The following is a 71910-nucleotide window of genomic DNA, read 5'->3' as shown; positions in this document are numbered from 1 at the left end:
TGCATTACTAATACATCATAGAAGCATTATTCTTATACACTCTACCAAACGACCCCTTAGAGAATATTTCAACTGATTTTGCTTAACTTTTTCTACTTTGTTCCATTTTTTCTTGTTTTCTTATGCTTTTACTGATTAAGGGTCTCTCGAAAACAATATTTTTATCTTCACGAAGATAGGAATAGAGCTATATACTCAGACTTTATTTGTAGAATTATACTGAATATGTTATTGTTGTACCATTTTAGATTTTCTCTACTATATTTGATTTTCATACTTATTTTGGATCGACAAATTTCTTTCGAAAATAATCTATCTACTTTTACAAAAATAAAAATAAAACTGCGTACACACCGATAAGATAATTGTATACAACTTGTTAGCAATTCTATTTGTGCAAGCTTTGTTGTCTATGGTCTCCACCAATTTGGACTTCATGTTGGGGTGTCACTCTTTGGCTTTTGGATATCATATCAAGGGTGGAACTTTAAACAGTTACTTAAAAAAGTATTTCGACAAACAAACGTGTTTGAATAATTTTTTCAACATTTTTTGTTTTATTTGTAGATTTTCTAATATAGGGTTTCATTCCTGCCTAATCTTTTTTTAATTTTTTTTTTGTTTAAAATAGATATAATATGTAATCCACATGGGAGGAGGCAGAATTTCGACTATAAATTTAGTTAAATTCAGTAACTTAGGAGTACTTAAATTTGTATTTGTTTTAAAATATTCATTGAATATAGTATAATCAATGACCGTCCTTTGCTCCCGTCGACTAGATTACTCAGTGTCCCCATGTGTAAGGTCCTTTCATGAAAGAGGTCGAATAGTTCATGTCCCTTAAAACTGAACACTTTGAACTATTAGAATCTAAATACATAAACTTTAAATAGGCTCGTTTAACCACCCTCTAAATATCCCGTCTTGGACGTGCAAGAAAATAGTAATATTAAATCCCACATAGATTGAGATAAGGTAATTAGACTCCTTTACATGGTCTTAACAATCTCACTCTTTAACTAGTTAGAGGTTGAGTGAAGTCCAACACTCATTTCTTTATCATCTAACGATCTGATGAGATTACTAGATCCTCAATTCCTCATATTTTTATCACACATTTCATATTCGAGCTTCAAAAACAAAGAATATTTTTTTAAAATTAGCATTTTTCTATTCCTTATAAATCAGAATTAATTTCTTAAAAGTAAAAATTAGAAATAAAATTTCCAAAAAAAAAAAAAAGTTAAAAGTTTATGTATTTGCAATGAGGCCAAAGAAGCACGTCAAAAGTGAAGGTTGGCATGTGTTGTATGCTGTAGAAGTGACAGAGGGAAAAAAGATAAAAAGATAAGACACAAATGACAATGCAATAGCATATACATATATATGAAAAATCTCTTTGGCTAGAAAATTTGATCAGAATGATATTTTATTTATTTTTTAAAATATTTTTACCTTTTTAATTTTAATATCTTTTAACTAAAAAATAGAAAAATATCAATTTATTTTAAAATAAAAAAATATTATAATTTTTTAAATTTTCTAACCAAATTCTCACAAAATTTTCTGAACATTTAGCACTTCTTTTATATTTATATATCAGCCCACCAAGTCCATCGCAATTCCACAAATTATTACTATTATTGCTATTCAAAATACAGTACAAGGAAACTAAAGCCTGCACATCTTATGGGGATCTGCAAATAAATAACCTAAGGTCCCCTCATTAACATCACACCTATCTTTTTTTTTATACGACAATATTCGTTTTGAGATTCGACTAATTTAAAAGTGACTTTATTTATTCAGTGTTAATAGTTATTTTGAAGTTCGACTTATTCAAATTTGAACTATAAAGTTCTTTGTTACTATCAAAAGAGAATTCATTCTTAGTTTGATGTTCGGTACCTATTTTATTGTTCGACTAATTCGAATTAGTTTCACTTTAAGAGTAACCATTTCTTATAAAAAAATAACGTTATTTTTTGCTTGGTGTTCGATACCTATTTTGGGATCTTACTAAATTGAATTCATACTAAGAAGTCGATTGTTTCCTAACAAAATTGGCTTCATTCTGTGTTGGTACCTATTTTAGGGTCTGACTAACTTGAATTAGCACCATCGAGTTCATTTTGAGAATATTTGTTCCTATTGAAAGCGAATTTATTCCTCTTTTGATGTTTGGTACCTATTTTATAGTTCAACTAATTCAAATTCACTTCAGAGTACAATTCTTTTTTAATCAAAAGCAACTTCATTCTTCTACTAGTGTTAATACTTATTTTGAAATCTTACTAATAAGAATTCACACTAAGAAGTCTCACTTCGAGGGAGATTGTTTCCTAACAAATGCTAATTTGAATTAGCACCAGCAAGTTCAGAGAGTAATTATTTCTTATATTATTTTTAAAAAAAAAACAACTTCATTCCTCATCAATCAAATATTGTTAGATACCTATTTAAGAGTTTGGCTAATTTAAATTCACATCGAAAAAGTCTCGAAGTAAAACATTATTTTTACCAACTATGACTTTATTCATATAGTTCACAAATTTAAGATCTTTAATTAAAGACATCACAATCTTAAATGTTTTTTCCTCCTTTGAAGTAAAAATAAAAGCACTATTAAGAAGTGGGGAAATTCAGTCAGTCCCCTTTCAAATAAGAACAAACACAATTAAGAAGTTGGAGAAATTATTAGTTTCAGATCTCCATTAAACCACAGCCTCAACCATTTGTGGCCCTTTCCCATTAAAGGACATGAGATTTTCTGATTGGACTGTAAAAATAAGTCCATGGACTATGATCTACCTTAGCCTTTTTTGCAATAGATGCCAAGACATCATTGTAGAATTCCCACATCTAGGATTAGAGAAATAAAAAATTGTATTAATGATTAAAATTGTTGAGTATATACTGAAAATTATAAAGTCCTAAGTTAATTATATTTAGGACTCGTTTGGTAGGCGGTATTAAATAGAATAGTCCATCTTATACATTGTTTGGTTACTCTATTTTATTTTATTTAATCCATGGATTGCTTAAACACCATATGTGGTCTTATTTTATCCCTAGGAAATGAAGGGATAACTAATCCAAGGTTTGTTAAACCTTGAAGGATAAGACCCCAAAATGACAAAACTATCCCTTCATTCATTTTCCTGAATTTTTCTTGTAATTTGATTTTCTTTTTATTTATATTGAAATAATTATACATGTTTTTTTTAATTCTCCAAATTCGTTTAGTGTAATTTAATGATTTCACTAATATTTTTTTCTCCTTTTTTTTATTCAATGTAGTTCGTCGATTAACCACTTGAACTATTTTTTGTAATAAGCTTTAGCTATTGAACAATATAAGTAGTCTTAAATCTATTTTAAGTTTAAGATATTTTTGACAAACAAAAAAAATTAGAAATACATCATGTCATCAATGATCTCCTTAGTGGTACATCATACCTCAAATTTATATATATATATATATATATAACTTACTTAGTTAAATGAAATAGAAAATCCTACAAAAAAAATAATATTGTCTGGTGGTTATCTATCTTGACTCAATTACATGAAATAAACAATCTCATAATAACACAAGAATATAATATGAAAGAATTTTTTTTGTAGAGTTTTAAATCAAACATAAGATTAAGTGGGAAGCAATGAACCAAACACTTGACAAAAAATAATTCCTGCACTACTAATTCCTGCATTACTCTGCGTTACTAATCCCAACGCTATCAATGTTTGTACCAAACGACTTCTTAGAGTCCTACTACAATACATATTACTACTATAATAATAATAATAATGCAATTATAAATAATCTAATCCTAGTAGACTTCAACTAGTGCAAGAAGTAATCTAATCCTAATGTGACTTAAACTCCATTGTACACGTTGATTGGACCAGGTGGTTCAACTGGTTCTTGTCTTCAGTTTTCTTTTATCTTCCACAATCATATTCAATTAATATATGTACATGTGTGAGGTGGTTTTATTAATTTTAGTTTAATTTGGGTATTAAATAAAAAGGATACTGTAGAAAACAAAATTATCCATATTTAATATTTATAAACCAAATCAGATTAATACTTATAAAAGTACGCGTATTAGTTAAAATCAATGTAAGAATACACATAACTAGTACTCATAAGTCATACATATTATTATATTAAAATATATATCATATATACATATAGTAATTTTTAATAATTATAAACATGATATACAAAATGAGTTCTCCTTATATAGTCGTACGTAAGTTGTGTGGCTAATATATATCTTTTGGTCAAGATAATGAGTTGGGCCTCATGGATAGTGTTTCAATGTAAATGTGGAAAAAATATTTAAATATACAACTTATTTTATCATATTCTCTAATTTTTTTTATCATTTGAAAAATTATAAAATAAATTCTACTTTTTCCTATTCTTGGATACATCACTTTACGCGATGTATCGGGACGTTGAGAGATATATCCGAAACCGAGACGTTGAGGGATGTATCCGAAATCGGGACACGATGTAATCGTACGTTTTGAGAGGTATACGGATTCCACCAAAATTAAGGAATTTTTGTAATTTGAAAAAGAGTATGGATAATATGTAATCAGCTCTTAACACTATGAGATTTGTATAAAATTATTAGGTGAGATAACTATTTTTTAGTCAAACCATCAAAGTATAGCCACATTTAAATTTAACTCATACTGCATGAACAATCATAAATTTCAAACTTTACACAATCTATGTGTGAAATCTTGCTAGGATTTCAAAATTCATGAACGATTCTTGGAGTATAAATCTTTATTAGTTTAAAATTTTATTCTCTCTCGTGTATTTCACTCACCACCTTGTATATGCTCATATAAAACAACAATAAATGACAATAACATATATAGTGTAATTTCACCAAATAGGGTTTGAGGATGATAGAGTATACACAGATCTTACCTTTACCTGACTATTAGAAAAAAAAATTCACAATGTCTCCTTCGTGCTTCACATTCTTCAAATCGTCACATAAAATTAAATTCTAGGAGATTCATTTACTCAGAGATCCAATTTCACTAGAAAACCTTCCAAAATTTCACCACCTCTTTCTTAAAAACAAAGAGTCAAGTTCTAATATTGTATATTGATGTATCTCTTTCATGTATATTTTTGTATATCCATAAAAATGGCAATTTGCCAATTTCATCCTGTAATTGTCAATTGTTGAAGGCCTTAACTGGGCCGATAAGCTTCAGCTTCAGCCCATTACGTTTTCATACGAGAAATATACATAAGTAACCATTTTTGCAAAATATAGTGATTTTTTGCTCTTTTCTTCTTCTTAAAAAAAAAGTTATCTTTTGTTTTTTCAAAACATAGCAAATTTTTTTGTATTACCGCGCGAATATAGTATTTAATTGTGATTGTATGTGTAGACAACTGTATAAAAATGTATAGCTTTCAAAGAAGAATATGGATATATGTGAAGATATCAACTATATGAATGATAAACTAGATCGCAAGTTTTTCAAACTATATGTGCACAATATTGTCCAATTGTATGAGAATTTTTTCAATTTTTTGTCTAATAAGGTTTTGACGAGGCATACATTATTCTGTTAATGAAATTCAAAAGAGAACGTTACAGATATACTATATTGTAAATGTCCATTTAAATACAAAGTTTCTTGAAGAAGCTTGGAATCAAGTAGATAGCTTACAATCAACTTCCTAAACAAACCTTTCCTCAACCTTGTAAGTAGATTAAACAGACAACTTGGAAGTAACTTGCCTAACATTTTCGAAACAGACTCATAGTAATTTTTTTTTTTCATTGGAAGAGTTAACTTTTTTTTTATGATATAACAGAGACAAACAATAAATTAAATAATCATGTGTTATTGATAGTCTGAAAATACAGTACAACTTTTAACCTTAAATTTGTAGATCTCAAGGGACTTTGATAATTACATTATCATGATCTAATATTAAAGGACACATTTTGATTTAAGGGGTTCTGGAAGATAGAAAAAGACATTTTAATAATCATAGCATAATAATCTTTTATGATATAGTATTATTAAAATCAAATAAATAATCCAAAATTGGACTAATCATCGAGATATCCAACAACCTTAAAAAAGACAAAAAAAATCCACAGTAGAAAATCCAACACCTAAGCAGCTCTACCTAATGTTGAAAGTTGAAATCAGTTGTACTATTAAAAAGATAGTTCAAAATTTAAAGTTTATGAGTTCATAATTTTAATTATGTTGAGTTGTTAATTTGAAGCGTATTAAATAATTTCTTTAAGAGAAATATAAAACTTGAACGAAAGTTATTAGTTATGTTGAAATGGCTTAGCTTACATTCAGTGACAAATTTTGTATATTAAGGGATCGTTTGGTGTGATGGATACAAATAAATATTCATGAGATAAAAAAATAGTCCTAAAATAATATTTTGATGTCTTGTTTGGTAGCCATATTCGAAATAACTTATCCTATCATTTATACCATAGTGATGGAATAAGTTATCCCAAAATGACTAATCCCAGAATTATTAATCTTGGGATAACATATTCCCAACCAAACGACTCCTAATTTATGAGTTCTTATAACAAGTTCAAGTTATTATACAATAATAACTAGTACATACAACATCTCGAAAAAGCTACAAATTCCTATGAACCAAACCAACATGTCATATTGTCGATCCCCCTCAGCCTACACACTAGCTTCGCCTCTAAGGTGTGGTGAGATGGATGAAGTTTCATAATTTTCAACTAAAAAGTCTCGAATTTGAATGAATTGATATCTTGCGATACAAATCCAAATTAGTCGGTATGAGATGTTTATGTAAAGAAAGATTCAAATTTCAGCTGTAAACAGACTTGTTTTATTATACAAATAATTTAGTGATCAACTAATAAAGCAACTTTACTGAAAAATTTTCCCATATGTTTGAATTTGATGAGTTTCTTGGTCCTACTACAACAAGACTAAGTCAACCTTCTATGGCTTCAGCTAAAAAGTCCAAAAAAAGCTTCTTCTAGGAAACCAATACACACAATCAAGAAAAAAAAAATATTTTTTTTATATATAAAAGATTCCCCTTTTCTTCTCTCCTTTTACCTGTAACTTTCTTTACTTCAATTTTGGTTAAAAAATGATTACAACCAAGTTCATTTTTCAACTTCCATTGGCTTTCCCTCTACTTTTTCTTTTACAACTAACCAAAATTTGCTTTTGGTGAAATTGGTTAAGAGGGAGTTTTTATTTTTTGAGTTCATACTAGATCTAGGTTCACTGGCCTTGTGGGGTTTTTGTGTTTGAAGTTTTCATATGCATATTGCAAATGAATTCTTGAAATTGGTTGTTATTTGTACATTTTGGCTTGTGGGGTTGTAAAGTTGGAATCTTTTTGAGGTTTTTGTTGTGATGGGGATTTGTCTGAGCAATGAAATCAAGGCTGAAACTACAATTTTTACTGGTACAGGTATATTTTCATTTAACTTTCTTTTACAATTTGATTTTTTACCAGTCTGTGTTTTCCTGTGCTTGGGGTTGGTGGGGGTGGGGGTGGGGGACCAGAAAGACTGAATTATGGATCTTATTTTGTTGTGGCATTAGTATTATTTTGCTGTGGTGTAAACAGTTTTCTTATAGAAATGCAGGTTAAGGATGCGTATAATAGACCCTTGTAGTTTGGCCCTTTCCGGAATTTCGTATAGCAGGGGCTTTAGTGCACCACACTGCACTTTGTTTACCATATTCCTGTTAAAGTTGCAGAGGAGCTTGGGAGAAATAAATAAATAATTAATCAATAATGAAATGGTAGAGAACAAGGAAGAGAATTCGAAAAGCCAATTGATTTTGGATTTTGCCTCGTGACGAATGGTGTTTTGCTAACTGCAGAGAATGTTTAAACCGTTGTGTTGTCAACTACACAGGCGGAGCTAGAATTTTGAGTTTATGAGTTCTGGATTCTAGAAAAGATGCTCCTGATAAATCATTTATACATATTTAGTGGATTTTTAAGGTTAAATTCAGGATTTGAGCCAAAACTACTAGGTACTGTCGAACCCCTAAATGTTGTTGTCAAGAGTTTCTTTTATGTATATGGAAATTTGTGGGTTGTGATGGTAGTAATATTGGCTTTCGGATGTGCATTCATTTTTTGTTCTTAGTGTCATTTGACTACAACATGTAGATGGATTCTTTCAGGGGTTGGTTCTAGAAATGTCAGTGGAAATGGTACTGAGACTAGTAATTCGAATAGCAAAGTGTCATCAGGCTCTGTACCCCCAACTCCCCGGAGTGAGGGCGAGATCTTGCAGTCGTCCAACTTGAGGAGTTTTACTTTCAATGAACTCCGAGCATCCACTAGAAACTTCCGTCCTGACAGTGTACTAGGAGAAGGAGGTTTCGGTTCGGTTTTCAAGGGGTGGGTTGATGAACAAACACTTTTAGCATCAAAGCCTGGCGCTGGCATTGTGATAGCTGTGAAGAAGTTAAACCAAGAAGGTTTGCAAGGGCACCGTGAATGGCTGGTGAGAAAAGTTTTTCCTCTTGGATTTACAACATGGTCTAAGAATTGATTTCTTAGATCACATTGGCAATCTGCATACGTTGTTGTTAAATCATACGTATTTATTACCGATTTTGCATTGTTCTTAATAGTAAAATTGGGGTAAAAGTTGTTATGAGTAGGATTACTTAATTCTCATCTAGTTCACAGGATGAACTTATAACTTTCTAATGAATGCGAGCTAAATTGTGAAAGCAGGGTAGATCAATGTATTTATGTTCTTGAACTTACGAAATTGCAGGCTGAGATAAATTATCTTGGTCAACTACGTCATCCGAATCTTGTAAGATTGCTTGGTTATTGCTTAGAGGATGATCACAGGCTTCTAGTCTACGAGTTCATGCCTAAGGGTAGCATGGAGAATCATTTATTCAGGAGTAAGCTCTAAGTCTCTCTCGTATGCTACAAGTCGTTTGGTTATAATGTGTCATCTTACTGGCTTGTTAGATCCTATGTAACATAATGTTTTCCTTGAATCAGGAGGTTCATACTTTGAACCTCTTTCTTGGAGTCTCCGTATGAAAGTTGCCCTTGGTGCTGCAAGGGGCCTTGCATTTCTTCACAATGCTGAAACAAGTGTTATATACAGAGACTTCAAGACTGCTAATATCTTGCTTGATTCAGTAAGTATATCTCATGTTGAACGGTCACTTAGCTCTCTTTCGTTCTCTCTTTGAACACGAGCATGTTAATGCTTCTGCTGTTTATCGATGCTGGTTTGGTGCACTCATTTTTATGCTTCACATCTACAGAATTACAACGCCAAGCTTTCTGATTTTGGTTTGGCCAGGGATGGCCCAACCGGTGACAAAAGCCACGTCTCTACAAGGGTTATGGGAACATACGGATATGCTGCTCCAGAGTATCTATCCACAGGTTTGTCATTCTTGCCAACTAGTTCCGCTTTATTTTTTTTCATCTGATGACATATTTATATAGCTCCTTTTTGGTGCATAGGATGAATTTCAAGAACTCCCTCTGTTTTTGTTTGTCTGGTTTTGACTTGACACGGAATTTGAAAAAGTAAGGAGAACTTTTGAATCTCGTGGTCTTAAACTAAAAATATGTACTAAAATGCCCTTTAATCTTGTGTTCTTAAACATGTTGTGTGGAAAGTTAGAATTATAGAGTTGCCAAAAAAGGAAAGAGGCATACTTTTTGAAACTGTGTTCGTGAGAACTAGCAGCTAATGATCTAGCTCTGTCTCTAACTATAACTGTATCACTATACTCAGCACAACAAACGGCACATCTAGTTTCTTATCTCGATATGTTTCTCTTATTCGTAAGGTCATCTTACTGCCAAGAGTGATGTATACAGCTTCGGAGTTGTTCTCTTGGAAATTCTATCAGGTAAGAAAGCAATAGACAAGAATCGACCAACAGGGGAACACAATCTTGTCGAGTGCTCAAGACCTTACTTGACAAGCAAACGTAGAGTTTTCCGTGTTCTAGATTCTCGACTTGAAGGACAATACTCACTCACTCGTGCCCTTAAGGTAGCCACCGTTGCACTTCAATGCCTAGCCATGGACCCCAAGTCAAGACCAACTATGGATGAGGTAGTAACAACTCTAGAGCAGCTACAAGAGTCCAAGGATCGCGTGAAAAATGATAAAAACAAGGATCAACAGTTGAATCGACTTAGCAGTCAATCAAGTGGCGAGCTCAACAAGTCATTCAGAAGCAATTCAGAAGAGACTCCGCGTGTTGCCAATTATCCCAGACCTTCAGTTTCCCTGCGCTCTATCTAAAAAGACGGGAATTCACATTCTTGACGTGCCAGTTGTTAACATCCAATTTTAAGGAACTTCTGGCCTGCAAGTACTACTACAACAACACGAATAACATATTCAGTGTAGTCCCACAAAATGTGATATGTAAGTGTACCAATATAATCAACATGTATAGCTTTTTTTTTTATGTTTACTTTGTCTAATAACTGTTGAAATGAGGATTGATGAGATGATGTATAATGGATTGCAAGTAAAAATTTTGTTGCCTGTAAATACCTGTTAGAAGTTGCTAGTTTAACTTCTATGCACTAATATCGTAAAAGAATGTTTATATGGTCAAGTCACCTAAAGAATAACTAATGATAATTAATGGTTCATAAAAGGTGTAACCGCTAAGATGAAAATAGAGAGCAAGCCATAAAAATACATCTAAACTATCGTGCACACTTAAACTATACGAGCGTCCTATCACTCGAGCTTATTTTTTCTGTATTATTTGCCCTTTTCACTCTAACAAAGAAAATAAGTTGAATCATATCATGTGCATACACAAACCAATACTAGGCAAAAAAAAAAGAACAAGAAGAACCTCATTCTTTGTTTAGTATTATTTTGATAATAAATAGAAATTTTGTGTACTATTATATACGAGATAAAAAATGAAATAACGAATACCAGTATAACTAATATATGCATAATTCTTACTAAATGAGCCCTTATAACTTGCCTTCATCTTGTGAAACCTTCAGCATATTTTTAGGATCTTAAAATCTTTTGTCAGTCGACTAAAATGACAAAGCGTTGATTTGGTCAAATTTATCTAACAATTTATATTATAAAGTTGTTTGAAAGAGTCAACAATTTTGCTCCTATGGGAAGTGACACTAAATATTATATCCATGATAAGAAATTAAAATTATATTATTATAGTAATTTTTTCTTTGCAAGTGGGATTATAATGACGATTTTAAATAATAATAATTGTGTTCTAAAGTTTATATTTTTGTGCATATTTAATGAATTTATCAACACAAATATATTATTTAAGCAAAATTTATTGGGTTCGATCGAATCTGCATGCGTTCTACTAGCTCTTATTCCTAATGAAGAGTAATGACAACATATTTTGGCGTTTAGTAATGATTTGATTCACATTTGAAAAGAAAGGTAATATTGGAGTTGATTTCATAAATGGTTAATACATTCAAAATAATTACTTATTTGAATGTAAAAATATCGTTTCAATTAATCATAGTTCATCATATCAGAGATATGATATGGTTCTGAAGGATAAGTTGGATATGATCAGTTCAATAAGATTTTTATTCAAGAATACAAAACTAATTTAAATGTATTTTATCTGTTCCATGATGGAATAAGGATTAATACACGTTAAACTATGATTTTGATTAAAAAGAGAGATTCAAGAAATGGTTGATATATTCACATTATATATAACCAAGTTGGATTTGATGTATCGTAACGACTTTACCATTGCTATTTTTTTGTAATTGGATAAAAAAAAAATCGTGAGGCAAGGAATGAATCTAAAAGGAAATCGTTATGATTCTCCCTCCCTTTTTTTTTTTTTCTGAAGAGAGTGATTTTTTCCCGCAAAAATCATAAAAATAAGGATGATTTGATAGATTTAAAATAACAAAAGAAATTGTGGTATTTGCTAGAAACAACATAATGAAGGTAATATTCAATATAGATTGATCAGAAATCAAACTCAAATCTAATATGGTACCTATAGGTATATCAAAGATGTATTGAATCGATTCACATATGATATATAATATAGACCAAATATACACATGATATACATTATTATATAGTGATTTACATGTATATACAGAAGAGGAAAAAACAGAAAATGCTACCATTTACAGCTACAAAAACCTATTTTCCCCCTCATTTCCACACATCCTCCGCCTCACCACCACCATAATTATCATCGATTCCGTCATAACCAATACATAACTTTCGTATTCTGAAACATCTACATGAAAACTCACTCTTGCTACCGAAAACAAGAGTAAAATCGATTAGGTGTATTGAAATTTACTTTATTGATATGATAATATTTCACAATTATTATAAAATGTATTATTATTATTATTAATAGACTATATATATTAATCGATTATTATTTAATTAAACGACTATGGTAAAAAAAAAATTCAATTGCACAAAAATGCCCCCATGAATTAGGGCCGAAGTGACAATTGGGCCTGGGTGGATCCGTTAACTATTTTAAACTTGGAAAAGATCATCCTATACCTATGTATATTTCCCGCACAAGCGTAGAGGTGTCAAATAGACGGATTGAGTTTAATTTGTGTAGAAAAAAATGAGAAGAATTAATAAATGGGTGGAATATTAATCAGTCTAAAAATTATTTGGATCGAAACGAGCTAAAATGTGGGTCAATAATTTTTTAGTACCTAACTTAATTTTTTTTGTTATGACTTTATCAAATAAAAAAAATATTTTATAAATTTCTCATGGATCAATTAGATTACATACCGATCCAATTTTTTATGAGCTAAAATGGATTAAATTGAAACTAACAACGCTAATAAATAAACGAATCAATAACCCGCTCAAACTTAAACAAATTAATATTTAATTAATTTATTTTTAAAAAAATCCCCATATAAATCAAGTGGACTTTAAAACTAACACATTTCAAACATTTTGTTGATCTTTTAAATGGAGTTTAGTGGGTTGATTCTTTGCTGTCTTTCATTAGATTTGGAAAAAATATCTTTTTTTAAAAGTAAAAAAGAAAAAAGAAATTAGTGTTAAAGAAGAAAGAAAAGATGCTCCTTTTTCTTGAAACTATTTGGTGGGGGTGGTAGGAATTAGGATTGTCAATTGTGGAATTGCTTTTGCTCAAAGAATCATATGACAAAAGAGGAATATATTTAAACGCATGATATATAAATGTGTATTTTAACTTGACTTGACTGATTTTTAATTATATTTTTCGATTTTGGATATATATAATTAATAGAATTGAACAAGTAGACGTATATGTCCTATGTGACGTATTATATGGCAATACACGTCCTACATGACATCCTATGTGTATCATGCTACGTAAAAAATCTACTTGTTAAACTTTACACAAATTTAAGTGTTTAAAATGTTTATGTATCATGTCATATTTAAATGTTTGTCATGAAATAAGGACAAATTATTCATTATGATTGATTTTTTTTTTTAAAATAAAAAATAAATCTTTTTTATTTTGAACTTTTATAAATCGAGAATCTTTCATTTTTATTTTACAATATTCGTAACGTAATCTTATACGATTGTAGACTCATGTTTAATTAGTATATAATTTGTAACACACAAGTGTAAATGTTTGTCTTAAACTTTGTGAGGTATTCTTTCGATTTTTATTTTTTTTTTTACTTTTTAAATTTTTTATATGTTAGTTAATTATTTATCTCCTCCAGTATATAGATGTAGGTAGCCAAAATACGTTAATTTATTATGTTTTCTTTTGCTATCTCATTTATTATTTATCTTCATGCGCATACGATGTAGTAATTAAACATGAAAAAATATGTGACACAACAAATTAAAGCCTTATATTTACGCGAAATAGTGATAGTTTAGGAAAATTACATAATATACGAAATATTCTCCTAAATAACGGTCCAACGAACATAATTTATTGCCAAATGATACTCTGAAATTTCTGATCGTAAAATTTTGGATCTAACATTTGTTTTAAAGATATATTCCTAAAGACCCCAAAAAGAAAATGTGAATTACAAAAAGTTAAAAGGGTATAAATTCATCTCGAATGGCATATATTTGGCTATCAATAACCCTTCGGGGTGGCCCAGTGGTTTGGGTTTAGGACTTCCATGTTGGAGGTCTCAAGTTCGATCGGAATTCCTTACCAACAAAAGCAAGGGGTTTGCCTTCTAGGTCAAGCTCACCGCACTGGACTTGCCTAGTTGTGGGTTACCTCTCCTATGTGGTCTGCAAGCTATTGCATAGGAACAGAGGTTTTACCCTGTATGCACCTAAAGGATAGTGATTGCGGGTTTCCTTTGTAAAAAAAAGAATAAAATTATTTGGCTATCAATAGTTTAGTTAAAGGGTTGACTAAAATAACTTTTAAAACAATAGAGAATTTTTCATTGCCATGAAAAAAAAACTTGGGATTGTCAAGTGTCAAGTGGTCCTGACTTAGGTATATTTTTTAAGGATGTGTTTATCAACCGACGAGAGTATGACGGAGTGGTAAGTACTTTTTTATTCTTAGTTGGAGTTCTCAAGTTTGATGAGTTTCACTAGATACGGATTGAAATTGCCTTTGTTAGGAGTGCTTTACCCCCAATGTGGGACTTTCCGGCATGAATCCGAATTTAATTGGGCTCCAATATGGAAGGGAATCAGGTGGAAAACAAAAATAAAGACGTGCTTGGCGCGGAGAAAAATATTTTTTGAAGAATGATTTCCTGAATAAAAGTAGTAAAAACAAGTACCAAAAGTAACGTTTCAAGTTTATTGCCTTTCTGTCCACCCGCTCAATGCTTCAACCCCTACCCTTGCCATTCCACCACCAAGCCACCACACTTCCCTCCCCATCTCATCGCTCCATAATATTTTTCTTGACTATATATAATTGTTCATGTGATAATATTGTTTTGCAAACTAACCAAATACTAGAAAAAAAAAACAAGAACTTTATTTGTTTCAAAAAAATATTTTCCTTCATACCAAACACACTCTAAGCGATTGTTTTAATATTTGAAAATTTACATACCTAATACATATATAAGTTATGAGGACATTAGTGTACTCTATTAGCTTATGCAAAGTAAAAGTAAAATAATTATTACCCCAGTTAATTAATATTTGTATAATTTTAACCAGCTACCTATCGAATGAATCCTAAGTAATTTCATTTTTAATTCATTCCTTCTCGTACCGAAAGCTTAAAAAAGATAAGGTATATATTCTTATTTGACTTATCCCTACTTTTTCAACTCTTTGAAGAAAAAAAACAAAAATAGTAGTTATTAAAACCCTAGATTTTCCATTCTTTTTCAATGTGAAAATTGACAAATATCTTTATAGAACCTAAGGCAAAAGGAATTGGCATTGATGCTTTCTATTCTAAGTGTCAATAAAACGCATTTCTACTAGCCTCATATTTCCTATTTTCTATCTTATTCTATACAATTTTGTGTTTTTATCATTCCAAATATATATACTATATAGGTCAAAATGGAATATTTACCCTTGATATTTTGTTTTGTCTATACATTTGTGTTGCTTTTGTTCATCCAAATTCCAATCATAGGTAAAAATGGAATATTAGCCGCCCTCCATGGGATAACATTTTTTTTTATCTCCTACCACTTTAATTTAGAGATAAAAATATCTTATATTGGTTTGCAATGTAAAGATTAACTTTTGACGATAAATCCAATGCATACTTGTATTAAATTTCAAAACTCTTTACAACTTCATCACTTTAACCTGTAAAAGAGACTTTGAGTCTCCTAAGTGATCTTTCATATCAAATTAGGTCTCTAAAAGCGACTTTGAGTCTCCTAAGTGATCTTTCATATCAAATTAGGTGCTTACCCTTAGATAAGTTTGGTAAAGTCTAAGCATTCTGTGTTTGTTGTACTTTTGTTAGGTTTTTCATATGTTGTCGATATCTGCTTTAATTTGGGCCTTAATAATATGATTTGTCCCAGAAAGTTCTACATTAGGTGGTAACATGACTATATTCCCAAGGGATAATTGTACAGAATGACAAATTTATAATCTAAAATAAATAGAGTAGCTATTGTTTGATTTAATTGCGCCCCGTAGCAAACGTTTGCCAGTCGCCTCTCTCCCTTTCTCGCTCGCCTCTCTCGCTTTATACAACAAAATTGTATAAATTGTGTTTCTATTTGTATAAAGCGAAAGAAAATTGTATATACACATGCAAATACATATATATTCATCTTATACACTTATAATTATACAATACAAATATTCCCCTGCCCAGTTTTCTTTTGCCTTTCTCTCTTTCATGTTTTATACAAACACAGGATATACAAATATAATGTATAATTTATGTTTGTATAATGTATAATTTATGTTTGTATTAAGCGAAAGAGAGAGCGATTTTTTATATACAAATATTTTTGTCAACGATTTATACAAACGAGAGGCTAACAACAATTTATACAAATGGCCTGCCAGCGAAATCATACAAATCTGAAGAGGAGACAACAAATTATACAATTGCTTCTTTTTGTATATGTGTATAGCGAAATAGACATAGCTTTCAATTGTATATATATAGCGAATTATACATAAATATGTTTGTTATGGTGCACAATTATGCAAACTTTGCTATAGCATACAAATATGATTTTTTTGTTTGCTATATGTGAAAGTTGCTCTATTCCCAATGATCAAGTTCGAGACTCCTGATTAAGGACGAGTGTTCGTATCACCACCACAACCTGTTGTGTTTTAATCCTTTCAAACAAAAGTTTAAATAGAATATCATTCTTGGGAATAAAATGCCAAGATAAATGTTATATAGTGTGGAATGGAACCAAAAAAAAATAAAAATTGGTACCAATTTGAGACGTGAGAATTATGAAAATTTTGCTTACCCCAAAATTACATTTTCACCCTATGATATTATATAGTTTGTTGATTATTTTTCTTTTTGATTGTTGGGGGAATTTTCACTAGGGAATATGTGCAATTTCTAATTGATAAACTTGAAAGATAAGAAAAATGGAATAAGTTCACATGTTATCAATGTCCATTAACTATTAGTTACAAAATTAAATATCAAAATTACCCTTTACTTTACTATCAACATGTCCATTCACCTTTATCTCTACTATATATACTATGTATAAGTTGTGTGATGGAAAATAATATCTTAATTAACAAGTTGAGTATGTAATTAAGATAATAATAGAAATAGAGATGTTTAAAATAAAAAATGTATCAATTTTTTTGAGATATACTAAATTAAAATGAATATCATATCAGACCCGACAGAGACATATAATTAGAATTTCATCAAAAAAAAAAAGCACAACTAGACAAGTGTACTGATTCTTAAGTGGTCCATAAAATGAATGTGGTCACCTCTAGAATGTGATTAATCACAAACAAAATAGTACAACATGCATGTTGGAAAAACTATGAACATGGGCTCTAAAATTATTCTCACTAAATGTATGATTGTAGTTCAATAAAATCACAAGTACTTAGCCCTACAATGGGTCCAAGACTCAATGCAATGTGTGGTTTCATGTATTATAAGAAAATACTATTAGAAACAAATGTTTTCTCTATTGTGAATTAATGAGAAATTTATTTCATAGAACATGATCTTTTCATGCATTTTTCATCAAACTAGTTCATTGAAAAAATACATGGTGATAAACAAATTCTCAACTGAAATATATAATGGGGAAATTCCTAATTTTTTCAATATGAGAACATTACTATGTTTTGTTTTCTCGCCGATTCAATTAAAATATCAATGGGTATAGCCTCCAAACATTTTTAGGTGGGAGAATAGTGATTTTTTAGTAGTGAAACAAAAAATTAGCGGCAGACGTAATTTTACCACTAAACAATAAACATTTCATGCAGATCTCATTTAGCTGTGGATTAACGATGAATTATAAGAAAATTCAATTAGTTAAGAGATTTTTAGCGATCAATTAGTTAGAAATTACCGATAAATTTCATGTTTACTAATTGTGATCTTGATATAGAGTCCGAAGTCAAAAGGGCAAAAAAAATTGTCAAAAATTCCAAAAGGGCACATCAATTTTTTTTTTTAACCAAAAGGGAAAAATAACTCCTGACAAATTGACGCCGTTACTCCTTTAAAAAACATAAAAATCGCTGCCCCAGCAGCGATTTTGTTTTTCAAAAAAAATTAAATCGCTGCTATGGCAGCGTCAATTTTCTATCAGAAATTATTTTTAAAAAATGGAAATCGCTCCACGTGTAGCGATTTTAGTTTAAAATGTTTTTTTTTAATAATCGCTGCCAAGGCAGCAATTTCAGTAGAAAAAATTTCCCAATTGAGTTACTTTATAATTTTTTATTGTATACTTTTTAATTGCTAGCAGCAATTTGAAAATAATAATAAAAATTCTTACTGAAATCGTTGCCTTAGCATCGATTATTAAAAAAATAATAATTTTTTAAAACTAAAATTACTACACGTGGAGCGATTTTCCATTATTTTTTTAAGCAGTCCTCGCCTCAGGAATTTTTAATAAAAAAAATTTAAACTTTTTTAAGAAAATGGCTGCTATAGCAGCTATTTCTAATAAACAATTTTTTTTTGAGAAAAACGCTACTGGGGAAGCGTTGTTAAAAAAAAATTCACAAAATCGCTGCCACAATAGCGATTTTAAAGAAAAAAGAAAAAAAAATTGGACGAAATCGCTGTTGCGCAGCGATTTTTATGTTTTTTAAAAGAGTAATGGCATCAATTTTGTCTGAAGAAAATCGCTTTGTCAGGAGCAATTTTACCCTTTTGGTTTAAAAAAAAATTAATGTGTTCTTTTAAAAAATTTTGACAATTTTTTTTGCCCTTTTGGCTTTGAACTCGCTTTTATGGGATGAACCATCAATCATATAAAGTAACCACATGTTGAGTTTTTGCTTTGTGCCTCATGAGAAGACTATATGAGGCTAAGACTTTAAAAAAGAAGAAGCAATTGTTGTATTAATTATCAATAAAGTCGTTATAAAATTAAGCTAAGCTAGCTAACACAACTTGCTAAAGTCTAATTAACAAGTCACAACATATCAACTAGAGCTCTTAACATATATACGTAATTAATTAGCTCATAATATAAAATTTTAAATGTAAGTTCTAAGACCATGAGAGGCTCGAAAAACATTGCATACGTAGGCTATATAATGTAAATAAATATATTACTGCTTGAAAATATTATATTTGCAAAAATCTTATAGAAAATATATTAATTTAGAATTGTGTATGAGTCTTTTTATATTTTTTTTAATCACACTCTAAAAGTTAACAACGACAGGAACTTTCACAAATAGTCACTGTAACAAACTTAATTATGTTCTATAGCTATAGTTTGCAAATTTACGGGTTGTAGCTACAGTTTAAGCTGTTTCGTTTGTATAATTTGCGGATTTGTATAATTCGTAGGTTTATATAATTCGTGGATATATTTGTATAATTCAGTTATTTTTGTATAAACTCGAAATAACGAATTTATACAATTACAAACATCAAAAGTGTAAATAGTTATACAAATTATTATTACAAATTCCGAATTATACAAACGTGCGAATTATACAAAACTAAAAAGCTGAGGCGCGTAATTATAGCTAAAAGTAGGTCACGAATTGTAATTAAGGCAAACTATAACTATGTTAACTAATTAACTAGTATATGTTTGCTTATACACGTAATTTTCCCTTTCTAGTATTCACAGACAATTACTATCGAGGATAAAATTAAAAACAAACAATTAATTTTATTATTTTAAAATAAANTATAATTTGTGGGTATATTTGTATAATTCAGTTATTTTTGTATAAACTCGAAATAACAAATTTATACAATTACAAACATCATAAGTGTAAATAGTTATACAAATTATATTATACAAATTATTATTACAAATTCCGAATTATACAAACGTGTGAATTATACAAAACTAAAAAGCTGGGGCGCGTAATTATAGCTAAAAGTAGGTCGCGAATTGTAATTAAGGCAAACTATAACTATGTTAACTAATTAACTAGTATATGTTTGCTTATACACGTAATTTTCCCTTTCTAGTATTCACAGACAATTACTATCGAGGATAAAATTAAAAACAAACAATTAATTTTATTTAAAAATTTTAAAATAAAAAATAATGTAAGACAACTAATTTAAAGATTACATAAAATAATTTAAGACAAAAACTATGCAAGTTGCAACAGAGTCATCATATAAGTATATCAGTCAATAAATACCAAAAATAATGACACAAAAACATTAAAATCAGTATTTAAAATGGCTGCGTGAAATAGGTTAAGTCAGCGTCAATATTTTTATCAAGAGATCTTAAAATATATATAAAAAAGTTAATACACCCACAAATTAAAAACGATTCAACATTTACCATATATATTTATGAAAAAATAATTTTATTCATCGAAGAAACCTTAGACCTACCTAACTTCGGAGGAAAGTCATAATCAAATTAATTAAACACAGCAAAAAGACAGAGCTGAACAGTACAACAAAAGTTCTACATAAATCAGAACATCACCCCACTCTCATTAATTTTAATACTTAATTTATATTCATTGTTCAATTATTATTGCTTTAAAAGTTTTAAATTTTAAAAATATATATTCATTTTTGGTAAAAGGACTTATTCATTGTATCACTTTTATGTCTTTGACCAAATATTAAATTTTCAGTGAAAAAAAGCAATAATGCTCTTACTGTCAAATATTTTGCCATATTTGTGACAATAATGATTTTTTTAGTAATCAGACACATTATCTATTACTTAGTTTTGAGTAAATTGAATCATATCAACGTAGGCTAATGTAGTTTATAAGTTACTAAGTAAGATTCATATTTTCGTCCCAAACACTATATTTTATTTTATTTTCATTTGGTGTTGGTATTCATTAGAGCTCGACTAATTTGGAATCGTACTGCGTAGGGCTTCATTTAGAGAGAAATGCTCCCTAAAATATTATGAGAAGTTTATTTTATTAAATATGATTTAAAAATTTAAATTTAACTATTACTTCCTCTGTTTGAATTTATTTTTAGTTCATATAAAAAAAAAATCTTTCTTGTTTGATAATTTTTGACATGTTTAAGCCCGTAAATTGTAAAGTGGAAAAATTACCTAAATCTCTATCCCTTCTCGGATACATTCCTCCCCTCTCGGATACATCCGTGAGCTATTTAAGGGATTTTTGTAATTTGGGAAAGAATTAAAATAGAATGTAATTAACTCATAACATTATAAAATTTATGTAATTTTTACAACTTTTATTTACTCTCTTAAATGTCATGTCAAGTCAAAATAAAACAAACAAATTAAAATGAAGAAAATAACAGTAATGTCCAATGATAAAGATAGTATTAAAAATCTCTTAAATTACTAGGATAATAAACAAGTAAAAAAATAATAATCTATTTTTAATATATTGGTATAATGAAACGAATGGAGTATATATCTAAAAAAAAAAAAAACTATTTTCTATATAGGTGGGTGATGAAGTATTTGATTTCTGAAACAATTATTGCTTCATTATTTTTAACTTATACATTAAGTTAGATTTAAAATTTATTTTTAATCATGATATCTAAACTAGACTCATCATATGAATTATCCGTAGTTGCATCCATCTTATATTGTCCCCACTTAAAATGTTCTTTTATTTTATTTTTGATTTTCACTTGATCACTGATATCCACATTAAATTCCGACTAAATTTAAAAAGTCTTACACTAATAGTGAAAAGCTTCCTAACAAAGATGACTCCATATCTAAAAAGACTTAAACCCGAAACATCTACTAAACGTGTGATATGTGTTAGATTCACACATTAGTGAGTGATAAGATTATTTGACCCTTAGACAATTAAATTTTTAAAACCAAGCCAGCCACATGAAACAATAGAGCATATCAGAAATGAACTTAGCTTAAAAAAGTAAAATTTTATTAATAAAAACATAAAAAGTATATCATATATATTACTTATATCTTTTGGTATTCATTCATAGGAAATACATGACGTTCATTACAGCATCACTCCCTACTAATAGAGCTGCGGGCTACATGCTTTTTCCCTTTAAATCTTTTTTTGGGTGCTTTTGCAACCTCTTCAGCCCACTTCATAACACCAAATATTTAAAAAACAATACTAAAGTTCACAAGAAAAATTAAAAGATACTAATTCCCCTTGGACTTCAATACTTTCTCAGTAAAAAAGAGAAACAATTAAAGTCCAGGAAAAATTCTTGTTTGTGGTATATAGCTTGTAAGTAATAAGTAATTCTGTTTTTCGGGTCGGGTCAGTGGGAATGGGTTTATGGATCTAAACCCGGAAATTCTTGCCTTCAAAAGTTTGTCCAAACTGCCAATTAGATGGTGCCACGTTGACATTAGTGACACTACGATGATCACTAGCTTTAACCCGAATAGAAAGGGCTTGACCCACTAGAGGTGAATTAGTTTGCCAATTTTGCCCCCAATTACGACTCATTGCTATCCATTGTGTGTTTGTTCCTTTAATTAAGACCTTCTGTATGTCCCCTGCACCCGCAACGTTTGTTACCAATAACAAATTGAAGTAACGGAAACCGTTTATCGTGAATCGAATCCCTCCTTGTTTTCTGCATGGTACTCTGCGAACAATAATTTAATCGAGCTAGTAAATATCGAATAAATAGAGTAGACCGATCGGTTATGGATGGTGGGGGCCAACAAGGGCGTGGGATAATGTGAGCCATGTTTCGAATTACTGAATTTGAAGCAAAAAGAACAAATCCCAATTTTTTGTTTGGTCACATTTTATAGGAATGAGACATTTCCATTGTTACCCTCAAAAGTCACCTCAAAATTTCAACTTTAACATTACCTTATACACATGGTACGAAAACGCGTCATACTATTTCCAATTATATTTCTATATTAAAATATAAATTATATATATTTTGTCCTAATATTTATTATTTTGTTTATAAACATAAAATGAGTTAAAACGACACGTATTTTAAACAAGAATGGGACCAACCCCTAGTTCAAATAATTATCATAGTGATAATGAAACTAGCTTTAAAATGTTGAGAGATATGGTGGCAAGTTATAGCAAGCCTATAATTTTTGTCGGTGTCCCAAATGGAAACCATGTTTTTGCAATTTATTTAAATAATGATATTAAAAAAAAATCTATTTAAATTTTTCATTTTAAACTAAGCACACACAAACTTCAAAAATCTTCAAACAAATAGAAACATACAAAGGAGTAAAAATACTCATAGTATTTTCTTATTAATACTTTAGAAGAACAGTATATTTTTTATATCTACAAATAATTAAACTTTAACTTTTCTATTTTATGACTAATTGTAAGCCTTTATAGTCGCTCAATTCAAAACCCAAAATATTAATATAATTATGCAATTATTATGACAAATTTAAAATTTTCTTTCTTAAATTTCATATTAAATGAAGCACGTTTTGAAAGTCCAACACACTCATTCATAGTAAGTACTTTATTTTAATTAATGTGTTTTATTTTTCTTTTAAAAGATTACTTATTTATTTTAATAACTCTTTATCTTCAACTTTATACTAAAGAGAACACCAGATTAAAAGATATTTTAATATATAAAATACCTCAAATTTGCGATGACAAAAGAGAAAAAAAAAAAATTTCTTAAATACTTCATAAATAAGGCTACCATTAAATTACGGTATGGTCCAAAATTGTAAAAAAACAGTTGCAATTTTCTGCCTACAAAACAAAATCTAATTAATTGACAGATTTTCTCTGCATATCAAATCTTTTCCCATACCCACCTTCAAAATGTCAAAAATACCCCTAAATATTTTTTTTACTCCGTTCTAATTTATGTGACACTTTTCATTTTTTGAGAGTCAAACTGTTTAACTTTGATCGGAAATTTGCATGTAGAATCTTCAAATAATTAGTATCAAAATGTTAAAAAGGATTTATGAAAATTTTACGATAAAAAATATAATTATTTGAATCTCAAAATTCGAAAAATGACACATAAATGGAACAAAGAAGTAGCATGTTTGCAAAAAGGACCACAACACATATTGGTGCAAACCAGAAAAAAACAGTTAGGCGAAACTTCCCGAAAATATAAACGGTAAGCAAAAATGGAAATGCGTATCGGAAAACTCACCGGCGGTAAGTGACGGGGACAATTCCGGCACGGTACAGTCCGATTTTGAGGAACATAGGCATGGCGAGATCGAAATGAGGACGAGGAGGGTTGCACCACCCGCCGTCATCGTTTGGTAAAGCGAAGTTCGGCGGGCAAAAATTTGTCGCCGTCACAAAAATGGATGGATTACCAGGAAGACACCATTTGCCATCGTTATCACACTTTAATTCAAAGCAGGCTCCGCAGCTTAGTCCATTGTTGAATAGCACTGTGCTTAGCGCTGCATTATTCACTCCGTAACCTTGGCTGTATAGATTGCCATATCCACAAGCTCCACCTACAAATTCAAAAATTCGCCCAAATTTGAAAAACAAAAAACAAATGAGTGATTCAGTGAGCCAGCTTTTCAATTTTATGAGTTAAAAATCCATGAACGAGGCTATGAAAACACATCTTGCCATTACATTTCGGAAAATTTCGAAATTCAACTCGAAGAAAAGTTGTATTTTCACTCTAAATTATTCACAACAATTCAAAAACAACTCCTGTAAGTATTCATGACTAAACACAATTTCGATTTTTCAAATATAGCTTTTCGCTTCAAATACCATAAGCTACTGTTTTCATGGCCAAACACGATTATAACTGAGTTCTAAATCTAATATTTGTATATAATTAGCGAACTTCTCAACATGAAATTGAGTAAAAGCTACTGGATTCAAGCTCCGCAACTAAGAGAGTAGTAGTTACCCATAGTTCCAGATGCGTCAGAGCCACCGTAGAAGGTAGCGTGGGCGCTTTGCCATGGTCCGCCGGTATAAACGCCGGGGATTCTGGCATTGACGGCGGTGAGAAAACAGAGAAGAATAGTAGTAGTAATGTAGAGCATCATAGTGGCAGCCATTTTTCTCATACTCGCTCGCTTACTGCTCAGTGTGAAGAGAGAGAAAGTAGAGAGAGAAATGGAAAATGGGATTTTGGAGGTGAATGAAGAGCGGGAGGAAGGTGGGTACTTATTGAGAAGGAAAGTCACAAGGGCAGGGCATGTAATTAATGCTCTCTTTTATTTTTATTTTTATTTTTTATTTTTAACTTTTTGGTAATTTAGTTATACTATCTTTTTTTTAGTAAGGAAAAAAAAAACAAATACACTCTCGAACTATCGTAAATTGTATGCAGATACCCTCCATTATATTTTTGAGACATTGGTGCCCTTTGTCGTCCAAAAATTAGAGCATATATACTGTTTATATTAACGGACATACACGTGTCATAATCTTATCTATCGATCCGACATTTATTAAATATCAAATTGACGAATAAGATTGTGTCACGTGTCCCTATTTAGTCTTCCGTTAAAGTGAAGGGATTATATACCCTAATTTTTGGATAGTAGGGACATCAATGTCCCAAAAATATGACGAAGGTATCTGCATACCATTTACGATAGTTCATGGATATATTTATTCTTTTCCCCCTTTTACTATGTTGATGGAGAAAAAAAATGGAAAGAAATTTTCTTTCTACAAGTATACATGTGAATTGCAAGTGATGATGAAGAGACCTAATTTCTTGGTATCGAGTACGAGTTCAATCGAATTTAGTAAGTATATTTATATTTAAAAAAATTACTATAGGTATATTAATGCTTGAAATCATCTTTATAAAATACAGATTTCATAAGGTTGAGATTTTGGTTTCGTCTTTGCTCAATTGGCACATGAGAAATGAAATAATGGAGGTTTTAATGATTTTTGCTTAAATTTATGGCAAACACTTGAAGAATAGAACCTTGAGATTCTTGATTGTGTTATAATATTTTAATTTGTCATTTGGAGAAATTATTTATGTAATTTTACACAGAAAGAATTGTAAATAATTTGGAATTTTATTATATTCTCTCTGTTCAACAATACTTGTCCACTGTTGATTTTGCACACTTTTTATGAAATTATAAATATAAAGATAATTTTACTATATCACTCTTTTGGATATAATAAATACAATGTTTTAAAAAATGTAATTGAGAAATGACTATAATTAATAATAAGGATAAATTAAAAACTAAGTATAAAATTATTCATTGATTTCATAAAGTGGACAAATATTATTGGACGGAGGAAGTATTACCATTGGAATGAAGGATCAATGCACCTAACGAATGAAAAGGTTCATTAAATTCTTGTTGCTTTTAATCATATTGCTCGATTTTGAATAAGTTGCTTAGGATATTTTGATACGATAATATCAGAAGTAGAGTTGGAATTTTAAAATAATAATTTTATTTTAATTAGTAAAAATTAATGAATTCAATCGAATTTATATTCGGACTTCTTGATGTGCCCCTCGATAATAAATCATGCAATGGCAACTATACCAAATACTAGCAACTTGCTATCATAATTTATAATATTAACTATATTTACGTTTCTACCTTAAGTTTATGATCACTCAACGATATTAGTAGTTGAAGTCCAATAATTTTACCTATTACCGTGATCGTTTAGAAATTAAATCCAATTTCTTTCTACAAAACAATTTGAGGTGGGCATAAATTATTGAACCAAATCAAGATTTATCATATTGTATCAAAATTTGAAAGATCAGTATTAGATATCTTTTATTAGTATCCCATGAAATGCTTGTCGTCTCCTAACCAAAAAAGATGAACGGGGGACACATATCTTTTTTCTATAAAAAAAATGGTGAAATGAAATCATATAAAATAAAATTTTAAACCATGATTAGAATGCATTAAGTAATCTTTTATTACAATTTTCATGCAAATTAATCTACAAAATTTCTCATATTCTTTATGGTAATAGAATAGTGTTATTTTGAATAGTAATAACAATTTCCAAAATATCATGTGAATGAGTGAGTTCCGTTCAATTACTGTTAGCCGTTTGAGCAAGCTATGTTTTATTTAAAAAATAATAATAATCAATATTATATATATACCAATTTATGTTTTTGTTTTTTTTAAAAGGCAGGCTAACAAAATTTCTAAATTTAAAATAGTTTTAATTTATAAAATTTGATGAATAGTTAGTTGCTAGATGTTTTGCTATAAATAGAAGATCATAATTCAACTGATATAATTATGAATTATACCAATCTTTTTTGCACGCAAATATATGAAAGTATATAATAAAAAATAACTCATGAAGATTTGTGAATATCGGATACACCTCTTTCATAATAATTCACTCGTCTTCTCTAAATTTAAATCCGATTACATTAATATAAAATGAAATAATCATATATGGTGTCTCATTATTACAAACATATATCACTTTATTATTAATTTTGCATTCCTAATTTGTACGATACCGTTTAATTATATACATAAAGTTTAATTATTATTATTTTTATTGAGATTTATGATGTAAAGCAAAACCTTAGACATTTATATGATTATAAGTTTTCTAATTAAAAATAAAGAGAAATATTAAAATTAAATTACTTTTAATTATAAAAAAGATTGGACATGAATATTAACTAGAATGTCTTTTTATTTCAATTTGTGCTACATTTTTTAAAATTTTGTTTTGGCAATAAATTTAAGTCATTTTCCTCAACATAATGAACCTGTAATGGTATAGTAATGATAAGAATTTAAAATGTCAAATTAGTTAAATTTAGATTATAGATTCATCTCCTTGTTATAATACACTCATCTTCTCTAAATCTTGAATATTCCTATATATATACCAAATTAAATACATCTTTTATTTTAATTTATAACTTTTTATAGATAAAATTTTATTTCCCCAAGAAATATTCCCCCCACTCTATTATAGGTCTGAGAGATTCGACACTGCATGATAGACGTACATTTGGATGCAAGTGGAGATTGCACTCTTGTAAATATAAAAATTAAAGTGTTGAAAAATATTTTTTTAAAATTTTAATTTATAACTATTTTACTATATTATCAACTAAAAATTTACACATACATACAAACTTACCCCTCATAAACATCATCTCGTGTTAAATAAAACCTCCATCGTAATATATACGTACTATGAAATATATCCAACAAATTCGAATATCAATTCTATGTATATTGAGTCATCAATATAACTGAAACCATGTTCATTTTTTTTTTATGTTTCCTATCACATAAAATAACCACAAAATGGATAGGAAAAAAACATAGTTTTCCATTCGAACTACGATATAAGTAATACGTTTTAAAAATGCATTGTCACCCACGTTTTTTTTTCTGGGATATTTTTTTAGTTAAAATTTTGAAATTTTGGATAAGAAGATTTAGAGGTTAAGAATTAAAAAGAAGTAATTAAATAGATAGTTATGTATAATATAATTTTTTATCAGTATTGTTTTTATTATACTCACTAGCTTGTTCTTCGATTTAATTAGTATTTTCTTAGCTTCAATTATTGGTATTATTGAAAAAAGAGCATAACACCACTTAGGCATGTCGATTGAAGCAAAATGGTACTTTTCACTTAGAATTAAAGAGTTCGGGTTCAAACTTTGAAAATGAAGTTTTCTTTCAAAGGAAGCGCTTTCATAATGGATTTTCATATATAAGGCGATTCTGAATTAATCAAATTAATGAATTTTAAACATCGAGTAATGGGGAAAAAACTTAACTACTTTAATCTGTTATTTAGGAGATCAATTTTGTGTTTTTACATGAAGTTTCCTTAGATCAAACTTTTTTTTTCTAAAAAAAAATGTATTACTAAAGCCTAAATTCTAATGATCACGACTTAAATAGATAAACTCAATTAACTTTAAAGAGTGAATATACTATAATGAATATTTCTTTCTGCTTCAATTTGTTTGTCTTACTTTTCTTTTTAACTTGATTTCTTTAGAAAAAGATCTTTTCTTTCCCTTTCTAATAATGATATGTTTACGAGTTACGACCACACAATCAAAATTCTTAAATTCATTATCAAAATCAATATCAGACAAATAAATTAAAACGGAAAGAGTGTATAATATTTGTGACATCTAAGAAGGAACAAGAGTGTATATACGTGTATATGGTATAGAAGGACCGTGATATATAGTAAGTATAGAAGAAAAGGCAAATATACAAACATGTGAATCGAAAAATAATTCATTTTAGTTAGCTTCTACTTACATCTACAAAAACCAACCACCCATGTGCATTCACTTATTGCCCCTATATTATTTTTTTGGACGTAATTTAGAGTGACTTAATAAAATCAAAGATTTAAATTTCGAGTGGGGTCAATTTGGGTCAATGGTTTAATGCAACTTAGTATAGTCGCAAATAATATTGCTAATTAATTATGTGTAACTACAATGCGGTATTTTCACGTCTATTAGCATTAGTACACTTCTCTAATCATGATTTTGTTAATTAATACTCCACTATACATAGTATTTACTTAAAAAAGAAGGTAGATTTTTTTTTATTGTGTCAACTCCATATATTTACTTTTAAGGAAGCTACAATAATATCTTTCTTGTAATTATTAAATTTTTCATTATTCTATCCAACACAATAATTATTAACTTATTTCTCAAAAACTATTACTCCACTATATAGAAGCGTTTAATTAAAAACACAATTGTTCGTCGACATGAAAATTCAATACTCTTTTGGATTAAAAAAAAAACTCTTTCTTTTTACTTGTGATATATTTGAAAATCACGTTAATTTTTTTTTATATAAATTATAGTAATTAACAATTTAAAAAATATATAAATTAATTTTACGTAGCTGCCCATGACCAACCAAATCTAGGAAATCTGCCAGATCATCATAAAATTATTAAAACAAAATATTTTACACCAACCCAAAAATCTTATAAGAAGCTCATGTATGGCGATGCACGTGAATTTATCACCAAGCTAACCCCACCTTAGTTACCTACCTACCATTTATGACTATCAACTGCAAATTCTACATTTCTAAGTTGTTACGAGAATTTTAATAGGTCAGTTGATTAGCATTGAATCGTAATCTCATTTAGAATATTGATTTAATTTTTAAGTTCTTTAAGTCTTAACACTTCAGACGTTATATTTTTATGATTTAAATTTAGAATTTAATGTTTATTATGATAAAAGTTACTTATAATCACTTTGCAATTGTATAAATATTTTTTGGAAAAAGATAAACTATCATAAATGGTATGCAGATACTCTCTATCATACTTTTGGAACATTACTGTTCCTGCCGTAAAAAAATTAGAGCATATATACCATTCATACTAACAAATATACACGTGTCATAATCTTATCCACTAATTCGACATTTATGAAATATCGGATCGACGGATAAGATTGTGTCACGTGTTGCTATTTAGTGTTCCATTAGAGTAAAGGACATATATGCTCTAATTTTTAGACGATTGTGACACCAATATCTCAAAAGTATGACGGATAATATAATCATTTACGATAGTTTGAGAATATATTTATCTTTTTTCCCATTTTTTATATCGTTCGTGCATGAAACTTAAATTCTTTATCTATATCTGACCCCCACGCCCACCCCCACCCCCACCCCATAAACCCAGCCCAATCCTAGTGTGCATGTACACGTGTAGACATGTGAACTATATACCAACCATTTTAGCTGACCAAGAATTAATTAGCCGTAGTGTCAGCTGAATTTATGGTGGCTCGCTGAGAACACCCACCTTGTTCACTTTCTAGATTGGGGCGGATTTAGAAGCTCGAATATAAATTTACGTAAATTCAGTAATTTTTATTTAGATAAAATATGTATTCTTTCTGTCTTAATTTTATGTAGTACTTTTTATTTTTTGAGAATCAACAATTTATGTTTGATTAGTAATTTACGCATGAAATCTTTAAATTTTTTTAAAGGGAAAATTGATAAATATACCTCCGAACTATCGTAAATGGTATGCAGATACCCTCCATCATACTATTGGGACATTGATGTCCATGCCATTCAAACACTAGGGAATATATGCCCTTCACTCTAACAGAAGACTAAATAGGAACACGTGACGCAATTTTATCCATCGATTTGATATTTAATAAATGTCGGGTCGGTGGATTAGATTATGATACGTGTATGCCTGCCAGTATAAAAGGGTATATATGCTCTAGTTTTTGGAAGGCAGGGGCACCAATGTCCCAAAAGTATGACGGAGGGTATCTGCATACCATTTACGATAATTCATGGGTATATTTGTCGTTTTTCACTTTTTTAAATGAAATTTATATATTTATAAATTACGTAAAAAGTACTATAAGTCACAACAATGGACAATTCAAAATATTTAATAGATGTATAAAAAATTTACAGTCAAAGATATATTTGTATGAATCTCAAAATACGAAAAGTGAAACATAAATTGAGACGAAAAGAGTATAATTTATTAAATATTTGACAATTAATGTAGGTGTTATTGTAATAGTAAATTGAAATATTATAAAAATAAAAAATTAAATTTAAATTCGTATTAAAAAATTAGATTCTAATTATAGACAGTGCGAAACTCGTCATATAGGCCTTCAACTACCTTATAGACTTATGCACAAAAAGTTAACAATAATACAATACGGATTTTATATATACACACACTTTTAAGAAGAGAATAAAAAGTCATGTAAATTGCGGATCGTTTGGTAGCTAATTAGGGTTATGTATATATAATAATGTAGAAATTAATTATAAGAGAATTTATCTATTATTTTGTATAACTATTAGTAATGTATAATTTCGTTATTTTTCTATTGTTTATTTCACTTTTTATTCTAAGTATAAAATAATACATAAATTTTCTTATAGCTTATACATGTATTTGTTATGTGTGGTTTTAAATTGCAAATCAAACACCATATTAATTTTTATACATAAATAAGTTACCTCTTAACTAACTATCAAATATGATACCCACTGCGTCTCAATCCAGAAGTGCCGAAGAGTCACATCTTGAGATTTTAAAGCATTTTTTATCAAAGCTATTTCATTCTTAAGGTTCAAATTGAGACTTCTGATTAATGACGAAGAAATAGAAATAACATCATCTAAAGTCATTTTGCTTCTCAATTATCTTAATTATTAACTTTAACATTGCATTAGTCAATACTTCCCAATAAAATACTAGAAGGAATAAGTGGTCAACCATCTAGATTAGTGACGAAAAGTCTCATCTTGAGATTAAAACATTTCTTATTAAAAACGATTTTATTCTACCGTTCGAATTGAGATCATCTCTGATTAACGATAAAGAAATAGAAATAATATTATTGGAAGTCATTTTTTTCTCGATTATACTTCCCAATAAAATAGTTTCAAAAAATTAGATCTTTATATGGAGATAATATTATTATTATTTAAAAGTAGTTCTATCATACTAAATACACCTCTAGGGTCCTGGTTGCACATTTACCATTATTTGAAAACTACAAATTTAAACCACAAATATTCAAAATTCAAACGTTGAAAAACTTATAAATTATTAACTACTCAACCAACCACATTGTTGGTCATTACACACATTGCAACAAAAATAATAATGCTTCCTCACATTTATGCTTAACTTTTCACTTATTTAAAGGTATTAAAAAATAGAAAACTTAAATGTTGCTTAAAATTTTCTTTTTTGGGTAAAAGGGTGGGGGCACTTCTTCATTATAAACCGGCCTTTATGAAAATTGCAGTTTCCTATTATAAAGTCGACTGATTTGTTATTTTATGTATTGTATCGTATAGATTGAATTAATAAAATAAAGCTTGTTATTATATGTATAATTTTGTTAACAATATGATATTTGGGATGTATTATTACAATTGAATGATCGATCGTAGATTTATCATGTATTATCGGTATCAACTATCGATAGAAAATTTGAGATGCAAGCTAGCATGTAAACAACTTAATTATATTATATGATACGTATACTCAAATTTCTTCATAGAAAAGTATCTTGCATGCTACTCTAGTTCTATAATTGAAATAGATATAACATGAACATGATTACATTGCATTACAATATGTTACTTTTTTTACCACAACACTTGATTGATCTCCAACAACAAGAAATCTTCTTTTGTCTAAATTAATGAGTGACTAAGTTAAGAATTTATTAATAAAGACGATAGATTAAATAAGAAAAAAATTAGAAATAACTAATATAATAAAAATAATAAGGCTCTATAGATATAGTTTTGATAATTGCGTTTTATAGCTATAGTTTTATTTATTATGGAAACTGCGATTCGTATATTTCTGCCCATTTGTATATTTCTATTCTGAATATACAAATCGGGTAAGTATGTATAAATTATGTATATATACATTTAGGAGTTTTTCAAAACTCCGTTTGTATATTTCGCTTGCCAATTCTGGATTTATACAATCAGGAACCAAATTATATAAATTATAGATTTATACAAATCAGGCGAATAACAAAAATTGGGGAAACTGTAGCCGCAAATTATAATTTTCTTAAACTATAACTATAGTACCTTATATGCTAAATGTTTGCTATTCTGCATAATTTTCCCTAAATTGAATGTACAATTTGTATTATAAATTTAGTAGAATTGAGTAATTTTAACCTAAGATTGATTTATTTTAAGAAATATATTTGATATACATAAATTATTAATTAAAAATTTAATAATATAAAATTCGAATTCATAAACTTTAAAAATCATAAATTAGACAAGGTGATTCAATAAAAAAAATGTAGAGTATTAGGGTTGAGATTCTTTTATAACAACAATATATTTAGTGTAATTCAACAAGGAAAATCAGAGGAGAATATTGTATACACAACTTTATTTATATATTATGAAGACAGAGACTTATTTCCAATAGACCATGGCTCAATTAAACAAAGTAAAGCTTAAAAATCAATTTTCTTGATCTTGCATTAATCTTACATATCGTAATAATGTGATAAAAATAATAAAGAATCTTATCCAACTTGGTTCTTGATTTAAAGAAAAAAGAAGAAAATTAAAGGAAAAAAAAAACTATTTTAGAGAAATCTGTTCATAACATGGGCAGATTTTCAAGTTGTCGATTATCAGCTACACGAAAATTGATTAAAAATATATATAAAGAAAAACAGGACAATCATAGAGAGAAAACATATATTAATCTTAAAAAAAACTCATTCCTTAAAGAACATGTTTTATTAATTTAGTGTGTATATACAATTAATCAAGATTAATGTGTTAACTAAGCAAAAGACTGAGAGTCCACTTGTTTCATTCGCAAGATTAAGGAATGCTAATAATTTTCTCTCTTTTATATTAAAAAAATTGGAGGGCAGAGGAAAGGGACAAGATGATAATATATCTCAAATGGCAAGCGCCCTCTATCTCTAACCTTAAAGTCATAGGTTCGAGTTATCAAGACGAAAGATTCAAGGCGAGATGAAAAAAAAGGTTGAAAAAAAGATAACACACACAAATCGAGAAATGATCCAAATTGAAATTGAGAAAGGGTTTATAAAGTAAGGAATTGAACCGTTACCAACAAGATGAAAGTTCAAATATAACCAATCAACTGAGCTGTTAAAATTATTTCTCTAAGGTCAGAGGTGATTGTTGGTTGGAGGGGGGGGGGAGGGGGGATAGTGATAACATAAATAATTGAATTGTGAGCATGTGTATATACCTCCCAAAAAGGAGACAGCAAATTTCACAGCTATGAAAATTAAATGATCAATTATCTTGCACTACAAAAAATTTTCATTTTCACAGAATTACTGTCACTTATGGCCTTTACACAATTAATTTTCTACAAAAATGAGTCCACATGTTTTTTTTTTTTTACTTTTCTTGAAGGGGTCCTCAAATAATATGTAAAAATATCCAACACAGAACATGGAGGTAGGGACTAAGAAATAGTAGTAGATAGTAATATTTATATTAGATCTTGTAATTTCCATCTATTATTTAGGTTGAAGCATAATTCTAAATATATATCCATAAGTTACAAACAAATTGAAATGAAGAGAGTACTGTTTTTCTTATAATGGTAATGTTCCGGCCAAACTTGTATACACTTCTTCTATTCCACTAGGTACTTGCTACCTTTCACCAACGTAAAAACCATATAAGTCTGTCACCAAAGCTTCGGTAGATGAGAAGAAACATTATATCAACTCTTAAAGCCAACATTAATGAGTAAAACGGAGAAAGAATAATGCAAAGAATGAGAAATACCTCTTATACTTTCTGGCTCCATGAGGGCAATTCAAAGTAACTAACTGATACATTGAATTCAATCAATCTCCATATGCGCTCTTAGGCAGAAACCAAATTAAATTGAAACCTATCCTCTATAAATCCCAACCATTACTGAACTTCTTGATGATGTGAGACGAAAAGAGACGGACTGAAAACTTGTACATATTGACCAAAATCTGTACAGCTCAGTCAAACGTCAAAAGATACATGGACGATACTCACATTCCACTGTCCAGATATAACTTCAAAGCTCAAATGAAGACAACAGCAAGAAACATCGTTGCCTTTGTGTGGTTGTATCTCCAACATGTATATAAACTATCGACTTGTCATTGAGGTGAGAATCATTATAGGAGCTTCTTGAGTCCCTCACTAGAGAAAAGTCATCTAAACACATGCACAAGGAACTATTCCGTTAAGTGTTGCAACAAAATGTTAGGAACGCTTGTTTCCATCATAAGCTTTCTGGTCTCCACGAACAAATATCCTATACAGCCTCAACCTCCTTAAGAGAGAGAATATCATCACGTGGATGAGCTTCTTCAACTTGCACGTCTACTTCATCACCAATTTGTACGCCAATAGACACCCACGAAGAAGCTTGAATTCCAATCTGCAACAGGTTTGCATTAGATTATAGCAAAAACCAGCAAGAATGAAAAGAGGAACAAACAGAACCATTAATCGCGAGGAAAACCATGGGAATATCTTTTGACCATACTATACTGGTGCCTGGTATGTGTCTCAGAGAAAGGGAGAGGGGACAAATTGATATTCCCTGCTCAGGTTAATCTTGAGAGATTCGGGGAAAGTAACAAGGCTTGCGCTAAAATTTCTAAGCGTTCCACATTTTCAAGCACCAATTCTGGCATATATTAAGTCAAGATCAGTAGAGGTCAAACATGAAAAACATGACTTGGTGAAAATGAGCAGCAATTAATCATAACTTGTGTCGACTTGCACTCATAAAACAGCCCTAATATTGCCTTAAATCAGTGCTTTAATGATCCCATACAAGACACTTTCTTTTGGTAACTGAGAAATCCTAGAGAGCCAGTTAGCACAGGGGTCAAAACCCAGCGAACTATGGGACTCACTCCTCTGCCATTCTTCACTTAAATATCAGGCTTAAATACTAGTTGAGTCCGTATCAATACGTGTGTCTAACCCACACATCACACAATAGGTTCTTATCACTAGAACATAGCCCTGGGGATTACCAAATATAAGATCATTCTCCACTTAAATATCATGGTTTTGTCTCCAGCAGGGTTCAAAACAATGATGTAACCAGTACGGCTATAACCCACACATCACGAGTTGTGTTTTTACCACTAGACCAAAATCCCAGCGACTACAAAATACAAGAGGCTTTTAACTCATTTATTGCCTGTCAGAACATATCTGCTCAATCCTTTATAAAAATCTCGAGCTGGGCAATCTCATATAAATCCTAAACCACATAATATTATTATTTGAATAATATGATTATTTGAAATGCTTAGCATCAATGAGTCAAATTCAAATGCATACATAAGTGAAGGCTTAGTATGCCCCAATTAGTCAGACAGGGTGGATGCGAGGAAGAGCCTTGGTCACACTTCATTTTCTATAGGGGTCTGAATCTGTGCTGCTTCCAGTATCACATAAATTTAGATAGATAGGGACCTCAAAGATTGACTAAAAAGCGAGAAATTGACTTTGAGAAAGAAAAGGGGTGAGCAACGTAGAAACAGAGGTAAAAAGTAAGAAAGGGTCAACAGGAAGATTCATGTTAGACATGAGTAATCTAGAAAACATTTATAGGCATATTTTGAACACATCTCACATGCTGAAAGAGTGGCAAATCAATAATTGCAATTCTGGTATCCAGCATAGATCAAAGAAATTATGAACTCTTACCTCCGTCAACAGTATTGCGGCTATTCGGTCTTTGATGAATCTAAGGACCAGGGCATGATACCGTTTCCCTTTCGGCTGCCTTCTCAAGTATTCCAATATCCAATAACGAAGACTGCTGCTGGAGAGCCTCCTTACAACTCTGGTTGTCATGTTTACTGAAGACGCAATGCCTTCTAGCTCCCCAGCTGAGAGAGGAAGAGGATCACCACTAAGAAAGGCTTTTACCTATATATACAACAAAATGAACATCAGAACCTCACAAAATGTTGTTGCCATTTTAATCATGCACACACCGCTAAGGCTCAAAGCTATATGTTGCAGAATCAATTCATTAACATGGTAGACAAATGAGAAAATAACTGTACGCATAAAAGTTACTTGATATGGGAAAACGAAAGAATCAATGAATGAGAAAGCATTACTTATATACTTGCATGAACAAAAACAACTCTATGTATTCTATCCAAGCTCGATTACAATGTAGAAAACAATCCATGCATATCTCATAGGCATTGCCAAGTTGCAAATTCAAGAATGTCCAGTCTAATAGATAAGGCTGAACAATTTCATTTGTCACAACTGCAAAAAAACTTAGCAGCACTAGTACTTTGAAGAGCTCACCTGATAATGGGCTGCGAGATCCATATATCTTCGAATAGGGGAGGTAAACTGAACATAGCCTGGAAGTCCCAACACCCCATGGCGTATAGGATTCCTGAAATCCATTTCAGCTGCACGCATAGTTCGAACAATAGCAGCACTCCTAACGGGTCCTTCTGGAAGGTGTGCAAATGCAGAAGCGTCGATATTAGATTGAGGCTGTCCTCGGTATGGTAAAGGGATGTTGTTATGAGAACCAAAAGTGGCTATAACTTCCCCACAGAGTATCATCATCTCAGAAACAAGCCTCATAGCTGCATCAGCCTGGTTTTCAACATACAGCTTGATTGACGGCTCTGGATGATCTGGATTAGTCACCTTAATTCGGGTTTCTATGGTGGCTGTGTCTATAGCACCCTGCAGAAACATTCCTTGTCAATTTTTGGTTCTTGAGAATCAGAATACGCTGCAGCACAACAGTAGACAATCTTCTTAAAACACTAGAACCAACATGGATAATGTCATGCAGAAGTAGTAAATAATTACATGAATGCCAGTTATAGAAGTTTTTAAATGTTACTACAAGACCTCATACTACAGCATCAATCTGAAGCTGCATAAGAGCAGCTTCAAACAAAAGAAGCAGAGCATAATAGGTGCAAACATAGAATTCAAAAAATCTCAAACAACATCGAGAATGCAAAATTGTGAATACAATCATGGGCCAGATACTTCTCATGAAGTGTTGAAGTACATAAGCAAGCATCTGACTGCAGCAAATGCAAAACCAAACATGGCTAAGATAGTATACAAGCACTTATGTAAAACACAGCCAACAATATACACGTAGCTGGGACAATAGCTCCTCTCAATAAGAGTGCGGTGGAGAAAGGTGAAACTTGCTCTTAATTTCCATTAACGGCCAAATAATTACACATAGGAAAGATAATTTGAAGTTCGGCAGATAAGAAGCTACTACCTGTTCTCGACGCCATCTTAACCGGAGTGCAGCTGCTTCAGAAAGAATTTTCAGTTCAATCTCTTCTTCAAGATTCAAATGAAGGAGCTCCGTTGCACTCTCATATGTCAACATATATGTCGGTTTGATAATTGAGTTTTCCACTGAGTATTCTGCAATGCTGCCAAATCCATTAGGTTAATGAATTTCTCTAAAATGTTCATTTCTTAAGATTTTTAAATCCAAAGCATGACCTCATTTAGAAACCAGTTCTCTTTGAAATAATAAGTTCCTGATATCATACCAATCTTCAAGATCCAGAAAATGAGACAAACAATTGACAGTTCATGACATATATCATTTTTATACAGAAGGTTAAGCCAAGAAGCAACCCTAAATGAATATTTAAGAAACTTCTCAATAATACACCCAATAGAGATACAGTAATCAGGATCCAACATTGAAAGCCCCAAATTCCTGTACTCCAGAACTAATGGGCTAGCGGACAACAAAACTCTCAGTACAATCTCATTAATAACTAACCTGCCATCAGAACGCAGCACAACAGACACAGAAACAGCATTACACAGCTTTCCTTGCTGCAGACTCATGCCTTCCATGGCCAACCTTTCAGGGAACATTGGATATGTTGCAGTAGGCAAGAATATTGAAGTTCCTCTTCTTCTTGCATCCCTGCAAAGAAAGCAATATTAGAATAATACCTCACAAAGATATCACTGAAATCAAAATTTTAGGCATAAGACGATGTACTTGTCTATTATGCTTCCTGGCTGAACTAAACTAGTAGGATCTGCAATATGTATCCAAATTTTAATCCGGCCGTCCTGCAACCTTGTTGCACTCAATGCGTCATCAAGCTGCAATAGTCATGCTTTAGGAACTTTGAGAATTATATTGTAGAAAATTGCATGTTAGAACTCCAACACACAGTCAAAGCACACAAGACATAATTCTCCCATGAAACCACAATGTATAACACACCTCATCAGCCTCATCAACATCAATCGCGTAAACCTTCAAGGGAGTCAGGTCTATTCTATCAGCCTAAGCACCAAAACAACAGTAAATCAATGCTTGATAAGATATATAAAAAATGGACAAGAACAAGTTTAGAAATAAAAAATGCTTCAGAATTGTTTAGGCAATGAATGTTTCTATTATGGTTCTAGACAAACCAAAAGGTTTTCAGTGAAACCAAAAGTTTTGCACAAATAGAAAAAAAGAGACGTTGAATTCCACTTTAAAAAATTCTCCTTTATTTCTAATAGAACCTTTTTTTTAATCAAGAATCCTAGTTTGACCAGCCCCCAAGGCCTAGCTTGAATGGCAAAAGGTGGAGCATTTGTGGCTTAGATCGCAGGTTCAAGCCCCACACCATGCAAAGCGAAGCCCGGTATTTAAGTGGAGAGGGGTGGGCCCATTATCCACCGAGTTTAGAAGGCTGTGATTGGTCCAAAGGGCGGGTCACAGACGGATTTCTCGGTTATCAAAAAAAAATTAGAATCCTAGTTTGACCAAATTCTCCTCTAAAGCCACTGGAGCAATTTCACGGGCGCAATAATAAAGCTAATGGTCACATATTCTTTCTGCCGAGGGTACATTGGAAACAACCTTTCTACCCACAAAGGTAGGGATACGATCTGCGTACATCCTACCCTCCCCTTACCCCACTTGTTACACTGGGTATGTTGTTGTGGTCACATCTCCCCCCCTCCCCTCTCTCTCTGTGTATCTGTGCGCGCACACAAACTTTTTAATCAGCATGTAACACCTTTGCTGTTGAAAGAAAGGCAAAGAGACAAATAAAAAAAAATGTTTTCTGACATAAAAACTTCATCTGCTCCTTCTAAGGCAAGTCTTCCCACTCATCAAGAACGTGACAAGTTTGCTAGAACTTGAATTTTATATAAATCAAAATTATTTCATTGATGTCACACTAAGACGGTACTGGAAATTATGGTGTTCAGTGGCTCAATTATCTTGTTTTAACATACTGTCACAATCCTCTATACAAATGGAACTTTCGCTTCCACCAAAAGTACAAAAGAAACATGAAATAAGAAGAATTTGGAATTTTACAAAATGCAACACCAAAAAAGCTAGACTCAGAGGAATCCACACTCAATCTGTAACACCCCAGTCCAAAGGCAAAATAGTACAGCCAGAATGGCAAAAATATAGATACATTCGTTGATGTCACAAGTAGAAATCTTAAAGGAAACAATACCTCATCAAGGTCAGTCGATGCAGACAAAAGACTCTCTGCGGCCGACAGAATCTCATCCCGATGATCAGTAGGGAGGTTCAACTTTAACAAATCGAGATTTACATGTACAGGAAAATACCCAATATCTATGAGGAGATTCACTGCTGCAGATGAAGTCTTTGCCTGTCCCATGGCCTTCAAAATCTAGAAGAAAGGAAGACAAACAACATGATACAGGTTTCTCTTTTAGTTTTCCGACCTTTTGATAAAGGAAAGCTGTGTATAACCTAGCAACTCAACAGGAAAGCAGCACAAGTCCTTCAGATGGCAGTAAAAACACAGCCTAACTTAACAAAGATAATAATTGTGATTCTCAAATAAATTCAGGAGACTTTTCATCCAATACCAAGGGGTTTTTTTTTTTGACAAGATATCCAATATCCAAAGGTTAAGAAGGTAATTAATTACCATCCCAGCTGTTTTCTTTTGATCGTCGTTTTTGCAAGAATCAATGGCAAAAGCTTCAAGAGACTCTATCTTGTGCCAAGTTTTCTCTTCAGCCTTCCAAGAAGATCTTGGGGGTTTGTCTTGAGGAGGCATTTGTTTAGCAGATCGCAGAAGCTGTATAAGTTCCTCAAACTCCTTCTCTGAGGCCTCTTTAGCAAGCTTCCTTCGCAAAAGTTCATCCACCTAAATTTTTAGGCCAGGCAGTTACTTGCATTGAAGAGAGATAAGCAAAATGAGGCATTCATATAGCAAAGTAAGAATACAGAGAGAAAATGTTAGCGAAGCAACCATGAAAGATGGGACGTTTCAAAGGCAAGTCTTCAGGTAACTCTATACAATGTTATGAACTGATGGAACAAGTAAAACACACAAGTACGCATGCATGTGTGTTGCGCATGGTAGTGGCAAGAGGAATAATTCATTGATCTTACCCAAACATTTAATACACCCACATAAATTATATTAAAAGACATTGGTGTGGAAATATCAGGTGTAAAGGAAAATACTTGATGAACTTATTATCATAAAAGTTACATTCTATTAATACTACATCACAAGACTGATGGAAAAAATGTTACAATTATTTAGGCTCTCTAGATTTAAACACTAATATCCACCTATGATCTTTTATACGATAATAATTCAAAAATTATCTAAACATACAGGTATCAAAATATCTATCTATATATGTATGACTATAAAAGAGAGAAACTCTAAATGTAATCTTTTTGCGGTTTTACTAGTTTCTTATCGAATGAAGGGGAGCATTGGAGCAATGGCAAAATTGTCTCTGTGTGACTTGTAGGTCATAGTTTCGAGCCGTGGAAGCAGTCATTAATGCTTGCATTAGGGTCTATATCACAATCTTTCGGTGGGGTGCGGCCTTTCCCCGACCCTTGTGTGAATGTGGGATGCTTTATGCACCGGGCTGCCCTTCATTAGTTTCTTATCTAATATCCGGATGGACTTTACTTCTTCCTGTCCAGTTAGTTTGTACACAGGTGGAAGTTCATGTGCTAGCCCCTATTATTTAACATTTGAGCAGATTGCCTGAATGGATTCTATCAGATTACAAAGATAATCCCATTCATATAAATCTAAACAAATCATGCTCCATTGAAAGCAATCAAGATCTGCCAAAACACACCTATCTCGGATCTTCAATCCAGGAACAATCGCAGAAACAAATACCAGAATAGAAAAGAATAGGAAAAAGCTCATAAAAGAGAAAATGATATAGATAACAGAGATGGAAACGAAACAACATATAGAGCACAAGAAAATGTCCAGTCATCTAAGACCAAATGAGAACAGATGATGCATTTTCAGTTGACCAAAATATCTGATGGAAGATTGTATCACCTGGTTAGCAGTCCGAGGTCCATATACAGAAAGACCTTTTGACTCCAGAACTGCGAAGTACACCTCATCTCTTGATAACAGCAGGTGGGCGCAATAGGTCTCAAGAGGCTCCGCACTACCAAATATCATCTGGTAGGACAAAAAAAGGTCATTAAAAGAACAATCAATGTCGACATCATGACTTACAGAGAGATTACCTCAGCTAGTTCTTGAACTGTTACTGATTTATTTTTCTCAAGAAGCTCATTCCATGCAAATTCAAGCAGTGCTGGATCCTATCAGTGGGCACTAAAAATTCAATCTTTATCCTAAAAAAGAGTACAGAACTGTATATTGTCTCTCGTTATCGTGTAGCAAGAAAATTCAATTAAACAACAAGAGACAACCTACCAAGTTATCATGAGCTTTCTGTACAAATTCTGATATTTCTGTGGGCTCAAAATTTTCAGCACCAGGAACAATAAAAGTCACTTGCTGTGGCTTAATGGAGGTTGTAATCCCATTCTGCATCATTAAAAATCAATAAAAGAAACTAAAAATGCATCAGTGCCTAAGCAGCAAATAAGCATACAAATCCAGTAAAACGAACTCTTTAAGTATTTCTATTTACACCTGATCAGAGACCATCCAATTCTTTTTTCCGTCAGGTTTAAGAGCAACTGCTAGCAACAACCTTTCAGAATCCTTCTTGAACTCCAGCAATAATCCTTTTTGTAGTGTCCCTTTCTTCAACTTGTCCTCAAGCAGCTCTCCTGTGCTTGCTAATTCCAGCCTATAAAAGATTCCACAATAACCACTCCTGATTTTAGACCTCAAAAAACAACAATTCTAACAAAAATCGTGTAAAACTAAGAGCTTTTAACACATTCGGCTACTCGACCAAAATAATTAGAGTCACTAGCCAAATATATATGTATATATATACATACTCACTAATTATCTATAAAATATGTTTACCATATGTAGACATACTACATAAACAGATACTCAAACTTGGCCTCAACTGGTAAATAAGCGCTCAAACTTTGAGAGTGAACATCTAAACACCTCATCTTAGTCTCAACCAACAACTAAACACTCCAACTCGTCCAAGCTATGTCTCGTGGACACCCGACACTAACATGACACATAAACTTTGGAGGTGTCTAGATAATCATTGTGTAAGTTGGAGTGTTCAATTGACACAGTAAAAAACAAGTATGTATTATAACTTATTGCCTCATATGTATCTATACACACATTAATATACCAAAAAGAAATACATTTTCAGTAGAATTCATAACGGTACTAAAAAATGAGCAGAAGGTACTTGCTAGTAGCACGAACTCTGCCACGTTTGTGTATAGAAGCAAGCTCTTCCATAACCATTTCGACGAGGTTTTGAACTGAATAGCTACGAACGGTGACATGGCTGAGAGGATAAGGCGCACAACGGAGAAATGAATGTGAATTCGAACGGTTTCTATGTCGAGAAGAGGTTGTTAATAGACGGAGACAGCAGCATCGGCGGGATACGGCGAGCGGCGGCGTTGCGGCGGAACGGAAAATTACGCAGCTGTTCATGGCGCGAACCGCCATGGTTTTGCCTTGGTTGTGTGTAGGGAGCTAGAAATTGGTGGTTGAGATAGTTGGAGATGACATGGGTGTATATAGAGAAGAGAAAGAAAAAAAGCAAATGGGGATTTGGTTTTAGAAGGGGCTTTGGTTAGTTTTCTCTTTTTCTTTTTAAATGTCCAATTGAACCGTGGTCCGACTAAATTTGAAATTAAGTCGACATCAAAATGGCAAAGAGTTAAATCACTTCCATCATTTTATCAATTTTCTTTTCTTCTCTTTGTCAACTCTCAATGACAACTACAACGCTCAGACTATTTTTTCCCATATTTTCTGCTAATTCCCTACCATTTTGAAACTTATACTTGTGAGATTACGAATAATGTAATGGTTAATTACTTTTTTCCTTTATAGTAGATTGCTTTACTACTCTAATATAACGTGAATTGCTTTATTTCTACTTTATTATTAATATTTAATAATAGTTGGCTTAATATTATAGTCACCATGTTACTTTGTGTCTGCTGGCAATTGACTTGAGCCTTGGGGTTTGCTCCCTTTCAAGGTCTCAAGTTCGAAACCCACTAGGTGCAAACAATTTCTGAGGGCCATCGGACTGGGTAAAACCTGAATTAACCGTGGTGCACTTGCGGGAAACTCCTTGCCGAGGGCTTGTGCACCCCCGGGATTAGTCGGGGCTCAAAGAGACTTGGACACCCGGTGCAAATCAAAAAAAAAAAAAAAATTATAGTCACCATGTTACTTTGTGGTCTAAGGATGTTTGTGCATGTCTCTTATAACTTTTATGATTTTGAATATCACAATAATTCTCTTTCTTTTTAAATTTAAAAACATGTAATCTTTGTTTGCTTTCGTAATAGACCCGAATAGAATTGTTCAAGAAAAACTACACGAAATCAAATGAAAGAGAGAACTCAAACATGTAATTTGGTTATACTTCTCTTATCCTATTTTATGGGTTGTAGTAGGAATAACTACTAAAAGATGTCATTTTACTAATTATAACTCTTAGGCAGTGAGACTGGTAGAACATAATGATTGGGGCAGCAACAAGAATGATGCAACTTAACATGGCTCACACGTGTCCATGACTAGTCTATAAAAAAACATCATTCACTAGGATAAAAGGCCGATCTCAATGACACTTAAGGAACTAGCCTAATTAAACCCGATTCACTTCCCTTCTTTTTTTTATGACAAGGGAAATTCGCAGCCGCTATCCTTTGGGTGCGCACAAGGTAAAACCCTTGCTTCTATGCAATAGCTCGCAAACCACATAGGAGAGATAACCCGCACTAGGCAAGCCCGATGCGACGAGCTCGACCCAAAAGGCAAACCCTTGGCTTTCGCTGGAAAGGAGTTTCGAACTTGAGACCTCCAACATGGAAGTCTCAAGCCCAAACCACTGGGCCACCCGAAGGGTAATCCCATTTCCCTTTTCTCAACAACAAAAGGATCATAAACCATTTCAGCGAGTTGTTTAAATAACTATTTGATTCACTATTGACATTATAAAGCTTCCAATATGAACTTTTTTCTTTTACTATATAAGAATGTTGTCCAATACAAACAAAAATAATAGTTGGATCAGATGTTATGTAAGATTTCTGAAATGACATCAATTTACAAACAAATTGTAAGTGATGGCTATTCAACGGCACAGCTGAGTACACAGTCCCTGGATCTTAGATGTACTTGGATTCGACAATGAATATGTTCTTGTCTTGTTACTGTTGGAGCATGTCAATGTGAGCTGGTTACTCGTTTGCTCGGACTGCAAGAACGAAATCAAGTTCAACTCGCCAAATCACAAATATCAAAACATCTAATACAGCATGATTGCTTTCAGAAGTCGTCTAAGTGACTAAACACACAAAAATCCTTAAAATTTCGATAAGATGATTTTCTTTTTTAATTGAAAGTATAGTAGTGCAACTTTACATCCTATGGAAGATGCCCATTTTCCTAACCTGAGTTCTGTAACTATGGAATTGGAAAATGAATGTTTCATGTCATGATAGTGAAGGAGATTTATTCAGATTTGTGAAAACGAGAAATTCAGTAACTTCTTACCATACAGGAAACAGGCTCTGTGTTGCAGCTCCACCTTGATGTGGGTAGACAACTCATATAATGGCACCAAGAACAGTGATCATTTAAATCTACCCCGCGGAAAAGCATGACCAAGCCACCAGTGAACCTGCAGCAAGGAGAAAATAAATTATTAACCAGTTGTACAGCTAAAACATATTGCTTTCAACTAGTGAGATGACTAAGTCGGATCAAATTCAGAATCTTCCTTATCAAAATGGCCATATTATTTAACCATCTAAGTGTTTGCCACTAAAGATCTGCAGCATCACGTGTTTAATTCTAATTCTTGGTGCTTGTGGACCTAAATTACACATTTTTGCGTACCTGATACAATATGATCAGATATATCTGAAGTTTATCATCTAACAGCTATTGTTGTCAAAACCATGGGAATGGAACCATGAAGTTATCGATAACAGTAGAGTAGAGTAATGGGACCTATATCCTACAAATAACATGTCACTTAGGCACGTGGTGGAGACTGCAGTTGCTTGGCAACAAATAAGCGATTCACTTAGTCGAGATCCATTGATCAAAAGGTAATTAATAAGTATCACTCAAGTCATGGAAGGAAAACAACTTGGTTTTATTTATCTGTTGTTTTCCAAGTAGAATGACTACAGCTTAGTGTTATAAGCACTTAAAGGCATAAAACTAACAGAGAAAGACATCTAAGGGGTGCTCCTCCTACCAACTACCATCACTTCCTTCGTGGCCCGTGCTACCCCAAACTAAGTGGGTAAAATGATAAACTCGGAAATCCGGTCTATCTAAATTTTGTTACTCAACCCTCTATATCCTGGGAAGTCACACCCCGGTCCTTGGGGAAGTAGTAACATAAGTTTCATTATCACTACTTACATATTAGTAGTAATTTGTCACTAGACTTAGACCCATTAGGTTCATAACAATAGCAGATATAACCAGCACCAACAGCAGAAACTTGTCTAGGAATGAAAATTCTACGTATTTTCTTCTTTTTTGCTTTTAGTTTCTCAAACTAGGGCAGAAACGAAATAAAAGAGATGACAAGATGAAAAAAAGGACTGGTAAAAAGAATGTTAACATGATAAAAAATGCAAAATGTGTGAATATTAAGCACACTGTAGTTTAATGACCCACTATCAAAGATGTATATAAAAACTTCTTCTGCAGCCTAATTGAAACATGACAGAACAGGAAAAACAAGGTGCAGCACCAACGAAACTTACCCAATTATCAGAAGAATAAGAGAAACAACCCATAGAACCATTTGATACATCTTGAATTTCGGTTTAGCCGATGTTGAATATGCTCTGGATGCATATCTCTGGCTCACCCAGCCAAACTGGGGCCGGATCAGAAATACGAAACCAAGAAGAAAACCAGACACAAATCCTCCAATATGAGCGAAGTTGTCAACGTGCGGGAGAAGTCCAACTGCCAGATTTATAATAATGATGACCACAAGGGTCACTAAAACTGCAATCTGCAGAAAAGGGGAAACAAGAAGTCAAAGGGCTAATAAGATGATTTCTCAATCAAGTGAGCAACAAACCCATCATTAATGGAAGGTGTGAACTGTGATGAGAACTGTTTGATAGATACCTTATTGGCATATATGGTCCAATTGATTATGAGCTCTGAAAGCATGCTTCCCAGCAACCCAAAAAGTGCACCAGAAGCACCAACAGATATATTTGACTTAATAAATAGAGCTGAGAACAAACTGCCACCAAGTCCGGCGATGATATAGAGCACGCCAATGCGTACTACAAGACAAAACAAAGAAAAATAAGCAAACAGTAGTCTCAGCTACTTCTGAATAACAGGTCAGAGATCACATACACCAACACAAGAAAGATTAAGTTGAGAACCCAGAGGTGGATCTAGCTCTTCACAGCAGTTACAATCAAATTCACTTCTGGTCCACTCATACTTCTATTTCCAGTTGTTTTCATACTGAATCAACAACAAAGAGCTAATATCAGTGAAGTTTGGAGTAACCAAGGCTGGGACCTCAGTTTCAGAAGGCTTCCAAATGACTAGGAGATGGAAATATTCAAAGAATTCCTCAACATTCTCAATCTCTTCAAAAGAGTCTCACTAGAACAAGATAGATTATGGTGGTTGAGAGACAGTTCACGTATCTTTTCAGTCAAGACAGCATATCATATGAGGAAGAACAACAACCTTAATGTGTAGTGGTTCTGGAAGCACTTATGGATGACCAAGATACCATACAAAGTGGCATGTTATGTTTGGTTAGCAGTTAAGAGGGCCTGTGTGACACAAGGCAGACTGCAGAGGAATGTTCCTTTGCTCTATTTGCCATCTGCATGGAGGAAATGCAGAAACAAATAGTCATCTTTTTCTGCACTGTAAGGTGACTTCTCAATTGTGGGACATATTTCCAGCTATGATTGGTTTGAGCTGGACAATGAAAATGAATACACTAGATATGCTAGCTAGTTGGAGTAGAAAGGGAGGAACAAAAGCTTAAAAAGCTAGTTGGAGTATGACTCCTAGGCTGCATATGGAGGACTATCTGGAAGGAGAGGAATTCAAGATGTTTTGAGAACAAAAGTAACCCTCTCCAGAAGATAAAGTTTAATTTGTATTCTGCTTTTGCATTTTCAGAGGAAACAAGAGTATATAACTGACACAGTCACACAGAGTCACTATAGTTTTTGTTTAATTAGCCTTTTTGTATAACTTATATTTAGTTTACTTCTCATGTAATTTTGGCCTCCACAGGCCCTGTTGATTTTAATACAAAAATGTTACCATTTCATCTTTATCAATAACATATTACCATTTCAAAAAAAAGGACGCAAAAGGATTTTCCGAAAATGTGCCTGTTTAAGTGAAGGATATTTTATTATAGAAAAGAAAAGTGATGTATTTGTTTAGCCTTGAATACCTGAAACTGTTGCAGAAACTTGTTTTCAATGAAAACTAGAAAGTTGAGGTCCAATAAATCTGCTGCACCAAACAAAATTGCAGGAGAATTCATATCACTTGCTTTCTTTTACCTTTTTTGCAATCTATTGGGGAAGACAAGGCACAGGGAGCGGTCAAGTGCTGTGCAGGAGAGTAAAGCTTCAGGGCCAGATGATTCACTTCAGCATTTTTCCAGCTGTCTTGGAATATAGTCAAAGACGAGGAGATGGTACATTGAGGCTTTTCAGAATATTGAAGAATTCGAAAAAGAGTCCCAACACCTCTTTCGTTGTTCCAAAAAGAGAGGGCGCCAAGGGTATCAAGGATTATAACCTATTAACCTAGTGTGAGGAATCTATAAGATTATGTCTGAAGTGTTTTTTTGACAAGGAAGATTATGTCTAAAGTGTTACCCAATAAACTAAAGAAGGTCTTAGATAAAACGGTATCGATTTTGCAGAGTGTATTTGGGGAAGGCGGACAAATTCTTAGATGCAGTATAGGTGGCAAATGAAGTGGTTGTTTCAAAGAAGAAAGTAAAGGAAATCAAGGATTTTGTGCAAATTGGATCTTGAGAAGACCTACAATCTTGTAAACTGGGAGTGTTTCTTGATTTCATTAGGTTGAAGAGACTTTGGTGCAAGATGGAGGAAGTGGATCAAATGTTACATTTCAACAACTAGGTGTTTGGTCCTAGTGCTCGGCAAACTGTTTAGTTCCTTCAGTGGTTCGAGACGAGTGAGACAAGGCCGGCCCTCTATCCTCTATGTTGCTCATACTAATGATGGAAGAGCTGAGCAAGGTGGTGGATAGAGCTGCTGTAGGAGGTTACATAAGGGTTTTTTCACAGCGCTTGATGGACATAATACTGTAAGCATGTCTCACCTATTGTTTGTATATGACACTTTAGTATTTTGTAATGCTAACAGAGCTCAGTTGGCTTACTTGTGACAAGTGTTGACATTGTTCAGAGTGGTTATAAAAGGAGAAATCATCCCAGTTAGCAAGGTGGAGAAGATTGAGGTCTTACTTCTTAGCACAAGTGTTTAATTGCAAGGCAGGGCTCTTCCTTCTACCTACTTGGTATACCACTAGGAGCACCAGTAAGGACCAACCAGCTTGTATGCCCGTGATAGAGAGGGTATAAAGGAGCTCACATGTTGGCAAAAGAGATACTTATCCAAGGGGAAAGAAAATGTCAACTAAGGGTACTCTATTGAGTATTCCGACATTTTTCATGTCCTTGTTCCATGCTCAAGTTAGTACTCGGTAGCACAAGAAAGTCGAAAAACTTAAAGGGAATTTCCTATGGGATGCTTCAAGTGCGGATAGGAAGTTCCACTTGGTAAATTGGGAGACAAACAGTCACGAAACCGAAGTGTTCAAGTGGACTTTGGGATTAATGATTTGAAGGTAATTAATAAGAGTATAAGATGCTATTTGGGAAGTGGCTATGGAGTTCGGGATAGAGGAGAATGCTTTTTGGATGGGGTAACCACAAAAATATGGGATCTCGGAAGGGGGGTTGGAGGACTAAAGATATCACACTTCATTATGAGTGTGGACTATGTTAGAATATCTTGAAGGAGTATGAAGAATTCAATGGGAATGTATCATTCAGGATGGATGATGGAAACCGGGTAAGTTTTTGAGGACAACTGAATTGCTTCACAAACAAAGTATTTCACAGGTTAGCCATGATGAACGGAGATGGGATGGAGAATAATGGTATCTTCTAGTTAAGTCATATTATGAAGCTCCTGAGCCAAGAAAAATGTGTTTTTCCACTAGGCAAGCTTCAAGGGGGTGATCTTGACAATTGAGAATTAAAGAAGAGAAAAGTAACTTAACTTCATGGCTAGCCGCAAGGGGTGATCTTGACGGTTGAGATTAAAGAAAAGAATGATTACTTATGTTGATGCTTATTGTGTAAAAGCTCAGGAGAAGGCATGAATCATCTCCTTTTACATTGTTGGATAGCACCTCGCTTGTAGCGGTAAATACTGAGATGGTTTGGACTTCAATTGGTGATGTAATGTACTATTAAAGAAGCAATGTTTAGTTGGATTCTTAGAAAAACGGCAGAGTACACCCAAGGCATGAGATGTTGCTACTTTAGCACTTATGTCGATCATACAGAGGCAGAGAAGAGGAAGAGCTTTTCATATAGTAGAGAAAGATTTTGTACACTTGAGGAATAACCTCTTAACCCATATATTTTTAGGTGCATCCATGAGGTTCCTAGGTTCTTATATGTATAGAAGATTGTCTTTAGCAGAAAACCATATTGTACAAGGTTTTCTTTTTTTTTTTTTTGGGATATATTTCTTGTATGTGGGCTCATTTTGGCCTCCGTTATATGAAATTTTCTTAGCTTTATGAGCAAAAATGTGAGATGCAACATTATCAGGCATTTCTAATATCAGCAAAGGGAAGAATGAGCTTATAAATCTTGTGACTAACAAATGAATGAAAGTTGTAGCAGATAAGTCTTAGCTTCTAAAATCTCAAGTACTTTTGGAAATGCAACATAACATCTAATGTGAATCTGCTATAAGATAAAAGTTTTTTAGATCTTTGATAGCACAAAACGTAGAGAAAAAACGAAATGTAAATGCAGGTAAAAGCTCTGTTATTTACAACATACCAAATCCAAACTCTCGCTCCAGCCGAATGCCAATCACTAGAAGACTCAGCATGTTGGCCAGTAAATGAAAAACTCCACCATGCAACCACATGCAAGTAATAAGGCGCCACCCTTGATGTTCGCGGACCACCTTATTCACATCTAGAGCACCCATCTTCTCTAGCCTAAACAAAAAGGAAAAGATAAACAGCTTTATACATGTTTGATGTTTATCTATTCCAGTGTAGCTTAGTTTAAGCAAGAAGAATCAATTCACTAACATAGAAAATCAAGAAAAAAAATGAATGCCACAAATTCATTCATCAACCTCAATGCAAGAGATCAACAAGTTACAGAAATTTGATCATCAATATTGAAGTGCATGACTGGTCAAATGTACCGGCTCATAGATGGTATGACGAATATTGAAAGTACTAAAAGAATTTTTTATAAGGATGTTAATGTACTAAAGTAGGATAAGTTAGACCTCTAATCACATGAATAGAAGTTCTTTCAAAAGATCTATAATCTCTTGAATCTGTGCCGTTTTAGCAAATCATAAACACACCAGAAGCAAAATATCTATATAGTCAATACAATCAGGTTGGGTTGTGGTTTAATTGATATTAACACACTGACAATAACTCAGGTGCTTCACGCATTCTCAAAAAACAATAACTTTGCCATTTGACATGAGCCTTTTTAGTTTGCTTAGAGTTTGCATGTAGTGTAGGAATTGGTATGAAACAGCGTGTCAAAGGCACGCTTAAGCCCTAAGTGAGGCTCAAAATATGTTGAGCGTTTCGGGTCGCTTAATGTGCACTTCAATGTCGTCATCAAGGGGCACTGAGACATACTTTTCCTTGTCAATGAGCAGTTCCTGAAGAGGTGACACTAAACAGCTAATATTTCACTTAATTGTTATTGTTTTTTCAATTTCTTTGTCCATATAATGCTTATAATTATTAGTCTTGGACTAAGCAAACACATTTGTATTTATTCTCCATTTGCGCCTTTTGCAATTAAGTCAGTGGTAAGGTCTGCTTACACTCCACTCTATTAGTACCGTCAATACAAGGAGTCCTCCTATTTGTTGTTCAACACAAAGCGATTCAATAAGCAGTCTTACCTCTCTTCTTTTCCTCCCTTTTAACAAATTCATCGGTCAAAACAAAATTAGATTGTGAATGCAAAGTTTTAATCTTCTGCAACAAGTTGTAGCATTCAAGTAAAAGATCAGCCTTAAATATACAACATCCAATAAACTTTACAATAAGTGTAGCCTTACTGATGGTTCTCTCCCTAGAAAAGCTACCTCAAAGTACAATTTTACCACAAAGGGGTTATCGTGATCTGGTGCTCACAAAATTATCTTCACACAAGGAAAAAGAACTCCATATAAGGTGAAGAAATTTCCCAAAAGATGCTGCATGTCTAACTAAGAGTCCGAGCCAGTTAATTTGTTTTTGCTTTTTCTGCATTAGGGTCGTCATTTTTTGTTCAATTTCTCACTCTCTGTTGATGCAATATGAAGCTAGAAACTTAAGTGCAACTTATGGTACAAAGTGAAGCTAAGTACATTAAAGCACAAACTTCAATAAAAAGCTCCTTGTAGCTTGATTTGGATCCTCATAAAAGAGGACAAAAGAATGCCTGGAGAGTTATCAGATACAGCACTGGAAGCAAGACGGAAAAGCATGTGAAATCTTTCATTGATCCCGCTTACTTTCTGCACCTCCTGTGTGCCTAACTCAATCTGTACCACTTAAATCCTTTTCTACAACTATCCAAGACAGGATTTGGTAGTCAAACCTCAGATGAGAGTATTGATCCAGTTCTCTTTCTACATAAGCTCATCTAAATAAAGTCTATCATAGAGCCCAGGCTCTTGAGAACTTGATCAAAAAGGGCACATCTATAATCAAATTGAGTATTATTTCATCTTATTCAAGCTTGTTCAAACAACATGAACTCTACCACATACATAAGTAAACAAACCTTCAACTTGTCATAAAATTGACACTTCCACAAGTTCCCCGTCCTATCCATCCCTTAGGCTGCAGTGCTGTCCCTCCACTAATTGACCAGGCAACCTGCTACAGCCCACAAGTATAGGTGCTGGTAAACCTGCCCACCAACTACTACCTGGAATATAAATGTTTTTCTCCTACAGCTCAACCACTCACCCATCCTTTTATTTTATTTTTTTGATAAACTTGGTGTCCTGATGTCCGGGCCAGCTTGCGCGCATCTCGACTAATTCCGAGGGATACTCCACCACCACCCACCAGCAACAAGCAACAGGTAACTCTGTCCACCAACGCTAAGACGGATGGGAAGAAATCACCTGGTATTTTATCTTTGCTGGCTGGGATTTGAATAAGAGCTCAAGATGCTCAATTCACTTCATTGATCACTAGGCCACACCCTTACCCTTCGGAACTCCCAATTGATTTCCTCTTAAAGAGAGGATCATGAGTACACCAAAAAGCTTACAAATTTCACAAACAAATACTTCAATCAAATTATAGAAGGAAAAAAAAAAAGATAAGAAAGAGATACATACGTGGTAGAAGAAGGCCCAAGAAGAGGATTTTCACTGAAGGGCTGAAATGAAAATCTACCCAAGAATCCAGCATAACAAGAAACAGAGTTGTGGGGGCAGTTATTCACATACATGGTCACCAAAAATGTCACTACATTGACTATAACAAAAGATGGTATCAACCATGGAAACCATTTCTTGAAATGCTTAATTTCTCTATAAAAAGCAGGTCCTCCTGATGATGCTGTTGTTGTCGTAGCTGGCTCTACTGGGTATACTGAGTTACCCCCTTTCCTTGAATGGACCTGGATTTGGATCTCCGGTTGTGAATGAACTCCTCCGGCCATCTCGCCGGAAAATAAGAATGCTGGAAATTGATGCCGGAAAGTTTAAATTCCGATTGTACACAATGGGTAGAGAAGAAAAATGAGTTTAGGTGGCTTTGAAGAGACGATAAAGTCAAGTTGATTGATTCATACGAAGATGATTAGCTTTGCCGACGAGCTGGTAACTTCCTACACTCAATACCTTTTGTAACCTTTATTTTTTCTTGTGTTTTTTTCCTCTATAAATAGTTTAAGTTATTTATTTGAATAAAATATTTTTATTAAAATATATACTTTGGTTCTTCTTTTTGTTTTTACGATGTCGGTACTTATTTTGGAGCTCAACTAATTAATTAAGATTCCTACCAAAATATCTCATTGTAAGAGGTAGAAGTTTCTTATCAAAGATGACTTCATATTAGTATTTGAATTCGAGACTTTTATATTTTGTTTGGTCAAGCTTTTAAAATGAGCTTATTTTAAAAAGTCTTTTAAAAAAATACTTTTACTAAGAAATTATTTGTGTTTGGCCGATAAATTTTAAAAACATTTTTGAGTAATAATTAGTGTTGACCAAGCGTTTTAAGTGTATACTTTTCAAAAAAAAAAAAAATTGTGTTTCAAGCGTATACTTTTCACAATTTAGGGACCAAATATGTGATATGTATATCTTTAATAAATATGTTCAAAACATAAGAATATAATATAAGACATATATTTTACATTTATCTGCTAAAGTTTTAAAAAAAAAAATTGACGTAAATTAGGTTGTCTATCTCACGTATTTTGGGTGTGGGCTTTTTTCAGCTCTATGATATATTATTCAGAATTTATCGATCATATTAATTTAATTTGTGTAGCGACTTATAAAGGAAAAGTACATCATATTAGAAATATCTTTTATTCTATTGATTCGGATTTGAAAATTCTAATTAATAACATAAACTAAGGTTATATTTGGGGTTATGCTTATGTTGTTTTGTAAACTAAGGTCATATTTGGGGTTATTCTTATGTGTTTTTTGTAGACATGTTTATAGTTTCATGTTTTGCACCTTGTGAATGATAATATCTTAATTAATCAGTTCGAATTTTTTATAAAAAAAATAATTATCACTAAAATTTACTGACTTGGTTAATTTATATTCAGACTATATACGACTAATTAAGGATAAGTATCTTGTATCTATTAATAGTATTATTATTTTTATTCTCATAGTTCGAAATTGAGTTTTTTAATCTCATTCATCCCACCATATTTTGAGTGATAATGTTTGTCTTGTAGTATAAATCAAGGCCATATTGTGTAATTTTATAAGTTTCTAAAAATCACAAAGTTTTTATAAATTGTCAATTATTATGGTTTTAAACTCAATAATTCATGGCATGTGGTGTGTTTGAAGTTTGAATTCATTAACAAAATAAAAATAAAAATTGAATTCAATAAAATATGTGTATATCTTTTCCTTTTTTTCTCGATTATTCTTTTTCTCATGAACATATAATTATGTCTAATTTGAAACTGACAATTACACACCTAATATATATTATTGTAGAAATAAATAGAGGCACATATAAAACTTTGGATTTTATAAATTTAACTTTGATACTTTATTATAATTTATTTAATTCAAGTTAGTTAAAAATCTACTTTTTATACTAATTTAGTTGAATTTTTAATATATATGACGTCTCAATTGTAATATTTTTATGGAGTATTCTAATTAGACACCATCAATCATATATTGTACCCAATTTGTTTAAAATTTTGCACGTGTATCCATTTTGAAACAATCACCCACATGTGATATTTGAAGCGTTTTATACGGTTAAAGTTAAGTCATTAAAATTTTAAACACATGTGATTAAAGTTTTTTTATTTTTATTTGAGTTTCAATCATATATAACTGAATGCAATGAGTACTTTTATCCGAAATTCATGCATATATGGCCAAAATTTAGCTATCTTTGTCCGAACTTCAGTTTAATCTATGCGATTGAATTCATTACTTTTGCAGAAATTAAAGTTCATGTGCATATGACTGAAGCTTAATCATTTTTATCTAAAAAATTTGGTTATATAATACTTCAGACAAGCTTATATGATATTGTTTCAAATGAGTAAACTTGTAAAATTTTTATACACTACTCATATCACTTAACTTAACAATAATCCCAAATTAATTATTTGTGCACTTCGGTTCATCTGAATCGAAGTTATTAAATTCCATCATGTAACTAATGCACTGGCCACTAGATATATCCATCCGGGATATAAAAACAAAAACAATTTTTTCCAACTCTACCTATATATATATATATATATATATGGGTAATAAAATTTTATAATGGCCTCAATTACGTAAAAAAAACGTATATAAATTGCTGAATTAATTGCTTCTATTTGACACATTCATCTAACTTTCAATGGATTTGTTGGACATTCTCCATAGGGTCGTTGTACCTAACCCAACGTATTTTGCAACTAACATATTGACTTAGTTTATTATTTGTTCTTTATTTATTTATTTTTCATTCAAAGTAATTTTTTTATTTTTAGTTGCTTAACTTGTAATTTATATATATATATATATATACCTATTTTTTCTATTGAAAACATAGCTCACCTGCTTTTGGGCACTTCTAGATTGTCAAGCTTTAACTTGAAAATAAAACAATATTGAGTCAATAGTCAAATAGGCCATGGGAGATTGGAATATTTTGCTTCAGATACTTAACTCCTACCTAAATCGCTATTTTTTCCGCCGCAAATTTATTGAAAATTTTACGGAAGATACTTCATTCACGAACACTTGTATTGAATTCACCAAAGTTTATACTTCACCACAAATAATTATAGAAAATTCTCATATAATGAATATTCTCACTAACATAGAATTATTGTAAGTTCAAATCAATTTCTACTTTACCATTTACATTCACTAAATTTATTATTTTTTATCAAATATATTTACCAACTAAATTGATCAACAAATGACTCAAAATAACAATTTTGATTCCGTCTTCTTAGTCATATGAACGAGAAATGCAATTTCAACGTGAGAAGATTGTCCGTACTATGTGGGAAGATTATATTAAAGACTAGTACATCATAACTTATGTTTAATTTGATTTTTTATTGAACTAAAAAAGCTTGATCAATAAATATTGTATTTTTTAAGAATACCTTTTGTGATAGTGTACTAATGCAATTTTATAAATTCGTGCTTATTTGGTAAGATTGTATAGAGAATTGAGACGATTTTAATAGTTTTACAACTTATGAGTTTTATGTTCATGAGAAAAGATACAACATAGAAAGTTCAAATCGTATGTCCAAACAAAACTTCAATTTCATTTCATGATTTCAAAGCATAATTTTACAACGCATAGCCAAACGGACCCTAAATTTCAAATACATTTCAATCAAAATAGAGTAATCAAAGTTTCAACTTCTAAACATTTATACTAATACTAGGTTGCATAGTTGTTAGTATTTTAATAATAATAATGTGTGTGCGTGTGCAAGCGCTGATTTAAAATGGAATAAATACACCACAAACACTGACATGGCATCGAGAGTGTGCACACTCTTTTGAAGGCCAGTGATGAGTGCATAAATTTGACACATGTCATTTTTTTATTGGCAACTTTATGATTAGTTAATACACATATTTATTGATATTAAAACTTATATATTTATTTTTTTTATTTCTTTATTTAAAAGTATTTATTTGAATTTCTTCCCCACTTTAAACATTTTTAATTAATTTATTATCATTTCACTTTTAATTTATTTTTAAAAAACTATGTGTATTTTAAAAAAACAATAATTTAAAAGTATCCTTTAATTTTAACATTTTAATTTTTTATGTTTTATTTGATTTTCTTCACTTATTTTGATATCCGTTCAAAATTAACTTATTTTAAATACAAGATATTTGGATATAATTTGAAATCAAATCAAAACGAAAGACAAAGAAAATAAAATAAAATAAAAATAAAAGAGAAAAACAATGAATGAAGTAAAAAAATATTTCAATACAAGGTAAAAATGTGTATTAACTTAATTTAAATATAAGATAAAAAAATAAGATTATTTTTTTAAAAAAAATTGAAAACTGATTTGTTTTTTTAAAATAAAATTTACACACGTGATAGGCGACCATGTACAAACACAACCAACCTGGATTGTTGAAGGTACCACGTTAGCACAAAATACGTAAAAATGAGTTTAGGGGTAATAAAACCCCTGTTAAGTTGATGTGCGTCTCTGAGATTTTGATTATAATCTAGGGGATACTTGTGCCTTATCCCTATGTTATTTATGTAACTATATACTTTGATATGATATTTGATATTTCGATATGTTATTTCTAAATACCAAATATCATATCGAATACTAAAAAAATTAAAATGTATACTATATACCATACCAAATACCATAATATCAAAATTACGGTATTAGAAATTTCGATATAGTATGATAATTCGGTATATACCATGCTCATCCATAGTGATAAGTATTTTTTCATTCTTATAATCAAGAAATCTCAAGTTTGAATGTTCTTGGATACGAAATCGCGGAAACACTTTACTCAATGTGGAACTTTCCAATGTTGATACGGGACATGGAATTAATATTTTTGTTTCTTCCAAGTTCTAGACCTGGTTGTCTCTTTTATGCATGTATGTATATCTCCTTCATCTTTTGCCTGGTCAGTGCTTTTGGTTCTTCGTTTACTTGCTCGAATTCATTTCCTTTTTTGTGCATCATCGGTATGTTTTCGTATTTGAGCGAACTGAATTTGGGTGATTTTTGAGGCTTCAATTGATACTTGGCAAGAGAATTTAGAAACCCGTATCTTGGCGGGGCGACCCGGAATGCAACCCGAGGTTTGCAGCCATGGCGACGTTTTCATTCTCTTGTGTTATATCAACTATCTAAGCTTCAATTTTTACTCTTTTAGCTTGTTTGGATAGTTGTTATCTGTTGTATTGTATTGTTACTCTAAAAAGGTGTGTTTGCCGTTTGGTATGAAGTAAAATGTTCCTTTTTTATGATGAATTTCATCAGTGTTTGGTTACTAATGTTAGTCTTACCCGTATCTTGGCTTGGCAAATCCCGGGATGGCATGCAACTAAGGCTCTCTCTTTTGCATGCAACTGGTGATTTTGCAGCCATGGCGTGGTTGTCTTCTCTTTTATTGAGCTGAGTTTCTATTAGAAACAACCTCTCTAACCTTACAAAGGTAGGGGTGGTTTGTGTACGCGGTACGCCCCACCCTGCTCAGACCCCACTTGTGGAATTGATGAGTTATAAGGAAGTTCAACTGTATCACAAAAAGATGGGTGCTTTATCTGTTTCTTAGATACAAGCATATGATATCAGAGAATTTAACCTAAGAGTTCTTGTAAGTCTGCATTTACGCTAAAAGCACTTTGCTTTTTCAGTGAATGTTGTTGATAGATAGATATATAGATAGAGAATATGAGGCTATGATGATATTTTTTTCCCTTCTTTTTTTGAGCAACTCAATAGGGCAAGAAAATAGAGGGACTGTATCTTGGCGAGGCAATCCGGATGACTAGTGATTTTATATCATGCAACCGGTGTTTGCAGCCATGGCGTTGCCTTCATTCTCTTGTCTTATCGACAGATCTGAGCCTCAATTGTACTCTTAGGGTGTCTTTGGTTGATGGAAAACATTTTTCAAGATGAAATCAGCACTTGGTTACCATTGTATTCCTATGAGGAGAGAAAATTTGTAAAATTTCCAGGTGAGAGCCAAGAACTCCTAAAAGAAGTCGGCCCAGAAAGAGAAATGAGGTTAATAAAGAGAAGGGATTTTCTTCCAAGGGTGATTGTCCTTCTCTGTGTGCCAATGATTTTCTGTAGCTACTAGACCAACAGTTGATATCAGAGAGATTTTAACTAAGAGAACTTGTAAGTCTGCATTTACACCAAAAGCACTTTGCTTTATCAGTGAATGTTGTTGATAGATAGATATATAGATAGAGAATATGAGGCTATGATGATATTTTTTTCCCTTCTCTTTTTGAGCAACTCAATAGGGCAATAAAATAGAGAGACCGCATCTTGGCGAGGCATGCCGGATGACTAGTGATTTTGTGTCATGCAACTGGTGTTTGCAGCCATGGCGATGCCTCCATTTTCTTGTCTTATCAATAGATCTGAGCCTCAATATTACTCTTATGGTGTCTTTGATATGAATGGAAATATTTATTTTGATGAAATTAGTATTTGGTTTCTCATGCATCCCTCTAAGAAGAGAACTGATGGGAAATTCTCAGGTGAGAACCAAGCATTTTCCTGATATATAAGTCGGCCCAGAAAGAGAAATGAGGTAATAAAGAAGGGATTTGTTGTCTGTTGCACCAATGATTTTCTTTAGCAACTAAACCAACAAGCCTTGATTATAAAATACACAGAAATAGACATTCTGATCACGGAAAAACATGCATTAAGCTTTATCTGTTTCAATCTACAGCTTCAGCCATATAATTGTCTCTTTGTGAGTATATGTGTTTGACACGTTTTCTTCTCCTCTTTAACAGTGAGTAATAGAGAGGCATTGATGGTAATGTTTCAATATCCTGGCTGGAAAAATATGGCTTTGAATCTGACCCGTATCTCTGCTGGGCAATTCCCCTCTTGTGTATTCAACTGGTGATTTTGCAGCCATGGCATGGTTGCCTGCTTCCTTTTTCAAACTGTTTTGAAATGCTTTACTCGTGCTGAGAGTCTATCGGAAACAACCTCTCTACCTCCACGAGGTAAGGGTAAGGTCGGCGTACACTCTACTCTCCCCATCCTTCCCAGATCCCACATGTGGGGTTACACTGGGTATGTTGTTGTTGGCGTGGTTGCCTTCTCTTTCTCTGACCAAAATGCAAAATCTGAGCCACAGATTTCTACCACTAGACCAAAACACCCTTCCTTTTCAAGCTAAGTGGTAAATAAGTATTCAGCAATGGAAAACTAGAAAGATTGGTGCTTTAAATTTTAAAAGACTTACATTGGCACAAGCAAATGATACATAAGCTCAGAAAGTAGAATGAGGTTTGCGGAGAGAGTAGTTCTTATAAGGGTGGTTGCCCCTCTCTGCAACTCCAGTGACTTTTCATATGAAATAAAATCAAACAGCCCTTTAAATCTCAGGGAAATTGTACTAACAGCTGGTTGTGATATTTGTCCAAACATTGATCACTCGGCCAATGTTACTCTGCTTCTTGTTATAAGGTTTTGGGCTCAAATGGTCCTTGTTTAGGAGTTGTACTAAACTCATCTCTGCACCCACAAAAATTGAAGCTGTGATGATACTTCTTTCTCTGAGCAAATGAATCGGGCAAGAAAAATGGAAGGACCTGTATCTTGGTGGGGCAATCCGGATGGCTAGTGACTTTGTGTCATGCAACCGGTGTTTGCAGCCATGACTATGTCTTCATTTTCTTGTCTTAATAACAGATCTGAGCTTCAACTTTACTCTTAGGCAGTCTTTGGTATGATGGAAAACATTTTTCACGATGGATACAGTATGTGGTACCAATGTGTCTCTCTGAGGAGAGAAAAGTTGTAAAATTTGCAGGTGAGAGCCAAGAACTCCTAAAAGAGGTCAATCCAGAAAGATAAATGAGATTAACAGAGAAAGGTTTCCCCTCTCTGTTGTGCCAATGATTTTCTTTTTAGCAACTATAAATCAACAACCCTTGTTCATGAAATACACAAACAAATTTAGACACATGCTTAGCTGTGGACCTCAGTGTGTGTATGTCTGTGTTGTTTCCCTGCGCGTTGGAGTAAATGTGCAAGAGGCTGTGATGATAATAATGTTCAGCTTTCTGGGGCATTGAGGACAGTCTGACCCGTATCTTGGCTTGGCAAATCCAGGATGACTGCAGCCATGGTGTGTACTTGACACCTATAGTCTTTCCTTACCCATAACTTAAAAGTGTCCTTCCCCTGATGAGTATAAATAGAATAACCACAAAACCTTTATCCCACTCTTGACATTAAGATACTAAATGAAACCACGAAATTATTTTTGACAAACCAAGCCAATGAAATGGTCCATGTACGAATGCCAAAGAGTCCATATTAGATAACTCAGGGTAAATGCCAGTAGGATGTTTATCAATTTTCTCCAGGAACCACTTTTAAGCTCTAGAATTTCATTGCGTGCTGTCTGATCAATCTTAAGGATCTTATAGTCATCACTAGTCGAGGCATATCCCAATCTGCAAGTACAAAATTCCTTTACTGAAAATTTTGAACAGGGAACTACTATTGATCTTCCAGATCACCTGAAAATGTCTATGGTGATGATTGCTTCTTTCTGTGCTATCTAGTTTACGGCTTTGAGAAAACCTAACCCGTAACTTGGCGGGACAATGTGGTATGGCATCATATGCAAATCAGTGTCTGCAGCCATGGCACGTGTTGCTTTCTCTTTTCATGATCATTTTTAGCAAAATCCGAGCCCTAAAGGAGTCTTTCACACAACAATGACAATTTGTGCTGAAGGAAGAATGAGGCCAACAGAGAAAAAAGGGATGTCTTGGAGGGTAGTTGCTCTCTCTGGTTGGCCTGTGATTTCTCCATCAACCAAACCAACAACCTCCTGCTTTCCTTTTCTTTCCGCTTTGGTATATTCTGGGGTGGTCATGCTTTGGTTTAGTTTTGATCTATAAAGAAGGCAAATAACTGTTGTCATTGATGTGATGCTGATATCTATAGTACTCCCTCCGTTCATTTTATGTTTTGAAACTGTCCACAAATTGCTTTCAAAAGTTTCTATTATCCGAGAGGCAATGATGATATTGCTTATCTGGGCTGATCTTTGGGGCATGTGAGAGAACCCGAGTTGTATCTTGGCTGGGCAAACTCGGATCATATGATCGGTTCATTTTGCAGCCATGGGCTTTGTCGTCTCGCTGTGCCCCATTTTGCACAGATCTGAGCCTGCCTAGTGGTCAATGAAGTGGTTGAGAACTGAGTTCTCAGGTTCCATACTCAGTGGAGACAGAAAACACTAGGTGACTCTTCCCTTGTGTCCTAGCCTTGGTGGACAATGTTACTTTGGTACCTGTTGCTGATGGGAGGTGACAGGTATCTTGTGGAATTATAGTCTAGGCTCGCGAAAGTTGGCCCGGGCAAAAAAAAATGAGCCTGGCAATGTTTAGTGTATGTCTGAGAAAAGGAGAATCTGAGCCTCCGAAATATCCTTTGTGTGCTAAGGATGAGGCTTTTCATGGAACTCGAGAAAGGTTGAGATTTCTTAAGGGTGGTTACGCTCTTTCTCTGAATTTCAATTTTGCCAATGAGTTTTCTAGTTCTTTTGTTATAAAGAGAAAGCTTACAACCCTATAAGAGAGAACAAATACTTTTGCCCCCCTAAATTTGTCCAAAAAACCCAAATTCTAAACCCCAAACTTTGTGAATGAGGCTATGATGATATTCTCCAGGAAGCTTGCAAGTCAGGTTTTTGAGCTGATTCATATCTTGGCTAGGCAAAGGCAAGGGAATTTGTGAGGTGGGTTCTTATGTGCTCTCACACAGAAGACCTCTGCCTTTTGCAACCATTGTGGATTAGACTTTTTCTGATAGATCAAATATGAGCCTCTTTGCTGTGTTAAATTTAGTTCTACAATGGTAAGTCTGTTTCTTTCATCCTTTACTTCTTTTTATGATCATACAACATAACATACCCAGTGTAATCCACAAGGGTTCTGGGGAGGGTGGCGTGTACATACCTTACCCCTACCTTGTGAAGGTTGAGAGGTTGTTCCCGATAGACCCTCGGCTCATAGCATAAGGCGGCTTACTTATTTTTATGATCATGTTGTATAATATTGGTTTGAGCTGAGTCTAAACGAATGACATTATGAGTATTCATATAGTTGATCCCAGCTTGTTAAATTGTCCAAACGCCTACTTGTGGGAAAGATCCCATCTTTCAATAGGGGCTGTGATGATAATGCTTATGGCAAAACCCTCATCATAGTTTAGCCCAGAAAGGAAGAATGAGACATCAGAGAGATGGGATTTTCTGTAAAAGGTGGTTGCCCTCTCTGCAATGTCCATGATTTCTTCGCCATTCATGAAAAACCAACAACTCTTTCAGAAGAAAAAAAGAACAAGAATGTTGATTTTTGTGTATATATATGTTCCAATTTCTTCTTCTGCTGATACTACAGCTGATTTTCGCATATAGTCTCTTTTATGTCCCTGTAAAATACAAGGTAGAAAAGACGCAACAAGGTAGCCACTTTTAATGGGACATTTACAAGAATGTTGATTGATCTGAAAATGCGCTGTGATGATGATTTGCTTCTTTCTGGGCTCTAATCTACTTCATCGAGTTGAGAAAATCCAACTTGTATCTTGGTGGAGCGACCTGGTATGGCATCCTTTGCAAGCCGGTGTCTTGTAGCCATGGCTATGTTGCTTTCTTCTTGCATGTTTGTAGAACAGCAAAATCTGAGCCCTAAAGTGTACGTCAACCATTTGATGGTCTTGAATGAATGGCCGTTCTTCAGCTTTTGTTGAGCACCCCATTTCTCGGATGCAGTTCTCCATCAAATTTTAGCTCAAAAGTGAGGTAATCAGAGAAAAAAAAGGGGATTTTTCTGGGTGGTTGACCATTTGTGGTATGCCAGTGATTATATCTTTAGCTCTAATCAACATCTTTTTTAGCATATGTATGAGGTCTTTATATTTATGTATGTATGTGTGTGTGTGTATTATATGACTCTTTTCTGTCTCTGTATCTGTGACTACTTTGCTCATCGTGGCTGCATTTTCAGGCAAAGCAGCAGCAAAAGCATAGAAAAGGGACAGTTAAGCACTTGCAGAGTATCTGGCTAAATTCTCTCTTATAAATCAGAGTGTTTGTACACAAAAATGGAGGTTCACCCAGTATGAAATGAGGCCAACTGAGAGAAAAGGGAATTCTTGGAGGGTGGTTGCCCCCTCTGTTTGGCCCATGATTTCTCTATCAATAAAATCAACAACCCTCTTTGGAAATACTTCTTATTTTATTTTATTTTATGAAGTAAGTTGTTTCATTAGGAAGCATGCATAATTACAAGTAGGCAAAATACAAAAGGGAATTGTAGGCCCTATACATTTGTTCCTCCTAAATTTAGAGTACTAATGAAATCCAACAACTGTTCAGTATTAGATAATGGGGACATTGGTCCAGCATTTGGCTTAAAGAGCATGGAGGGGAGTTGAGGAACCATCATAACATCTTTTGTTCCTCTCAGTCCATATATATATATATATTGTGTTTCTCTTTCTGGCTGTGTTTTTCAGGCAAAGCATAGAAAAATGGAGGTTCAACCCAGTATAAAGAACGGAAAAGGGACAAATATACCCCTGTACTAAAAAGAATGAGGCCAACAAGAAGAAAAGGGAATTCTTGGAGGGTGGTTGCCCCCTCTGCTTGGCCTATGATTTCCCTATAAACAAAATTAACAACCCTCTTCAGAAGTACTGCATCTTTGCTGTTTTCTCTGAGCTTTAGACCAATCATCCATCTAGCCTTTGCTTTGAAATTGCCCATACGCTTGCTTGTGTGAGACTTTCCATCTTTCAAAAGAGGCTGTGATGATAATGCTTATGGCAGAACCCTCACCATATTTTAGCCCAGAAAGGAAGAATGAGATATCAGAGAGAGATGGGAATTTCTGTGAAGGGTGGTTGCCCCCTCTCTTCTATGTCCATGATTTCTTATCCATTCATAAAATACCAACAGCCCATTCAGAAGAAAAAAAGAACAAGATTGTTGATTATTGTGTATATATATGCTTCTTCCAATTCCTGCTTCTGCTACTACTACTATAGCTGGTTTTCATAAATAGTCACTTTTATGCTCCTGTAAATACAAGGTAGAAATGACACAACTAGGTAGCCGCTTTTAACGGGTCATTTACAAGAATGTTGATTGATCTGAAAATGGGCTGTGATGATGATTTGCTTTTTTCTTTATAATCTACTTCATCGAGTTGAGAAAATCCGACCCGTACCTTGGCAGGAGGACCCAGTAAGGCATTTATTTGTGAACTGGTGTCTTGCAGCCATGGTGAGGTCGCTTTCTCTTTGCATGTTTGTAGAAAAGCAAATCTGAGCCCTAAAGTGTACGGCAACCATTTGATGGTCCCAAAAAAAAAACACAAAAAAAACACCATTTGATGGTCTTGAATGGATGGCCGTTCTCGGGAACTGTGATACCTGATTAGGTTCTTCATTTTTTGTTGAGCACCCCATTTTTCAGATGCAGTTCTCCATCAAATTTTAGCTAAACAATGTGGTAATCGGAGAAAAAAAAGGGATTTTTCAGGGTGGTTGACCATCTCCGGTGTGCCAGTAATTTTATCTTTAGTTCTTATCAACATCCCCTTTAGCATATGTATGAAGATATATATATATGTGTGTATTGTATGTCTCTTCTTGTCTCTCTATCTATGGCTACTTTGATCCTGCGTGGCTGGATTTTCAGGCAAAGCAGCAGCAAAAGCATAGAAAAGGGACACTTACAAATCAGAGTGTTTTTTTCTGTTGCTCGGACTCTTCAAAAATGCCGACAGGTGCGTGTTGGATCCTTCCAAAATTGTGCATTTTTGGAGGATACGACATGGGCGCGGCAACATTTTTGAGAGTCCGAGTACAATATGTTTCTTTATACAAAAATGGAGGTTCAACCCAGTATTAGGAATGAGGCCAACAGAGAGAAAAGGTAATTCTTGGAGGGTGGTTACGCCCTATGATTTCCTATAAGCAAAATCAACAATCTTCTTCAGAAGTACTAGTACTCTTTGCTGTTTCCTCTGAGCTTAGCAAACTTACTCTGATCTCATCTTATGTTTGTTAAAAATTGTTTGAAATTGTCCAAATGTTTACATGTGGGAAAGTTCCCATCTTTCAAAAGAGGCTGTGATGATATTGCTAGTATGGGTTGATTTTTGGGGCATGGAGACAATCTGACCCGTATCTTGGCATGGCAAACCTGGACGGTTTGTGATTGAACCTTGTCATTCACATGCAACCGGTTCCTTTGCAGCCATGGTGCTGTCATGTTCTCTTTACCCCATTTTTTTTTGGGCAGATCTGAGCCCCAATTGAAAACTACAGTTGGACCGGATTCGAACCCAGGACCTCTTGTTTGGTGAAGATTTTGGTTATTTAGTTTTTCTTGAACACCTTATTGTTGTTCTCCATCAAAGTTTAGTTAAAAGAATGAGGCATTTGGAGAAAAAATGGGAGCTTCTCAAAATGGTTGACCATCTCCTTCTTGCCTATGATTTCTATATCTTTTAGCTCTAACTAATATTAAGGACCATTTTTGATAATTTTCTCTGTTTTCTGTTACTGTTATAGTCTGTTCCACGGAGGCTCTGGTTTCCTGGAAAAGCAACAGCAAAATCATACAACAATGAAATGGAAAAGGAAAATAATGGGCTGTGATGATTATTTTACTGAGCAAATGGAATAAGGCATTGTTGTTTCAGGCCCCTATCTTGGCAGGGTGACCCATATTATAGGGTTTGCAGCCATGACAGTGTTGATGCCTGAGATACATTAAAGATCTGAGCCCAGAAGGAAGAATGATGCCAACCAATAATCCTCTTCTTTTTTCCATTGGTATATTCAGGGGTGCTCATGGTTCGGTTTAGTTTTGACCAAATACGAAGGCAAATATCTGTCGCCACGATGTGATGCTGATGACAATGGTACTCCCTCTGTTCCATTTTATTTGTTGTGTAACTGTCCAAATTGCTAGGGAATAGTTTCCATCTTTCCAAAAAGGCAGTGATGATGTTGCTAATATAGCCTGTTATTTGGGCAGTTGGCAAGAGAAAACCCGACTTGTATCTTGGTAAGGAAAACTCGGATCATGCAATTAGTTCATTTTGCAGCCATGACATTGTCGTCTTCTCTTTGCCCCATTTTTCACAGATCTGTGCCTCAACTTGCAAATTAGTAAGGGTCACAAAACGGATATCTGTGCACTTCCCCCATGTTACTACAACAACAACATTACCCAGTGTGATTCCACAAGGTGGGGTCTGGGGAGGATGGGGTGTACGACTAACTTATGCCGACCTGTGGTGGGGGTAGAGAGGCTGTTTCTGGTGGACCCTTTGGCTCAAGAAAACATTTTTCAGAACTGGATTGAAAAATATAAAAAGCTAGGATGCAAATATTGAAGAAAGAAAAGAATTGACGACAAAAATATATAGTAAAAATAAGCCCCATGTTAATGCATTGAGAAAATCCTACCCATATCTTGGCGGGGCGACCTGGTATGGCATCATCTAGAAACCTGTCTCTGGTTATTCTACCATTGCTCTTTTGCAGAAAAGGAATACTGAAATGGGCTGTGATGATTGCTTTCTTCTGGTCTACCTACTTACTAGCTTTGAGAAAATCTGACATGTATCTTGGCTGGGCGACCTGTTATGGCAACATTGCAACCGGTGTCTGCAGCCATGGCATGTGTTGTTGTTTTCTCTTTGCATATCTTGGTGTGGCATCTTTTGGGGTCTTGTGAGATATGTGGACCTAAGGAGCAGGGACTCTTCACTTTCTATGCCACACCCGTGCCGGATTCTCCAAAAATACACTATTTTTGGAGAATCCGACATGCACCCGTTGACATTTTTGAAGAGTCTGAGCAACATAGATGGGAACTATTTAGGTTTCTGGATCTCACAAAAACTTCTTAAGGTTGCAGGGGTTTAGCTTACGTCTTGGAAAAGGTTAATCTGCCTCCCAAATATCTGTATTTGTCCAAGGAATTAAGATTTTAATGGAACTCGAGAAAGGTTGACATTTTCTATGGGTGGTTATTCTCTTTCTCTGAAGTTCAATGTAGCCGATGAATTTTCCAGCACTTCACTTACAAAGAGAAAGTTAACAACCCTTTTCATCAGCTAATGTCAATTATGCTCTTGATGATGATGATGATAATGATGATGACGATGATTAGCCATGGCTATGGTAATAATATGGGAAAATACATATTCAAACCCCCCAACTTGTCCAGGAAAACCTGAATCCTAAACCCTGAACTTTGTGAATGAGGCTGTGATGTTATTCTCCTGGAAGCTTGAAAATCAGATTTTTGAGCTGATTAGTATCTTGGCTAAGCAAAAGTAGGGGAATTGGTGAGGTAGGTATATGTGCTTCTCACAAAGATGTCTGCTTTTTGCAGTCATGAGAAGAGGCAGCGATGATGATGTTTCACTTTCCGAGCTAGCTGACTCTTGAATTTGGACAATTTGACCCGTATCTTGGCCTGGCAAATCAGTGGATGGTCGGCATTTGGGATTCTCCCTTTGCACGCAATCAGTGATTTTGCTGCCATGGCGTGGTTGCCTTCTCTTTGCCTGATCAAGATTATATTTGAGCCTTAAAATTTCTGGGAATTGAACTTGGGTCCTCTTTCCTTTGAAATTCTTTAGAACTCAAGCATACAGTGGTACGAGCCAATAGAACACATCCTGTTCAATTAAGGTCGTCATTAAAATCCATTAATGTCTGCTCCTAATTTGTAGCTCATATAAATGAATCTATCAATAACTACCCCGTGTGCAAATATACTATTGATTGAAGATGCTAGAGGAATGGATTAAACCTTTGTGTTTGTGTTTAACAGTGACATGCTCTAATGATTGCTTCTTTTTGGGCTATCTACCTTACTGCATTGATAATATCCGACCTGTATCTTGGTGGGGTGAGCTGGCATTGCATTATCTGCAGCCATGGTGTGGTCACTTTCTCGGAACCGGAAAATGTTTTCCTCCATGCCAAACACACTCTATAGTTAAAATTAATTCCAACACCATAGCTCGATCTATAAAGAGTCTTTTACTCAACAGTGAGAATCATCCCAGAAGGAAGAATGAGTCCAACATAGAGAACATGTATTTCTTGGAGGGTGGTTGTCATCTCTGATTGACCTATGATTTCTCCTTCAACCAAACGAACAACCGTCTTTTCTGTGTTAATTTTCCAAGAAGGCAAATATCTATTGCCATTGATGTGATGCTGATAGCTGCAGTAGTAGTACTCCTTCTGTTCCAATTTACTTGCCTTGAACTGTCCACAAATTGCTACAGAAAAGATTCCATCTTTCGAAAGAGGCAGTGATGATATTTCTAATCAGGGCTGAAAATTGGGGCATGGAGAAACCCCGACTCGTATCTTGGCAGGGCAAACCCTGATCATGCAACCGGTTCATTTTGCAGTCATGGCGATGTCGTCTTCTCTTTTCCCCATTTGACGCAGATCTGAGCCTTAACTGCCAATTTGTCATTGTGGAATCTGCAAGACTCTAAATCAGAACCTCGTTAGATGGAAACACAGTTAATTTTGCCTCAAATTACTCTGGCAATCGGAGAAAATGTGGATTTTTTCAGGGTGGTTGATCATCTCCTGTATGTCAATGATTTCTTCTTTGCTCTAACCAGCAGTCCTTTTCGCTTTTGTATGTGGGCAGAAGTGCACAGATAACCAATTTTAGGACTGCTATTTAGGGAATAGTCGAAGTTGAGCCCATTATGAAGTCATGGCAAACCTGAATGGTTTGTGATAGGGTTTTCTCTTTCACATTTAACCGGTTCTTTAGCAGCCATGACAGTGTTACCTTCTCCTTTCCTCATTTTTCCGCAGACCTGAGCCTCAATTTCCATCTAGTCCTTCTGGATATTCCAGGACTCAAATCAGGACATCGTAAGGTTGAAACCCATGTCATGTTCAGGAGCCTGGTCATGAGAATT

At 33.2% G+C, this 71910-nt stretch overlaps 4 protein-coding genes across 6 annotated transcripts; 1 reads left to right on the top strand and 3 right to left on the bottom strand.

Moving 5' to 3' along the window:
* Positions 1–7134: 7134 nt before the first annotated feature.
* On the top strand, positions 7135–10595 carry LOC125850493 (receptor-like cytoplasmic kinase 176). The gene is made up of 6 exons (XM_049530341.1): positions 7135–7495; positions 8224–8549; positions 8829–8964; positions 9068–9210; positions 9340–9463; positions 9877–10595. Exons 1-6 carry the CDS (start codon positions 7438–7440, stop codon positions 10338–10340), a joined length of 1251 nt encoding a protein of 416 aa, XP_049386298.1. The 5' UTR covers positions 7135–7437; the 3' UTR covers positions 10341–10595.
* An 11814-nt stretch (positions 10596–22409) lies between these two features.
* LOC125850502 (expansin-A3-like) lies at positions 22410–25248 on the bottom strand. The gene is made up of 3 exons (XM_049530350.1): positions 25015–25248; positions 24283–24601; positions 22410–22752 (listed from the first exon to the last, which is right to left on the bottom strand). Exons 1-3 carry the CDS (start codon positions 25175–25177, stop codon positions 22443–22445), a joined length of 792 nt encoding a protein of 263 aa, XP_049386307.1. The 5' UTR covers positions 25178–25248; the 3' UTR covers positions 22410–22442.
* A 9905-nt stretch (positions 25249–35153) lies between these two features.
* Positions 35154–44714, bottom strand: LOC125850480 (ribonuclease II, chloroplastic/mitochondrial). Of its 3 annotated transcripts, none has more exons than XR_007444810.1 (15): positions 44327–44714; positions 43630–43789; positions 43408–43521; positions 43215–43292; positions 43018–43146; positions 41617–41838; positions 41170–41352; positions 39924–39986; positions 39693–39799; positions 39465–39614; positions 38943–39102; positions 37985–38380; positions 37364–37588; positions 35438–36074; positions 35155–35345 (listed from the first exon to the last, which is right to left on the bottom strand). XR_007444810.1 is itself a non-coding variant. In XM_049530327.1 (14 exons), the coding sequence occupies exons 1-14, from the start codon at positions 44593–44595 to the stop codon at positions 35949–35951; spliced, it is 2382 nt and encodes a 793-aa protein (XP_049386284.1). In that variant the 5' UTR covers positions 44596–44714; the 3' UTR covers positions 35154–35948. The 3 variants fall into 3 exon arrangements, 1 of the variants encoding a protein (XP_049386284.1); XR_007444809.1 differs by having other exon boundaries at positions 35155–35333; XM_049530327.1 differs by having other exon boundaries at positions 35154–36074.
* A 1395-nt stretch (positions 44715–46109) lies between these two features.
* Positions 46110–55339, bottom strand: LOC125850504 (RHOMBOID-like protein 1). The gene is made up of 6 exons (XM_049530353.1): positions 54801–55339; positions 52256–52419; positions 48274–48437; positions 47898–48154; positions 46666–46792; positions 46110–46366 (listed from the first exon to the last, which is right to left on the bottom strand). Exons 1-6 carry the CDS (start codon positions 55124–55126, stop codon positions 46244–46246), a joined length of 1161 nt encoding a protein of 386 aa, XP_049386310.1. The 5' UTR covers positions 55127–55339; the 3' UTR covers positions 46110–46243.
* Positions 55340–71910: the final 16571 nt, after the last annotated feature.

Source organism: Solanum stenotomum, unplaced genomic scaffold (assembly GCF_019186545.1).
Source record: "Solanum stenotomum isolate F172 unplaced genomic scaffold, ASM1918654v1 scaffold17538, whole genome shotgun sequence".
Lineage (NCBI taxonomy): Eukaryota > Viridiplantae > Streptophyta > Magnoliopsida > Solanales > Solanaceae > Solanum > Solanum stenotomum.
Note: the sequence above shows the minus strand (reverse complement) of the source record. Positions and strands in the feature narration are given on the sequence as shown.

What these genes read in the sequence shown, in the direction of transcription:
- LOC125850493 (XM_049530341.1), top strand. Translation starts at nt 7,438, where the DNA reads ATGGGGATTTGTCTGAGCAATGAAATCAAGGCTGAAACTACAATTTTT. An exon ending in TACAATTTTTACTGGTACAG is followed by an intron (nt 7,496 to 8,223) that starts GTATATTTTCAT and finishes GGATTCTTTCAG; the next exon opens with GGGTTGGTTCTAGAAATGTC. An exon ending in AAGGGCACCGTGAATGGCTG is followed by an intron (nt 8,550 to 8,828) that starts GTGAGAAAAGTT and finishes ACGAAATTGCAG; the next exon opens with GCTGAGATAAATTATCTTGG.
- LOC125850480 (XM_049530327.1), bottom strand. Translation starts at nt 44,595, where the DNA reads ATGGCGGTTCGCGCCATGAACAGCTGCGTAATTTTCCGTTCCGCCGCA. An exon ending in AGAAAGCTCATGATAACTTG is followed by an intron (nt 43,293 to 43,407) that starts GTAGGTTGTCTC and finishes GCCCACTGATAG; the next exon opens with GATCCAGCACTGCTTGAATT. An exon ending in CCGCAATACTGTTGACGGAG is followed by an intron (nt 36,075 to 37,363) that starts GTAAGAGTTCAT and finishes AACCTGTTGCAG; the next exon opens with ATTGGAATTCAAGCTTCTTC.
- LOC125850502 (XM_049530350.1), bottom strand. Translation starts at nt 25,177, where the DNA reads ATGAGAAAAATGGCTGCCACTATGATGCTCTACATTACTACTACTATT. An exon ending in TGACGCATCTGGAACTATGG is followed by an intron (nt 24,602 to 25,014) that starts GTAACTACTACT and finishes TTGAATTTGTAG; the next exon opens with GTGGAGCTTGTGGATATGGC. An exon ending in GTCCCCGTCACTTACCGCCG is followed by an intron (nt 22,753 to 24,282) that starts GTGAGTTTTCCG and finishes TATTGTTCGCAG; the next exon opens with AGTACCATGCAGAAAACAAG.
- LOC125850504 (XM_049530353.1), bottom strand. Translation starts at nt 55,126, where the DNA reads ATGGCCGGAGGAGTTCATTCACAACCGGAGATCCAAATCCAGGTCCAT. An exon ending in GGAGCGAGAGTTTGGATTTG is followed by an intron (nt 48,438 to 52,255) that starts GTATGTTGTAAA and finishes TTTGTCTTGTAG; the next exon opens with TACGCATTGGCGTGCTCTAT. An exon ending in GGACCATATATGCCAATAAG is followed by an intron (nt 48,155 to 48,273) that starts GTATCTATCAAA and finishes CCTTTTCTGCAG; the next exon opens with ATTGCAGTTTTAGTGACCCT.